The sequence below is a fragment of the Populus alba genome, chromosome 5 (assembly GCF_005239225.2).
Source record: "Populus alba chromosome 5, ASM523922v2, whole genome shotgun sequence".
In the NCBI taxonomy this organism is placed as follows: domain Eukaryota; kingdom Viridiplantae; phylum Streptophyta; class Magnoliopsida; order Malpighiales; family Salicaceae; genus Populus; species Populus alba.
In genome coordinates, this window is record NC_133288.1 from 1,647,791 (window position 1) to 1,708,738 (window position 60,948).

At 36.3% G+C, this 60,948-nt stretch overlaps 6 protein-coding genes, 1 long non-coding RNA gene and 2 other non-coding genes across 10 annotated transcripts; 8 read left to right on the forward strand and 1 right to left on the reverse strand.

The window, feature by feature from the left end:
* The first annotated feature begins 19,108 nt into the window (after positions 1–19,108).
* Positions 19,109–21,234, forward strand: LOC118047717 (uncharacterized). The gene is made up of 2 exons (XR_004687355.2): positions 19,109–19,556; positions 20,585–21,234. It is a non-coding gene; the product is annotated as an uncharacterized lncRNA (long non-coding RNA).
* On the forward strand, positions 19,307–19,409 carry LOC118047742 (small nucleolar RNA snoR69Y). The gene has a single exon (XR_004687362.1). It is a non-coding gene; the product is annotated as a small nucleolar RNA snoR69Y (small nucleolar RNA).
* On the forward strand, positions 19,875–19,958 carry LOC118047745 (small nucleolar RNA snoR53Y). The gene has a single exon (XR_004687365.1). It is a non-coding gene; the product is annotated as a small nucleolar RNA snoR53Y (small nucleolar RNA).
* A 2,886-nt stretch (positions 21,235–24,120) lies between the features above and the next one.
* On the forward strand, positions 24,121–27,866 carry LOC118047703 (F-box/LRR-repeat protein 3). 2 transcript variants are annotated; one of them, XM_035057062.2, is made up of 7 exons: positions 24,121–25,250; positions 25,584–25,709; positions 25,814–25,918; positions 26,007–26,406; positions 26,490–26,619; positions 26,733–26,994; positions 27,413–27,866. In XM_035057062.2, exons 1-7 carry the CDS (start codon positions 24,612–24,614, stop codon positions 27,656–27,658), a joined length of 1,908 nt encoding a protein of 635 aa, XP_034912953.1. In that variant the 5' UTR covers positions 24,121–24,611; the 3' UTR covers positions 27,659–27,866. The 2 variants fall into 2 exon arrangements, with proteins under 2 accessions (XP_034912953.1, XP_034912952.1); XM_035057061.2 differs by having other exon boundaries at positions 24,122–25,250; positions 26,733–27,027.
* Positions 27,867–28,003: 137 nt separating this feature from the next.
* LOC118047706 (putative pectinesterase/pectinesterase inhibitor 22) lies at positions 28,004–30,194 on the forward strand. Its single transcript, XM_035057065.2, has 2 exons — positions 28,004–29,227; positions 29,335–30,194. Exons 1-2 carry the CDS (start codon positions 28,282–28,284, stop codon positions 30,003–30,005), a joined length of 1,617 nt encoding a protein of 538 aa, XP_034912956.1. The 5' UTR covers positions 28,004–28,281; the 3' UTR covers positions 30,006–30,194.
* Positions 30,195–31,502: 1,308 nt separating this feature from the next.
* On the forward strand, positions 31,503–33,286 carry LOC118047705 (pectinesterase-like). Its single transcript, XM_035057064.1, has 2 exons — positions 31,503–32,514; positions 32,595–33,286. Exons 1-2 carry the CDS (start codon positions 31,503–31,505, stop codon positions 33,284–33,286), a joined length of 1,704 nt encoding a protein of 567 aa, XP_034912955.1.
* An 841-nt stretch (positions 33,287–34,127) lies between these two features.
* Positions 34,128–35,969, forward strand: LOC118047704 (probable pectinesterase/pectinesterase inhibitor 21). Its single transcript, XM_035057063.1, has 2 exons — positions 34,128–35,166; positions 35,272–35,969. Exons 1-2 carry the CDS (start codon positions 34,128–34,130, stop codon positions 35,967–35,969), a joined length of 1,737 nt encoding a protein of 578 aa, XP_034912954.1.
* Positions 35,970–39,506: 3,537 nt separating this feature from the next.
* Positions 39,507–41,692, forward strand: LOC118047714 (uncharacterized). Its single transcript, XM_035057075.2, has 6 exons — positions 39,507–39,798; positions 40,452–40,518; positions 40,611–40,673; positions 41,026–41,067; positions 41,159–41,215; positions 41,308–41,692. Exons 1-6 carry the CDS (start codon positions 39,584–39,586, stop codon positions 41,398–41,400), a joined length of 537 nt encoding a protein of 178 aa, XP_034912966.1. The 5' UTR covers positions 39,507–39,583; the 3' UTR covers positions 41,401–41,692.
* A 2,198-nt stretch (positions 41,693–43,890) lies between these two features.
* LOC140955588 (uncharacterized) lies at positions 43,891–44,877 on the reverse strand. Its single transcript, XM_073409202.1, has one exon. It carries the CDS (start codon positions 44,875–44,877, stop codon positions 43,891–43,893), a length of 987 nt encoding a protein of 328 aa, XP_073265303.1.
* Positions 44,878–60,948: the final 16,071 nt, after the last annotated feature.

Here is a 60,948-nt window from a genome sequence, read left to right on the forward strand (position 1 = left end):
AAATATATTCTTGACATCCTCACCCGAGCTGGTATGACTTCCTGCAAACCAGTTGATACTCTAGTCTCCCCTTCGAAAGTCATTTTATTACCGGATCATTCATTCTCTGATCCTACACGATTTTGTCAAATCGTGGGTGCTCTTCAATATCTTACCTTCACCTGTCCAGATATATGATTTGCTGTTAACAGAGTCTGTCAGTTTATGCATGCTCCTACAGATTCTTATTGGGCTGCTGTCAAACGTATTTTACGCTATCTTAAAGGTACGGCATCTTATGGTTTCCATATCACTCGAGGCTCCTCTTTTGCTCTACATGGCTTTACAGATGCAGATTGGGCTGGTAGTATTGATGATCGCAAGTTTACGGGCGGCTATCTTGTCTTTTTTGGTCAGACGCCGATTTCTTGGAAATCCGGCAAGCAACGCACTGTTGCTCGCTCCTCTACTGAGGCTGAGTATAAAGCCCTTGCTGATGGTACCACTGAAGTCATTTGGCTTCAATACTTGTTAACAGATTTGCAGGTTCCCTCAGTGTGTGCCCCTACCATTTGGTGTGATAATCTTGGTGCTACCTATCTCTCAGCAAATCCTATCTTCCATGCTCGTACTAAGCATGTTGAAGTGGATTATCACTTTGTCCGTGATCGTGTTGCCAAGAAAGAAATTCAGATTCGTTTTATTTCTTCTCAAGATCAACTTGCTGATGTCTTCACTAAACCGCTTCCTGTTGCATCCTTTATTGCTTTTCGATTCAAGCTTCGGGTTGATCCCCCACCCTCAGCTTGAGGGGGCATATTATAGAATAGGATTCTAATATAGGATGTTGTAATAATTACAGTTACTCATGTATCTATCAGAATAGGATTCTAATATAGGATGTTGTAATCATTACAGTTACTGCAGTCTTCTACTGCCTCTATATAAATAGGAAAGTTGGCTATGGCATAACCCAACACATTCCATTATTCTCAACTATCTGTAATTGTTGTTAGGAACTATAATAAGAAGCAAAATAATTAATTTAATTGATGCAACTGTCATCTTGATTTATTAGAGAAGAATAAACTAAGTTAAATTGTCAACCTTTTGAACACTTGCTTAGAATAAATGCACAGATTTTAGTCCTAAAACTACTGTTGATTGAATGAAAATTGCTTTCAATATTACATTCACTTGATGGTAAGAGATTGATTAGAGAGCTTTTCCTAATTAATATACTTGTAATCTCATTGATTTGCCTCAGCTTTAAGGGATATCAAATTTATTTGTTGGACGTGAAAAATATTTATTTTACTTCAATAATCAACATATTTATAGGAATGGATGTGTGAACCTTTGAAACGATATAACGATATCTCAATTTATAATTAATTTTTATAATTATTGTTTCTTGAACTTTTCATTCAAAACCCCCGTTCTTTCTCATTTCAATATATTATATGAAGATTAAACGAAATTTTCTTTAGGTTTGACCTGGTTTTCATGATCATACTACAAATTTATTTTTAGAATTATTGTTTCTTGAATAATTTCAAGGATCCGATAAAGATTTAATGTAAGACAATCCTCTAAAGTGTATTAACAGGCTGAAACAAATGCCTTAACAACTGTTTATCAAATATTTTTCATATATCGATTCTCGATTCTTCATATAAATTGAGCATTTGGAGTTAATCGGTGTTGAGGGTATATCCTTGTAGTCGTACTCATCATATTGGTTTTTGTTAGGATTATGGTTGCTAAAAACAACCCTTGAAATTGTCCTGGATATCCCGCTTTTTATTCCTTTCGACGAGTGTGATCCAACCTGTTCTGTATATCCTGTCAGGACAACACAACTTGCAATAACATTCTAAAATTAGGCATGTTTCTGCTCTATAAAGTGCCAGCAATGAGATGCAAATGCAACACAGAACATCACAGCAAGAAGCCTTTAATTTCTCTCGTTTGAACAATGGGTTCCAGGAATACTAGTTTTTTGTTTTTTGCTGCCATTGCCTTGTTTCTCTTCCTGCAGTTTCCCTCTCAAACCGAGGCAACAATCCCCGCAGAACTGGTGAGCAAGGTCTGCGCACAAAGCGAAATCCATAGCTATGAAACCTGCGTGAAATTCCTGACGGCCAGTCCAAAATCATTGATGGTGAGCAGTGCCAAGGCTGTTGCAGAGAATGCCTTGGATATGGCAAGAAGAAAAACAACTGATGCAAGCTGTTTCTTTGCTGCCTTGCTCAAGAGAAAAGACATGAACCCTGCATCTAAGGCAGCGCTCGAGAGTTGTTCATCCTTTTTCAAACAATCAGTTACATTCATCAGCCTCGATGGGCTTTCAGGTGGGACTGCAAGCTTAGACCTGCACTCTGCTCTTGATAAAGCCACGCTATGTAAATCAAAATTATCGGCAGCCCATGTCAGTATCAAATCTGTTTCCGACAAGCTCGAGGAATGGGGGAATTTCTATTCGGTTGCCTCTGCAGCCGTGTATGCAGTTGAAAACCCCGAGCCTTGATTCCTGCTCTGATTTGAACATTATAGGTGATGATATTAATGTATTATTGATATGAATTTGGTCTGCAATAAAAACTCGTGTAAGAGCTGATGCTGTTGTGTTTTCCTTCCCTTGTGTCTTCAACGTTTGCGGACAAGAATATGTTGAAGGAAACTTCATATTATTTAATTGAGTTTTTTTCATGGTATCTGTCGCACGTCGAAAAATCCCGCGCGACATCGGCTGGCGATTTTTTGTTTATTTTTCATTTTTGTTACTTGGTTTGTTGGAGTCGCCACCTAGTATTATGGTCACTAGGAACCTAAGGTCTGCGAGAGTCTGAGTAAGGGACTGGTTGTGCAAGGGGAAGACACATCACCCCCAGTGCACCCTACCTAAGGCAAGCTGCATTATTGTTTGATTGATTTTCTAGGTCGAGTTTCTATTCGCTGGTCTTTTCTAAGGTTCAAGGCAGATCTCCCCTCGTGAGGGAGTCTCTACCTTATTCAGTTAAATCCTAACCATTCTAAAGTCTGAAATTTAAAATTGCTTTTACTTACATCTTGTATCTTTAATACCCGAGGATGTACATTAACGTGTAATTTTACACCCTACAAATATTAAGTTCTATATCCGGATCCTAGAGAAAAAAAGTTCAAAAAAGGTTTTTGATATTTTGGCCAAACCCTAATGGATGATCATAAACTAGTTATGATATCCACTTTTGACTTTTTTAAAATGAGAAAAAATGGAATTTTCGTAAAAACATGCTTGGAAAATTCTTTAGGACTTGGCCGTATACAATAAAACATTTTTTTCTTTTTTTTCCTTTTTTTTTCTTTGTTTGTTTTTTGAAATATTTCAAAGAAAGTCGGGCATTTTAATACTGAACTTGTATCTTACATTGTAAGTATACAAGCCAATATTAAGCAAAACTTGGTAGAAAAATATTTTAAAAAAATTTAAAACTTTTTTGAAATGATTTAAAAAAAAGGGGCCGGGCCGGGCCCAGCCCCTTGGGCTGGGCCAGAACTGGCCCAGCCCAAGCAATTGGCTAATTAATCAGCCACTCATTTCTGCATGCAGCGGCTACGAAGAACAAAGAAGGAAAGACTAGAGCAGGGAGGAGAGAATTACCTGGCGTGGAGAGAGTCGACAGCCTGGCTGGTGATGCTCGGTGTGACTGGAGGCGGCGAGGCAGGCGGCGTGCACTGGTCCCGGCTGGAAGAAGAGTGAAGCAGGTCCTGCAGAGGAGAGGGAAAGCTCACGGCTAGAGCTGTTGGAGTGGCTGAGGAGGAAAACGCTACCCAAGCTTCTGCTGGTATGAGTGCAAGCCGCTGGAAAGGGTGGCTTCTGCTGCTGCTGCTGCTGCTGGGATTGTGGTGGTGGAGAGAGAGAAACGTTGTGCAGAGGAGAGAGGGGGAGAGAGAGAGAGATGTTGCAGGCTTCGGTGGGGTTGCTGGGTGATGGATGGGATGCGGTGTTTCAGGGGAAGGATGGTGGCGGGGTCAGTGGCGGCGGCTAGAGGCCACGGCGGAGAGAAATAAAAAGAAGAGGACTGAATGCAGGAAAACCGGGCAGGGAAAGCTGATTTTTTTCCAACTTTACGTTCAATTTTCTCCTTTTTCTGAGCACGAAATTGGCTCCTATTTATAGGGATAGAAAGAGGGTAATCTGGTATTTAACGGGGAAAAATTCTCAGCCCTTTATTCGACTCGAGGAATCCAAGCCGTTGGTTCAAAGTGTGCACCTCGAACTGCCAAATTTGGCAATCCAAGGCTGCAGACAGCCCGAGGGTGCCACTTTGGGCCAATAAACGGAGCTGTTTCCAAGTTTTTCGACCCGACCAGACCACTCTACGAGATACAGATGTTTCAGGGGAACATGTTGGTGCACGCCTTGTCGGATTTGGGGGCCAGACGAGTGAGAAAACGCGCCTGGAAAGCAGCCACTCGGGCAGCTTTGTGAGGAAGAAGATGAACAGTAACCAGGCGACGCGTCGCCTGGTCCCTTCCCTCAACACAAAAACGGCGCCGTTTGGGATAAAAATTAGGGATTTTTGCTGATTTTCGATTTAGCCCTCCAGCTTTCAATTTCTTTCAATTTGACCCCCGGATTTTGTCAATTAGACCCCTATAGTTTGGCGCCTTTTGCAGATTGGTCCTTGTCTTTGGATTTTATCAATTTTACCCCTAATTGACCCCAAAACTTCAATTTTCTTGCAATTTAATCCCTGATTTCAATCAATTAACTTGGTAAAAATCAAATTTGGTCTCTTAAAATTTCAATCTTCTCAATTAAGCCCAAATTAAGCTCCCAAACTTAATTTTTCACCAATTAAGCCCCAAATAAAATTAATTTGACCCATTTAAAGTATAATTAAGTCCTTGCACTTAATTAAATCCTTCAATTGGACCCAAATTAATTCTTAAACATAATTAAAATTCAATTTGGCCCATGATTAAATCAAATTGGCCTATTAAAAATTTAATTATGTCCTTGGACTTAATTTTCATGCGAATTCGTCCAATAATCATTTAATTTAACCTTGAATTTGCATTTCTTTCTCCAATTTTGGGCACAATGGGGCACCAATAGATCTTGAATCTCCTCCAAAAATTGCAATCTGATTTCCCAGCATACTTTCTTCACGTTGCCAGCCTTTATTATTTTTATATTTTTTTTATTTTGGGGGGAGTTTATTCTGGGGGAATAACCCAGAATTGGGTTATGACAGTATCAATCATGACATAATGTATAGCGACAAGAAAGAAATCAAGGTTTCTTAAGCCTAAAATCATAACCTTAAATAGCATAGAAAACTTTGCTGTGATAAATCTTGAACATTAATAATTTTTAACCTTTTATTATACAAAATTGTTTATTTAGGGTCTAAAACAAATCCAGTTATCGAGTACCAAATAAAAATGTGAAATCTAATTAAGAAAAGAATCTAAAAATAACTTGGAAAATAAAAATAAAAATATTTTTTGAACTTAATTTGGGCATGATCCTGAACTTTGCTGGTGCTATCAAGCCGACCTTGTAACAAATTAGATATATAAAAAATACTCGTAAAATTTCAATACAATTTAATAATAGGATTACAAATTGTTTATTTTTATAAAAAAAATTCGCTTGATTTATCCAAACTTCCTTGTAAGATAAAAAAAAAATACTAATTAACGAATATGTGGATATAAATCAGCCAGTGGCCTTTCATTGCTTCTCACGTCTCTGTTTGATTATCCAACAAAAGCAGGGAAACACAATGAACTAGATGAAGCATAAAGGGAATTGTGCATCATCCTCTTCTGTCTATCTCGAGAACTTAAAAACATACAAAATTATAATGTGCTAGAAATCCATGCAAAATGCTCCATGGTCCCTCTGGCACCACATTATAAATAATTATATTCTCTTGTATTTAATATGCATTGAACTAGACTAGATAATTTATTATAACATATGTTTGGTAGATGTTGAACAAAATAAAACAATTTATTATTATGACAAGTTGATCTGGACCTGACAGATCCTGGATCTAGACTTGTTCGGGTTTAAGAAAAAATAGAGGAATGATTTATCAGACCTGACCCGATCAAAAACATAAATCAACCCATGACTTGGTCGACTCGAGATAAAACACGGGTAAAAAATCCATTGACTTTATTTATTTATTTTTTTGGTCAAAAAGAGGTTGGTTTGATATTTTTAGAAAAAAATAGGTCAACTCGAGTTGACCCTCCTAGCCCGTGACCTAGGCTTTGCTCTTGCTCGACTCTCGAGTCGGGTTTTAGTAACCATTTTTATCAATATCTTGACCCAATTCAACCTGAGTTGACCCTCCTATCCTGTAACTTAAGCCTTGCTTTTGGTTGAACTCCTAGTCGGATTTTAAAATTATGATAATAATTATTTTTATTTTTACATTCGGATCAACCTGAGTTAATCCTCTTGACTTGTAACCTGGGTCTTGCTTCGTGTTAACCCTCAAGTTGTGTTTTAAAACTACGATAATAATTGTTTTTATACTTACATTGACTCAGCTCAACTCGGGTTGACCATCTTGACTTGTGACCTGAGCCTTGGTCTGGTCGACTCTCAACTTGAGTTTTAAAATTGGGATAATAACTACTTTTATCTTTACATTGACTTGGGTCGACGATCAACCCAACTTATGATTCAGGTCTTATCTCGAGTCAATTCCCAAATCGGGTTTTAAAACTATGATAATAATTATTTTTATCATTGTATTGACCCTAGAAAACCCGGGTTGACTCTCTCAACCCATGACTTGAGCCTTGTCCCTAATTGACTCTTGAGCCTAGTCATCACTCATTAATCAAATTACTAGGTCAATTACAAAGGTATGTGTTTTTTTAAAAAAAAAATAAAAAAAGAATTGGCTTGACTTGACCAAGAAAAGACTCGAGTTTACTCGTGACCGGTGTAAAACCTATTGATTTTTTTTTTAATGTTTTGATCATTTCAAAATAATTGATTTTATATGAAAGGCATTATAGTTATTTCATAAATAACATACCCTGTATAAAGAATTCAACAAGCTTATCGTGCTCTTTTTAGTGGGACAAAAATCTCTCCACTAAAACATCCTCAAACAAAATAAAAAATGACTTTTGTACTATCCAAAGAAGCACCAAACAACTTTACAAAAAAAATTATCTTGTTCAATCTATCTTTATCCAATGTACAAAACACCACCTAAGAGCCCATTTGTTTATGTAGTTGAGGCACTATCTTTGCCCCAACCACGTATTAATCCTGTTTGGTTAATAAAAATAGTCGGGTCTTGTTAAGAACTCTTTCTTATATTTTTTATTTATAAAAAAACTATAATTTATAGTTTTTTTTAATTGTTTTTAAACTACAACTTCAAAAGCTAGTATAATACCAAACACACACTAACATAATTTTTTTATTTTTCCTTGTCAGTAGAAATATCTCTTTTGTGTGAAATTTAGCATTCCTTTGTTTGTATTTTATGAAGAAATCATCATTTTCTTCATCATGTTTAACAAAATGAGTGAGAAAAATAAATAATTTCAAGGATCTTCTAAAAGGTTTAATGTAAGACAATCCTCTAAGGAGTTTTATAGATTTGTTGGACGGAATCATATATGAATATGAAAGAATGTGGCGGATGTTATTAATTTGCATGAACAACAAGCCATGAATTTTCAATTTTTTCTACGTTGAGTTGTTTATTAATTTAGTCCATAATGTGATTCCCCATTATATCAAAGATTTGCCAGAAGTTAAGATTTGCATCTTTATTATTAACTTTTAAGATCGGTCTATGACGTTTTCTTGTTCAGGTCTACGGAAGGGCAGTTCTAAATTCGCATAGCGTAACTTTGCTTGCTACAAGACCCGTGAATCATTTAAGCGTTTAATACAATTGACATTTGATATTGCCAGAAAGTGCAGCATGGATGGTACTCATGGATGGGTATATTCAGCATTTCACAGAGCTTTTGATTGTGAATTCATCCTCTCTTTGTAAACTTTTCGCTATGGAGAGCAAGACACGAGATGGTTTAGACTTTAGAGGAACCAGACATTGAAGAAAGTTATAGCAGTAGCATGTGAATTTGCTCATGCTATGTTGCTATCTTCCTTTGAATACCGAATGTTTTAAAACATTTCTAAACATTAAAATGATGTGTGGGAAATATATATATATATATATATATAAATGTGATTAAGATCAGTGATTAAGAATAAAACTCAGAGGAACGGACATGAAGAAACAGCTGCAGCAGAGCATATGCGATCCAGATTTGTTACGTCAGTGTACAGCAGAATGCCTGGTGCAGGTTGTTAGGATTATAGTTGCTAAAAACAATCCTTGAAACTGTCCTGGATATCCCGTTTTTTATTCCTTTCGACGAGTGTGATCCAACCTGTTCTGTATATCCTGTCAGGACAACACAACTTGCAATAACATTCTAAAATTAGGCATGTTTCTGCTCTATAAAATGCCAGCAATGAGATGCAAATGCAACACAGAACATCACAGCAAGAAGCCTTTAATTTCTTTCGTTTGAACAATGGGTTCCAGGAATACTAGTGTCTTGTTTTTTGCTGCCATTGCCTTGTTTCTCTTCCTGCATTTTCCCTCTCAAACCGAGGCAACAATCCCCGCAGAACTGGTGAGCAAGGTCTGCGCACAAAGCGAAATCCATAGCTATGAAACCTGCGTGAAATTCCTGACGGCCAGTCCAAAATCATTGATGGTGAGCAGTGCCAAGGCTGTTGCAGAGAATGCCTTGGATATGGCAAGAAGAAAAACAACTGATGCAAGCTGTTTCTTTGCTGCCTTGCTCAAGAGAAAAGACATGAACCCTGCATCTAAGGCAGCGCTCGAGAGTTGTTCATCCTTTTTCAAACAATCAGTTACATTCATCAGCCTCGATGGGCTTTCAGGTGGGACTGCAAGCTTAGACCTGCACTCTGCTCTTGATAAAGCCACGCTATGTAAATCAAAATTATCGGCAGCCCATGTCAGTATCAAATCTGTTTCCGACAAGCTCGAGGAATGGGGGAATTTCTATTCGGTTGCCTCTGCAGCCGTGTATGCAGTTGAAAACCCCGAGCCTTGATTCTTGCTGATTTGAACATTATAGATGATGAAATTAATGTATTATTGATATGAATTTGGTCTGCAATAAAAACTCGTGTAAGAGCTGATGTTGTTGTGTTTTCTTTCCCTTGAGTTTTCAACGTTGGCGGACAAGAATATGTTGAAGGAAACTTTATATTATTTCAATGAGTTCTTTTCATGGTATCAATCATGACATAATGTACAGCGACAAGAAAGAAATCAAGGTTTCTTAAGCCTAAAATCATAACCTTAAATAGCATAGAAAACTTTGATTTGATAAATCTTGAACTTTAATAATTTTTAACCTTTTATTATACAAAATTGTTTACGTAGGGTCTAAAACAAATCCAGTTATCGAGTACCAAATAAAAAATTGAAATCTAATTAAGAAAAGAATCTAAAAATAACTTGGAAAATAAAAAAATTAAAATATTTTTTGAACTTAATTTTGGCATGATCCTGAACTTTGCTGGTGCTATCAAGCCGACCTTGTAACAAATTAGATGTATAAAAAATACTCGTAAAATTTCAATACAATTTAATAATAGGTTTAAAAATTGTTTATTTTTGTAAAAAAAATTTCGCTTGATTTATCCAAACTTCCTTCTAAGATAAAAATAATAATTAACTAAGATGTGGATATAAATCAGCTAGTGGCCTTTCATTGCTTCCCACATTTCTGTTTGATTATCCAACGACAGCAGGGAAACACAATGAACTAGATGAAGCAAAAAGGTAATTGTGCATAATCCTCTTCTGCCTATCTCGAGAACTTAAAAACATACAAAATTATAGTGTGCTAGCAATCCATGCAAAATGCTCCATGGTCCCTCTGGCACCACATAATGAATAATTATATTCTCTTGTATTTTATATGCATTGAACTAGACTAGATAATTTATTATAACTTGTGTTTGGTAGATGTTGAACAAAATAAAACAACATATTATTATGACAAGTTGATTCGGGACCTGACAGACTCTGGATCTAGACATGTCCGGGCTCAAGAAAAAATAGAGGAAGGATTTATTAGACCTAACCCGATCAAAAACATAAATCAACCTATGACTTGGTCGACTCAGGATAAATACGGGTAGAAACCCATTAATTTTTATTTTTATTTTTTTTTGTTAAAAAAGAGGTTGCTTTGATTTTTTAGAAAAAAAGGATCAACTCGGGTTAACCCTCCCTGCCCGTGACCTAGGCTTTGCTCTTGGTCGACTCTTGAGTCGGGTTTTAAAACTTTGATAGTAGCTATTTTTATCATTATCTTGACCAAATTCAACCTGAGTTGACCCTCCCATCCCCTGACTTAGGCCTTGCCTCTGATTGAACTCCTAGTTAGGTTTTAAAATTATGATAATAATCATTTTTATTTCTACATTTACCCGGATCAACATAAGTTAACCTTCTTGACTCGTAACCTGGATCTTGCCCCCTCTTAACCCTCAAGTTGTGTTTTAAAACTATGATAATAATCGTTTTTATTCTTATATTGACTTGGCTCAACTCGGGTTGACCATCTTGACTCGTGACCCGAGCCTTGGCCTGGTCGACCCCCAACTCGAGTTTTAAAACTGTGATAATAATTACTTTTATCTTTACATTGACTTGGGTCAACGATCAACCCAACTCGTGACTCAGGTCTTATCCCAGGTCAATCCTCAAGTCAGGTTTTAAAACTATGATAATAATATTTTTTATCATTATATTGACCCCAGAAAACCTGGGTTGACTCTCTCTACCCATAAACCGAGCCTTGTCCCTAATTGACTCCTGAGTCGAGTCATCACTCATTAATCAAATTACTAGGTCAATTACAAAGGTATGTGTTTAAAAAAATAATAAAGAAAGAATTGGCCTGACTTGACCAAGAAATGACTCGAGTTCACTCGTGACCCTTGTAAAACCTATTGATTTTTTTTAATGTTTTGATCCTTTCAAAAAAAATTGATTTTAAATGAAAGGCATTATAGTCTTTTCATAAATAACAACCTGCATAGAGAATTCAACAAGCTTGCCGTGCACTTTTTAGTAGGACAAAAATCTCTCCATTAGAACTTCCTGAACAAGACAAAAAATGATTTTTTTACTATCCAAAGAAACACCAAACAACTTCACGAAAAGAATATCTTTTCAAATCGATCCTTGTTCAATGTATAAAACACCACCTAAGAGCTTATTTGTTTACATAGTTGAGGCGCTATCTTTGCCCCAACCACATATTAATCTTGGTTGGTTAATAAAAATAGTCGGGTCTTGTTAAGAACTCTTTCTTATATCTTTGTTAAAAAAACTATAATTTATAGTTTTTTAATTTTTTTTTTAAAACTATAACCTCAAAAGCTAGTATAATACCAAACACAAACTAACATAATTTTTTAGTTTTCCTTGTCAGTAGAAATTTCTTTTTTGTGTAAAATTTAGCATTCCATTTGTTTCTATTTTATGAAGAAATCATCATTTTCTTCATCATGTTTAGCAAAATGAATGAGAAAAATAAATAATTTCAAGGATCATATAAAAGGTTTAATGTAAGACAATCCTCTAAAGTGTATTAACAGGCTAAAACAAATGGCTTAACAATTGTTTACTGCTAATTTTTTTAATGTTGAAAGCAAAGTACTAATAACTACATTTTTTTAAATTATTGTAATGAAGGAGGATTCAATACTAAATAAATCGAATCTCGATTCTTCATATAAATTGAGCATTTGGAGTAAATCGATGCTAAGGGTATATCCTTGCAGTTGTACTCATTGTTATTGAAATTACCCGTTAACAAAAAATTGTATAATTTTATGAGTCAACATATATCTAAAATGTAAAATCGAACTAAAAACTTGAAAACTAGTAAAATTGGACTTAACTAGTACAAAATCAGTAAACTCAATTTGAGTTTACTAAATTTGTGATATAAATCAAGTCAGGTCCAAATTTAGTCTTAAAATGTTTGTTAACCAGTTTTGTAAGATTGAGCATATCTTTCAAATCGTACATTGGATAGAGCTGAAATTTTACAGGGAAATATTAAACACATGAAAATATATTGTGGTAAATTTTCAGGTCAAATAGAATTTGTAAACATAATATTTTATAGGTTCAAAGTTAGGAGACGAATCTTGTCAAATATGTCAAACTAAACCTCCGTAAATTGTCTGGGACATATCTGGAGTTATTGGTGGAATTTTGCTGGGATTAAATTTGGGATGGGAACTAGACATTTGAAGCTTTCCAATCATATATCATAGGCCTAGTAATTCATCAAGACGAAAGAGAATGATATGTTTGAAATCAAGACTTAAATATGCCAAGAATATGCAAAAAAATAGAGATTCAGGCTTCATGGAGGAATTTTAACATGAAATTTTTTTTTTATTATTCTATTTTATTTATTTATTTATTTTTGAATAATTATTTTTAATTTGAATTATTTTTAGCGTACTAGACATTGTTTAGGGGTTTAGTTCTTTATTGAATTTATGTTAATTAATTACTAGTTTAGAGTTTAGACTCATTAGCTTTCAACCCAAAAGGAGATTATTAGATTCACATTTACTTCCTAACATGAAGACTTTTTATTTCTCATGTCATTAATTTATTAATTCATACTATCTATCTATCTCATTTTATTTTAAATCACTATTGATTATAATATTGTTGATTTACTTTATCAGATTTTAATGTAATTTAATTTCTTAGTTGGAATTGTCAATATATAATTTGTTAAAAAAAAATTACCTATGAGTTTACTATTCAAGTTTATATTATATTTTTCGTGTCGTGTCAAAAAAATATTTTTGACAACATTGGTTGCACTCATCATATTGTGTTTTGTTTTGTTAGGATTATAGTTGCTAAAAACAACCCTTGAAACCGTCCTGGATATCCCGTTTTTTATTCCTTTCGACGAGTGTGATCCAACCTGTTCTGTATATCCTGTCAGGACAACACAACTTGCAATAACATTCTAAAATTAGGCATGTTTCTGCTCTATAAAATGCCAGCAATGAGATGCAAATGCAACACAGAACATCACAGCAAGAAGCCTTTAATTTCTCTCGTTTGAACAATGGGTTCCAGGAATACTAGTGTCTTGTTTTTTGCTGCCATTGCCTTGTTTCTCTTCCTGCAGTTTCCCTCTCAAACCGAGGCAACAATCCCCGCAGAACTGGTGAGCAAGGTCTGCGCACAAAGCGAAATCCATAGCTATGAAACCTGCGTGAAATTCCTGACGGCCAGTCCAAAATCATTGATGGTGAGCAGTGCCAAGGCTGTTGCAGAGAATGCCTTGGATATGGCAAGAAGAAAAACAACTGATGCAAGCTGTTTCTTTGCTGCCTTGCTCAAGAGAAAAGACATGAACCCTGCATCTAAGGCAGCGCTCGAGAGTTGTTCATCCTTTTTCAAACAATCAGTTACATTCATCAGCCTCGATGGGCTATCAGGTGGGACTGCAAGCTTAGACCTGCACTCTGCTCTTGATAAAGCCACGCTATGTAAATCAAAATTATCGGCAGCCCATGTTAGTATCAAATCTGTTACTGACAAGCTCGAGGAATGGGGGAATTTCTATTCGGTTGCCTCTGCAGCCGTGTATGCAGTTGAAAACCCCGAGCCTTGATTCCTGCTCTGATTTGAACATTATAGATGATGATATTAATGTATTATTGATATGAATTTGGTCTGCAATAAAAACTCGTGTAAGAGCTGATGCTGTTGTGTTTTCCTTCCCTTGTGTCTTCAACGTTTGCGGACAAGAATATGTTGAAGGAAACTTCATATTATTTAATTGAGTTTTTTTCATGGTATCAATCATGACATAATGTATAGCGACAAGAAAGAAATCAAGGTTTCTTAAGCCTAAAATCATAACCTTAAATAGCATAGAAAACTTTGCTTTGATAAATCTTGAACATTAATAATTTTTAACCTTTTATTATACAAAATTGTTTATTTAGGGTCTAAAACAAATCTAGTTATGGAGTACCAAATAAAAAATTGAAATCTAATTAAGAAAAGAATCTAAAAATTAATAACTTGGAAAATGAAAAAATTAAAATATTTTGTGAACTTAATTTGGGCATGATCCTGAAACTTTGCTGGTGTTATCAAGCCGACCTTGTAACAAATTAGATGTATAAAAAATACTCGTAAATTTTCAATACAATTTAATAGTTGGATTAAAATTTTTTTATTTTTATAAAAAAAAATTTGCTTGATTTATCCAAACTTCCTTCTAAGATAAAAAAATAATTAACTAAGATGTGGATATAAATCAGCCAGTGACCTTTCATTGCTTCTCACATCTCTGTTTGATTATCCAACAACAACAGGGAAACACAATGAACTAGATGAAGCATAAAGGGAATTGTGCATCATCCTCTTCTGTCTATCTCCAGAACTTAAAAACATACAAAATTATAGTGTGCTAGCAATCCATGCAAAATGTCCGGGACAAATCCTGGATCTAGACCTGTTTAGGTTTAAGAAAAAATAGAGAAAGGATTTATTAGACCTGACTCAATCAAAAACATAAATCAACCTATGACTTGGTCGACTGGAGATAAAACACGGGTAAAAAATTCATTGACTTTATTTATTTATTTTTTTGGTCAAAAAGAGGTTGCTTTGATATTTTTAGAAAAAAATAAGTCAACTCGGGTTGACCCTCCCAGCTCGTGACCTAGGCTTTGCTCTTGGTCGACTCTCGAGTTGGGTTTAAAACTATGATAGTAACCATTTTTATTAATATCTTGACCCAATTCAACCTGAGTTGACCCTCCCATCCTGTGACTTAGGCCTTGCTTCTGGTTGAACTCCTAGTTGGGTTTTAAAATTATGATAATAATCATTTTTATGTTTACATTGACTCGAATCAACCTGAGTTAACCCTCTTGACTTGTAACCTGGATCTTGCCCCGTCTTAACCCTCAAGTTGTGTTTTAAAACTACGATAATAATTGTTTTTATTCTTAAATTGACTCGACTCAACTCGGGTTGATCATCTTGACTCGTGACCCGAGCCTTGGTCTGGTTGACCCCCAACTCGAGTTTTAAAATTGGGATAATAATTATTTTTATCTTTACATTGACTTGGGTCAACGATCAACTCAACTCATGACTCAGATCTTATCTCGGGTCAATCTCTAAGTCGGGTTTTAAAACTATGATAATAATTATTTTTATCATTATATTGACCCTTGAAAACCCAGGTTGACTCTCTCAACCCATGACCCGAGCCTTGTCCCTAATTGACTCTTACGTAGAGTCATCACTCATTAATCAAATTACTAGGTCAATTACAAAGGTATGTGTTTTTTTAAAAAAAATTAAAGAAATAATTGACTTGACCAAGAAAAGACACGAGTTGACTCGTGACCGGTGTAAAACCTATTGATTTTTTTTGATGTTTTGATCATTTCAAAATAATTGATTTTATATGAAAGGCATTGTAGTCATTTCATAAATAACAACCCCTGTATAGAGAATTCAACAAGCTTATCAAGCTTTTTTTAATGGGATAAAACTCTTTCTACTAAAACATCCTTGAACAAGATAAAAAATGATTTTTGTACCATCCAAAAAAGCACAAAACAACTTCACAAAAAAATCATCTTGTTAAATCTATCTTTGTTCAATGTACAAAACACCACCGAAGAGGCCATTTGTTTATGTAGTTGAGGCACTATCTTTGCTCCAACCACATATTAATCCCGTTTGGTTAATAAAAATAGTCGGGTCTCGTTAAGAACTCTTTCTTATATCTTTGTTAAAAAAAACTATAATTTATATATTTTTTTAATTGTTTTTAAACTTATACAACCTCAAAAGATAGTATAATACCAAACACACACTGAAATTTAGCATTCCTTTGTTTGTATTTTATGAAGAAATCATCATTTTCTTCATCATGTTTGACAAAATGAGTGAGAAAAATAAATAATTTCAAGGATCTTATAAAAGGTTTAATGTAAGACAATCCTCTAAAGAGTTTTATAGATTTGTTGGACGGAATCATATATGAATATGAAAGAATGTGGCGGATATTATTAATTTTCATGAACAACAAGCCATGAATTTTCAATTTTTTCTACGTTGAGTTGGTTATTAATTTAGTCCGTAACGTGATTCCCCATTATATCAAAGATTTTCCAGAAGTTAAGATTTGCCTCTTTATTATTCACTTTTAATATCGGTCTATGACGTTTTCTTGTGCAGGTCTGCGGAAGGGCAGTTCTAAGACCCGTGAATCAATTAAGCGTTCAATACAATTGACATTTGATATTGCCAGAAAGTGCAGCATGGATGGTACTCAGGGATGATATTATCCAGAGCCCACGTTTCAAAGTGCACTAGTTCTCTAGCTGCAATATAACTGAAATGCTAAAGGTTTTTGGTTCGGACCAAGAATGTGGGTCGCGGTCTTGATTGTTTTTGTTCCGACTTGATGAAAAGGCCAATGTTTGTAAACTTTTCTCTATGGAGAGCAAGACACGAGATGGTTTAGACTTTAGAGGAACCAGACATTGAAGAAAGTTATAGCAGTAGCATGTGAATTTGCCCATGCTATGTTGCTATCTTCCTTTGAATACCGAATGTTTTAAAACATTTCTAAGCATTAAAATGATGTGTGCGCAATATATATATATATATATATATATATATATATAAATGTGATTATGATCAGTGATTAAGAATAAAACTCAGAGGAACGGATATGAAGAAACAGCTGCAGCAGAGCATATGCGATCCAGATTTGTTACGTCAGTGTACAGCAGAATGCCTGGTGCAGGTTGTTAGCATTATAGTTGCTAAAAACAACCCTTGAAACTGTCCTGGATATCCCGTTTTTTATTCCTTTCGACGAGTGTGATCCAACCTGTTCTGTATATCCTGTCAGGACAACACAACTTGCAATAACATTCCAAATTTAGGCATGTTTGTGCTCTATAAAATGCCAGCAATGAGATGCAAATGCAACACAGAACATCACAGCAAGAAGCCTTTAATTTCTTTCGTTTGAACAATGGGTTCCAGGAATACTAGTGTCTTGTTTTTCGCTGCCATTGCCTTGTTTCTCTCCCTGCATTTTCCCTCTCAAACCGAGGCAACAATCCCCGCAGAACTGGTGAGCAAGGTCTGCGCACAAAGCGAAATCCATAGCTATGAAACCTGCGTGAAATTCCTGACGGCCAATCCAAAATCATTGATGGTGAGCAGTGCCAAGGCTGTTGCAGAGAATGCCTTGGATATGGCAAGAAGAAAAACAACTGATGCAAGCTGTTTCTTTGCTGCCTTGCTCGAGATAAAAGACATAAACCCTGCATCTAGGGCAGCAATCGAGAGTTGTTCATCCCTTTTCAAACAATCAGTTACATTCATCAGCCTCGATGGGCTATCAGGTGGGACTGCAAGCTTAGACCTGCACTCTGCTCTTGATAAAGCCACGCTATGTAAATCAAAATTATCGGCAGCCCATGTCAGTATCAAATCTGTTTCCGACAAGCTCGAGGAATGGGGGAATTTCTATTCGGTTGCCTCTGCAGCCGTATATGCTGTTGAAAACCCCGAGCCATGATTCCTGCTGATTTGAACATTATAGATGATGATATTAATGTTTTATTGATATGAATTTGGTCTGCAATAATGTAAGAGCTGATTGTTGTGTTTTCGTTCCGTTGTGTCTTCAATGTTTTCGGACAAGTATTTATTGAAGGAAACTTTTACGAAGGTTGAATATGAAGACAGTGCTCCAGAGTGTATTAGCAGGTTAAAACAATGGCTTGCAAGCGTTTGGAAACAGGGTTTTATCGGCGTTTCTAAAAGTTTATTTTTTTTTGTTAATTTTTTTTTATTTTTTTAGTTTGTTTTAATGCGTTGATTTTAAAAATAAATTTTAAAAATTAAAAAATATTATTTTAATATATTTTGATATAAAAATTACTTAAAAAATAACCACAACTATATTTTCAAACATATTTAAATGATAAAACCAAATAATTCTTGAAGTTGTAATCAGTTTAAAAGCGGCTGCAATCTCACCACACTTTTTTATTGTTCAAAATAAAGTATAAATAACTACGAAATATAACCTGTAAATTAAATCTTAAAAAAAATAAAATCCAATCCTTCCTATAAATTAGCCTTTGGGAGTTAATAGGTGATGAGGGTATATCCTTGTAGTTGTCATCACAGGTTTTTTCAGGATTATAAGTGTTAAATTTGGCATGCAACGTTGATTTGAAAATTTCAAAACTCGAAACTTGATTAAACTGAATTTTTAGTTAAAATAGACAAGATATGAATTAAAAAAATAAATTGTTTCTAATGAATTTTCAGTAATTTTCAAACTTGGTAGAGTCAATACTAAAAAAAATAAAAAATTATGATAATTAATCCCATGATTCAATAATTCAAAAAAAATTCTAAGTTAATCCTCTTATCAAATTTGACATTTATTTTTGGGATTATATGATTTACACATGAGTACATAGTTTTAAAATTTAGCCTGGCAGGTCGATCCGAGGCTATAACCAAGTCGGGTTGAAGAAAAAATAGGAAAAGAAAAAACCCGGTGTGACTCGGTTAACCCGACAAGACTCTGTCAAAAACCTGATTGCAACCCATTAACTTTTATTTTTTTTATTTAAATGATATCATTTTAATTTATTTTTTAAAAAAATTAATTTAAATACTCTAGTAATTCAATCAAAATTTAAAACCCGAAGCTTGAAAGAAGCTACCAAACTGGGTCTAAGAAACTATGCATCAGTGTATCCAAACTCAAATTTATCGTCAAGACAGCCCTCCCCGTGTTTATCTTCACTTTGGGCTAAAGCTTAACCATAAGAAACAGGTTGGGCTGAAATGTCCTCCACTTTGGATCAACTGGGCTCATATGGCCCATGTTTCATATTCCAAGTACACCCCTTACGTTACCCAACTCGACCGAGTCTGCCTCTGTAATTAACCATAAGATTAGGGATACAGTTGGAAACCAGATCTCTATCAAACCCTAAACCTAGCCTCCCATCTTTTCCCTTTTATAAACCCTAACCCCCGCTCTTTCTTCAAAACTTACCTGCTGTTCCCCCTCCAAACAAACTAGTTTTCAAGTTCCTCCTCTCTCTCTGTGTTTTTAGTTCTCGTTTTTTTTTTTTCTCTTTGGATGTTTAATTGAGATTGCTTGTCTTAGCTATGATGATAAATGCTTATAATCCCAGCTCATTATGAGGCCTTTTTGTAAGGTCAGGGAATTTACCCTTTCTCACATTTATCTGAGCTTTTACATTGACTTTAACCTAAATTTCTCATCTGGGTTTATGGTCTTACTTATGTTTATTCTTAATTTTTGTGAATCAATGTTCCCCGTCATGCTTAATGTGGTGGTATCACTGATCGTACACTGACTGAAAACAGCACCATCAATTTACTGAGGTGACATGTTGTCTCTGTGTCATAAAATGTGTGCTTGGATTTAGTATCTTTGGTGTTTTTAACCTTCTGGGGTTGCTTTAAATCCCTGAAAGGCCACAGCTGGTATAACTTAGCTGTCTTGTTGCTGAAAGTTTATGTTTTTGCTGTGTCATAAGTTTTAGATTTTGCTTTAAATCTTGTTTTTCATTTATTCTAACAATAGATTTTGTAACGACTTCATGTCTTCGTGTGCTAGTCCATGCCCTGTTTGCTGTCAGTTGGCGTGTATTTGATTAAGGTTTGCTTATGGTAATTGAAACTTGAGTTGAATTGATGGATGTTCCCAGTGATGCTTAAATATGAACCATGCTAATGCTGATCATTGGATGATTGAAACTCTTTCTCAATCTTGCTGAGGGAACAATTGCTCTAATTTTTTGTTATTACATTCTATTTCTTTAGTTCATCCTGGATTTTGCATCGTTAACTGTTAATTAACTTGATGAAACAATCAAGCTCCCATGTTTTTTTTCATGAAAAAATGCCTCCAAAGTGCGATAGCAAACTCAAAACATTCTGGTATAGTTTTCCAAATCCATCTACGAGCATGGCTCTGCAGATATCCTATCATCCTATGGGCTGGGTTTTCTTTTCAGAAAGCCAATATCTTCAGATAGGCCTATCAAGCATTTAGTCCTCACAACTTGCTCTAGTGGGTGCTTGGGGGCAAGGTTCTAACTTCAAAGGGTTTGCTTATGTAATGATGTCTTACTAATCCAACGACCAATTTTTCTTTAAATAAAAAAAAAGAAATAAATATTTTTTCTTGGAGTGGACTCGGTTGGGGTTGGGTCTGGACTAGGTTGATGATGCCTCAAGATCGTGAATGTTTTGAATTATCGAATACCAAAAAGGCCAAAACAGCTATAGCATTTTGGAGATGTTGAAGTTTCTTGATCTGCATTGAGTTAGCTTTAAGTTATTTTAGTACTTTGAGGATCTATGTGGGATCCATTTTTAAATATTATGCTGTTCTTGGTGCCATGTAGTACAGAGAAAATAGTAGGAATCGAGACCCTAAAAGAACCTCCAGGACATTGGCTAGCAGCATGGTGTTTTTCAATAGGAGATGAATCAGTAAACGTCGACGTCGGGGCTTGAGTTTTTGTGTGAGAAACCAAACATCTGTTTTTCATCAGCACTCTGCACATATCATTCTCATCTCCAAGACTTGGGAAATCATGCATCGTTTACTTGAAAATTAGTTCAATGAGCAAAGAACATAAAAAGCGAGAAAAGTAACGAGGAAGGCGAAGATGAGAAAGGGTTTGAGACGCTTGTTCGTTTCATAGAAGATAATCCAATAGGAAAGGCAACAGCTCTTCTATATTGGAAGATATTGCCTAAAGAAGATGCAGTTTGTGCTCCTTTTGTGCATTTTAGTATCTATAACTGTTATCAGAAATGAGAGAGGAAGATGATGGGAGCTTGCTTGTTAGGAGAAGACTGAAAGAAGCAAAACTTGGAGCTAGAGTTGGTTATGTGATCCTTCATTTTCATTTTACAGTTTTTCACCTTACCTTCAACCTTGGTATTGGAATGCCATAAGATTTTTCACCTTATGAAATCAAGTTCAAGTATTGAATTTTGTTTCATGTGTTTTATTTTTTTAATAGGAATGAAATGATTTAGTTTTGAAGTGTTTCGAACTAGCATATATATATATATATATAATTTAAATTTAAATTTAAGATAAATTAAATAATTTTAAAATTTAAAATATTTATAAATAGTAAAGGTTAAAGTAATTTAATTTAAAGAAGATATCAAAATATTATGATATAAAATGTTTTAACCATAAAGTTTAGCAACTATATTTCTAAGAAAATATTATAAAATAAAACAATACACGAGGAGCACCAAATTAGTGGGGTTTGTTACTTAATTGATATTAAATTATGGTCAGACAGTCGTGATTTCTTGGGGTATTTTTTTTCCTTCAATATTTAGCATTTTCGTTGGAATTCCAATCTCTCTGGGTATATCAAGATTCGCATGAAAAATTGATTGCAATTTGTTTTTAATCAGGATAATAATCCAGGCCCAGCAGAGAGATGCGTGCTTTCTGTCATTAGATGGGCTTAAAAGTATGACACCAATCTTCTTTATGTCTTGGTCCATCTTACAGATTGCTGCTGCTGCTATAACACGAAATAACACTAATGCTTGGCTACACACACAGAGCTCCACGGGAACACACCATCCTCCCTTTGTCTTCTTCTTTTTTCCTATTCGAACGGGTCTCTGGTTTTGTCCGTTGCCATGGATATTCTTCCTCGAAAAGCTTCATTACAGTGACATGATGGATGACGCGTCGCTTGCCTTGCCAACGTCAAGAGATTTTACAAGTCTTCTTTGAAAACATTGAATTTGGTCTCTTATCGTGCTTCCCGAATGCGCTTCCTTCCGCGTTAAAAAATCGTGTTTGAAAGTTCTTGATTTTTAATTATTTTTTAATAAATCCTTTAATGTGTTAATATTAAAAAATAAAAAAATAATATTTCAATATATATATATATATATATATATATTCTTTAAAATAATAATTACAGCACCGACCATTATAAAATAAAGCAACTCTCTTAACAGTGTGCGGCCAGATTCTACTTGACCAGCAATTTGATAGAGCAGCGTTTCTATACTTACCATGAATAGAAGGAACAATAGGCCCTAACCCTACTTTTTTACTCCCTAGTGGACAGGTTCGATGCCACTTTTAGCCATATAAAAGGGCACAGAAAATAAAAAATAAAAAATAAAAAATAAAAAAAATCAATGCATGTGAGCACTAGGTTCTGTTCCATGGGACCCGCACCCATCACCGCCATTAAAGGAAGGTAAGCAGATAGGTACGGTCTCTCTGGGTCCCGCGAATACTCACCGTACAGAGGCTGGCAGGAAACCGTAGAAGGTGGTGTACTCTTCTATTCACCTCACCAGAAAAGGACAGCAGATCAACTATATTTATTTGGTCCCTGAATCTTGATGAGAGCTCACTTCAGACCCTGTAGCTTAAGATCTTAACTTCAACGGATTTGCTTGATTTGATTTTTGAAAAATATAATTTATCCCCTTGCCAACGAGTGCGTTTTCGGTTTGGAGTTTGTTCTTATGTTATAATATACATTTAAAATGTTTTTAAAATTATTTTTCATTTAAAAAAATTATACATTTTTAAGATGTTTTGAATGGTTTTTATGTGATAATATTAAAAATAACATAAAACAATATAAACAAATATTTTTTAAAATCATCATGTATTATAATACTAGACACATCAAAGGATAACTACTATAAAAATTGTCATGGTACTTCTAAAATGAGAGAACAAAACAGCATGCTTGGTAAATGTTTGATTGCATTGAAATTATTAAATAATTACTTATATAAAGTATTTGTTTTACATGATGATAAAATGTTTAGCATTTTTTAAATATTTTTTTCATATATCAATGTACAATAAATATATAGCATATAATATAAGACCCAATTCAAAAGCTTTAAATTTAATTTATCTTTCTTATCGAAACCTTATCCTTAAATTTTTGCTGTGAAATGTTAGTGATAGTGTTACAAGCAATTTTTTTTAAATCATGAATTTAAATAAGGATTGAATATATGATGGAAAAAAAAGGAGTTGCACCTAGCTTGTAAATCACTATTTAAAATATTTGGATTTTTTTATATAAATTATTGTATATCTAATATTCAAAGATATTCAATGATTTACAAAAAAAAAGGGAAAGAATTATAAATATCACTGGTGTGTATATATATATATATTTGAAATCATGTTTGAGTTTTTAATAAATAAAAAAATCAGTCTATAAATACCTTTTAATCTTTTTTCCTTAAAAAATTAATAGGTTAGTAAACTAAAAAACTTGAAACTATGATTTTAATTTTTTTTTCATTTGTTTAAGATTCTGGAATCAAAATCATGGTTATTGAAAATCAATCCCAAGCACAATCACTAGATATCTAACAATCATGGTCAATTTTGGGATTTAATTGAGAAACTATAAGAGTTGAAATAGAATACTTCTTCATCTATAGGGATCAAAAACTAGTTTACCCTAAATAGAAGCTTGCTTTTGTGTACTTTTTCCTGAATCTAATCTTTACCCAACAAGTGCCGTGGGGTGGGACAGGGAGCACGGTTTTTACGACTTTTAATGCAGAAAACTTCTTGACCAAAATGCCCTGATTATTTCTTCCACGTGGGCTTGTCTGGCTCAGCACATGTCCACGTTCGTTTGAGATACGAAACAATTAAAGGATGGTTTGGTCAATTCAATTATTCCAAGAGAACCGCTTTGGATTTTTTCCATTCTCTGAGTAATAATCAGCTGTGGAAGGCCTGTGAATCTCTAAAATCAACCAAGGAATAAAAATAGGACATGTAAAGTAAAGTCCAATATTTAATATAAAATAAAATAGTAGTACATTAATTTTGATATTATTTGTACCTTATTTTTTATTCATCAAATTAAATATAAATATCTAAACATTTTCCTATTTGTTACCCATACCAAGGAGTTATTATGCTATTGTGGTCTCCCAGACACCAAACCATTCTTCCATCTTCTCCGTCTCTACTTCTTCACTGCGACACAAACATTTTCATCTTCGCCAACCTCATCAGATTTCCTTTCCTTCTCATCATCAACAGGTCACCGGAAAAAGAAAATGAATTGGATCTTCAAAACTTGTCTCAGCCTTGCTCGAAGCCTCTCTAAACCCTCCCACCATCCTCTCCTCCACCTCCGCCTCCTCTTCCTCTTTGTCCCCACCTAAACAACTCCACCACCCCACAATCCTTAATCCCCTCAAAAATCCCAAAAAAAAAAAAAAAAAACACAAACCTTAATTTCCTCGAAGAACCAAGCTTTCTTGAAAAAAAGAAATCCTTCTCGAAAACTAGAAAATTTTTGCTCAAACTACGTTCGTCATCGGAAGAATCTAAATTCTTGCTTGCTTACAGCGTCGGAAAGAGAACTCATTTCTTAAAAATCTATGTCAACTCGGTCTACACCTATACTTTCTGTCTTAACAGAAGATTTACTCATTCGGATCAATGAGAAACTCGTTCAAGACTCAGATCGCAAGACATGGAGGCTCATTTGCAAAGAATTACATCGAGTCGACTCACTCACACGCAAAACTCTACGTGTCCTTCATGTTGAGTTCTTATTAACTCTCCTCAAGAACTACACCAACCTCCACACTCTAGACCTCTCAGTCTGTCCACGTATCGACGACGGGACTATATCGTTGTTACTGCATCATGTTGATCACTCGATATGGGCTAGAAATTTGAAGTGTTTGAACTTGAGTAGGGCTAATGGGCTGAAGTTTGCGGGGCTGGAGATGTTGGTGGGTGGTTGTAAGGGTTTAGAGAGTGTTGATGTGTCGTATTGTTGTGGGTTTGGTGATAGGGAGGCGGCAGCGATATCGGGCTGTGGAGGGTTGAGGGAGTTGAGGATGGATAAGTGCTTAGGAGTCAGTGATGTTGGGTTGGCTAAGATTGTTGTTGGGTGTGGAAGATTGGAGAGGTTGAGTTTGAAGTGGTGTATGGAGATTAGTGATCTTGGTGTTGAGCTTTTGTGTAAGAAGTGCTTGGAGTTGAAGTTTCTTGATGTTTCTTATCTCAAGGTTTGTTTGCGGTTTACTACGTTGATTTTGTATTTGTGTTTGATCTTGTTCAGCTTGCCAAGTCACTTGGAGATTTAAGATCATAGTTTGTTTCATGAGAAAATGTAGATGCAGGATAATGTGGGTTTATAAGTTGGGGAAAACAGGGAAAGTGGAGAGAAACGTGATTTGTATTTTTGAATTACTAACATTTTCCTTTTTGTTAGGCAAAAAATTGGATGAGATATATGTTGAGCGAATTTGGGAAAAATTTCCCCCTTGTTGTGCATGTTGCAATGAACTGGATTAAGTTAGTGTTAATGCATGTAATGAAACTTGATGGGTTGGCTTCAGGTGACGAATGAATCGCTGCGTTCTATTGCTTCTTTGCCAAAGCTGGAGGATTTGGCTATGGTGGGATGCCCTTTTGTAAATGATGTTGGATTGCAATTTCTTGAAAATGGATGCCCTTTACTGCAGGTATCATGCTTACAATGTGATGGGGTAAATTTGAAATTTAAGCTTCTATAATTGCAGTAATCAATTCTTAATGTTCCGAGATTTGCATGTTCTTTTTGCTGCAGAAAATTGATGTTGCAAGGTGTGATTGTGTCAGTTCATATGGGTTAAGTTCCTTGATTGGAGGACATAGTGGTCTTCTGCATATTGATGCTGGTCACTGCTTTTCAGTAAGTCAATGCTAACAATCTGTTGGATTTTTGGAATTGATTATCTTTTCAGGTAAAATAAACTAAATTTAATCTGTGTTGCCGGCAGGAAGTTTCTCCAAGCTTTGTCAAGTGCACACAGAAATTGAAGAATCTGAACACCATCATAATTGATGGGGGTCGAGTTTCTGACACTATTTTCCAGACAATCAGCAATAACTGCAAGTCTTTAATTGAAATTGGGTTGAGCAAATGCGAAGGGGTCACTAATATGGGAATTATTCAGCTGGTGTCTGGCTGTGTCAATCTGAAGATCATCAATTTAACATGTTGCTGTTCTATAGCCGATGCTGCAATAACTGCTATAGCAAACTCATGTAGGAACCTTCTGTGCCTGAAGTTAGAGTCTTGCAATATGATCACTGAGAAGAGTCTCGAACAGCTTGGATTGCATTGCTTGCTACTTGAAGTGCTTGATCTCACCGACTGTTGTGGCATAAATGACAGAGGTAAGCTTTCAGGACATGAAGTCCATCATGTGAAGCTATTAGCATGTAGTTGATTTGATGACTTTGTTATTTGTAATCTGCAGGGCTTGAACGCCTTTCTAGATGTTCCAGGCTTTTGTGTTTGAAATTAGGACTTTGCACAAACATATCAGACAAAGGACTCTTATATATTGCTTCTAATTGTTCAGAGCTTCATGAACTTGATCTATACCGGTAATTTAAGCCAAATAATTGTTGTGATTTTCCTCCCTAGTAGAAATGTGAGTTGTGATTTTCCTACCTAGTAGAAAGTAGAGTTGACTGTGTTATTTATTTTTTGGACACAGCTGTAAGAATATTGGAGATGGTGGTTTAGCAGCTTTATCAAGTGGCTGCAAGAAGTTAAGGAAGCTGAACCTGTCATACTGCATTGAGGTCACTGACAAAGGGATGAAGTCTCTTGGTTATTTGGAGGAATTATCTGACTTGGAGTTGAGGGGGCTTGATAAAATCACAGGTGTAGGTTTGACAGCATTGGTTACCAGGTGTAAGAGGCTGACCTATTTGGACTTGAAACATTGCGAGAAAATTGATGATTCAGGGTTTCAGGTACTCGCCTATTACTCACGGAACTTGCGACAGGTATTGAATCGTGACTACAACCTGGAACTGCTATTTCTATTAAAGTATCTATGCTTTTGTATGCAAATTAGAAAAGAAAAGAAAAAAATGCTAGAAGCAGTTTATATATCTCACGCAGGAGGTCACAAGACATATAAATGACATGTTGGGTTTTACTTCTCGGGGGGTTGGGGGAATCAGGATATTGCAATGAATAAAAATGATGCATAGCCTTTTTTTTTTATGGAAACACTAGGTATTTGAACGAAACTGGATAGAGCTGTCATATTCTAACTATCTACATCGCCTGATTTCATTTCTGTTTCAAGTGGTACAAGTTAGTTTATTTTGGGTGTTAAGGTAGGGAATTCCATGCAAACACAATGAAATGTTTTGATGGTGGCAGTTAAATTTGAGCTACTGTGCTATCACGGACATGACATTATGCATGCTGATGGGAAACTTGACTCGCCTGCAAGATGTGGATTTGGTGCACCTCACAAATGTCACTGTGGAGGGGTTTGAGCTCGTGCTTAGAGCCTGCTGTGTCAGAATCAAGAAGATCAAGTTAGTTGCTGCTCTAAGTTTCTTGCTTTCCTCTGAAGTACAAGGGATTTTGCATGCCAGGGGTTGCAAAATTAGATGGGATTAGAGCAGTTTTAAGAAAGCACTAGAAAGTGATCCACTTGGCTTTATTCTTCCCTCAGGGAGGGTGTTTCATCTTAAGCTTTTGGGTTCATAAGATTTCATGATGAGTATTTTTTAATCGCTTTGTATAAGACTACAAGTAATAAGTTGAACTTGATTGGTGAGATCAACAACATTGCAATAAGAATCATTTGAGAATGGAGACTTTTTGACTCTGTGGTGTCTTGACACAAGTCCTCGCTCATGAAGTCATGAGGTGATGTCTTCCATTTATATGTTGAATGCAGTATTCAAATAGTTTGATTGGCTGAGGATGCCATGTTTCCTCCTGGGCTTAACATGTCTTGGGTGCTTCCTAATCCCTGTATGTGTTGGGCTACAGATACAGAGAAGCGGTAGGCTTACCTAACAAGGGAAAAATAGTAAAAGAATATCGAACACCGTGCCCTCAGAAGTAAGCATAACTTGAACTTTGTCCAAGGAAAAAGGCAGGCAAGAAGGTATACTTTGCAACTCAAAAGGTGAAGCCCTTCCTTCGAAAGCAGACAATCCACATTCCCTAAAACGTTTTTCTTTAAAAAGGGCAACCAAACAACTCCTTTCCCCTTCCTATCTTTTGCCCAAATCATGGCCTTAGCTAATTTTCTTTTTATTTTATTTTTCCTACCTTCTCTTGAAGCTTTATCCAATGAAACCCCATCAGAAGAACAAACATTAAATACACAATCTTTGATCATGCAAGCTTGTAGCGGTGTTGAAAACCAGAGTTCATGCCTATCAAATTTTCAAGATGAGCTCAGAAAGAGTGGTCCTACTGCACATTCTGTTCTCCATGCTGCCCTTAGGGCAACGCTCGATGAGGCGATGCGAGCCATTGATACGATCACCAAGTTCAATGCGTTGTCTGTCAGTTATCGTGAACAAGTCGCGATCGAGGATTGCAAAGAGCTTCTTGATTTCTCAGTATCCGAGTTAGCATGGTCCTTAAAGGAGATGAACAATATCCGAGCAGGCGTAAATAATGTTCACTACGAAGGAAACTTGAAAGCTTGGCTTAGTGCTGCACTAAGCAACCCAGATACGTGCCTTGAAGGATTTGAAGGCACAGATCGACATCTCGAGAACTTCATCAGAGGAAGCCTGAAACAAGTCACGCAGCTAATTGGCAACGTCTTAGCTTTGTATACTCAGTTGCATAGCTTACCTTTTAAACCTCCACGAAACGATAATGCTACTACCACAAATTCAGGTTCAGATAAGTTCCCAGAGTGGATGACAGAAGGTGATCAAGAGCTTCTGAAAGGCAGTTCTCTTGGTATGCACATAGATGCAATTGTAGCTGCAGATGGCACCGGTCACTACCGTACCATCACAGAGGCCATTAACGAAGCTCCAAGCTATAGTAATAGAAGGTATATCATATATGTGAAGAAGGGAGTTTATAGAGAAAACATTGACATGAAGAGGAAGAAATCCAATATCATGTTCGTCGGGGACGGTATTGGACAGACTGTGGTCACAGGCAATCGCAATTTTATGCAAGGATGGACTTCCTTTAGAACTGCTACTGTGGGTGAGTATCTAAATATTTGTGCATGCTGTTCATTACTTGTTTTTGGCTTCCATCTGCATGTTGATGCTTGTTCTACAATGGTGTTTTTTTTTTTTTTTGGCATGTAGCTGTGTCTGGGAAGGGATTCATAGCAAGAGACATGACATTTCGCAACACGGCTGGACCATTAAAGCATCAAGCCGTGGCCCTTCGAGTTGATTCGGACCAATCCGCCTTCTACCGGTGCAGCATGGAAGGCTATCAAGACACCCTCTATGCTCACTCTCTCCGCCAATTTTACCGTGAATGTGAGATTTATGGCACCATAGATTACATCTTTGGCAATGGTGCTGCTGTGTTCCAGAATTGCAAGATATACACTAGAGTGCCACTACCACTACAGAAGGTTACAATCACTGCTCAAGGCAGGAAAAACCCTCACCAAAGCACCGGATTTTCGATTCAAGATAGCTATATCTTTGCCTCGCAACCGACATACTTAGGGCGGCCATGGAAGCAATACTCCAGGACAGTTTTCATGAACACATACATGAGCGCTCTGGTCCAGCCTAGAGGGTGGCTTGAGTGGTATGGGAACTTTGCATTAAGCACATTGTGGTATGGTGAGTATAGGAACCATGGCCCTGGAGCGTTACTCTCCGGCCGGGTCAAATGGCCTGGCTACCATATCATTCAGGATGCTGCCACAGCTAAATTCTTTACCGCCGCACAGTTCATCGACGGCTTGTCATGGCTGCCATCGACCGGCATCAAGTTCACAGCAGGCTTGAGCAATTAACCCACCTTGTATAATATACAGTTATTTTTTAAGCTTTCTGTTCGAATCTTTTTTTCCAACACTATTTAATTTGTATGAAATTGAAGTTTATGGGCCAACCTCGGCCCATCTATCTAGTGGGGATCCAATTGATCCGAATATGTGTATGTTTGGCTATAATCAAGGAAAATAACTAGTTAGTGTTAATTACTTGAATTTTCGTAGGTGTTTGGCTAATATTTTAGAATTGAAAGAACGAACACTCACTATGAATTTTGCTTCTTAAAATTTGTGATTTGCAACTTTGGGTATCGATGGTGCCTCTGTACCACTGTTTTTGTTTCTTAATTCAGATGATTTGAAAATGTGTTAGCTGTTGTTTTTTAAAGTATTTTTTGTCAGGTAAAATAATATATATATTTTTTATTTTTAAAAAATTACTTTTAATATTAACATATTAAAATGATACAAAAATATAAAAAAATATTAATTTAAAAAAAAATCATAAAATAAATTTAATTTTTTTCAAAAGCATTTTTGAAACGCAAAAATAAACAAATTAATAAATTTTAACCTTATTATGCCATGTCAAAAATTTAATGTGTAGATTTGTTTATTCATAAACTTAAAATTTGATCTAAAAAGATTTGATTTTTTTTAAAATTAATCTAATTAAATTCAAATGATTCAATTAGTTAATTTATAATTTAGCCTAATTATATCAACTTCATGGATTTTTTTTAAAATATTTTTTTCAGATTCGTATCTTGATTTGACCGCCTGCAACTTACATCTTCAACTAAGATAGTCATTAGATCAGATTTGATAATTATCATTGATTCTCTTGTACCATTGTATTTTATATATGAAAACTGAAACCCATGACCTAAACATTAATAAGCACAGGAACTCAAGTCAAGAACCGAGGAGGAGGAGGAGGAGGAGATCCTAGTAAAGCTTGATCGACAGAGTCCTTCCCAGTCAAGAACTGTCGAGGTGATGACCACCTGAGGCAAAATTAAGCTTGATGTTCATGGAACTCAAGTCAAGTAAGAAATTGTTGGATGGAGGTGTTTACATGGACACCACCACCTCAAAACAATTGATTAAGAAGATGTCCTTGTACTATGAATCTTTGTTTTCTCTTCGTGGGGCTACATAATCTTTGTGGGTGGCATTTTATTTTAAATACCGACTTAGATTTCAGAAGAAATTGTTGAAATTCGATCCATTTTTTAACTAAAAAAATTTAATTAGAAAGACTTTCAATTATAAGATATACATGATTTATATTCTAATTAAGGTCTCATAATTCTCGCAATTTGGCTGAAATATAAATGCAACCTTAACTAGGTAGAGAGAGGGAGAGAGATAATTACTTCCTCCACTACAGTTGTGGTGGCACAAGCATGAAGATGAACGCGCTTTTGACAGGTAATAATGCAAGATTACAAACAATTCAATGATCTATATAAAGCTCCATTTCAACATTTCCATACACAAAATCTTGTGTCAGCCATGGCTTCCAAGCTAATCAGTACCTTATGCACAACTTCTCTCCTTCTCCTGCTCTTGTGTTCACCCTCTCTTGCAAATTACTCGTTTTCATCCATCTTTAATACACCAGAAACCATTTGTGACAACACACGTTTTCCCCAATTCTGCAAATCTTCTTTACCACATAATAAGCCTGGAACCATACATGACTATGCCAAGATTTCATTTCAACAATCTTTGTCCCATGCTCAAAGTTTTCTTTGGCTTGTTCAACATTACTCAAGGCTTCCCTCAACACTGTACAAATCCACCATTCTTGCCCTTGAAGATTGCCTGTTCTTAGCTCAAGAAAACATAGACTACTTGTCATACGTAATGGAAACTTTAAAGTCTAGTACTGATGATGCCCTTCAAGGCTACCAAGCTGAAGATTTACAAACCTTGCTTAGTGCAACTTTGACCAACCAGGAAACCTGCTTGGATGGGCTTCAATACAGATCATCATCCTCAAGCACCAAGAATGCCCTATTAGTCCCTATCTCTAACGGAACCATGCACTATAGTGTTGCTCTTGCACTTTTTACTCGTGGTTGGGCTCATAGCACAATGAAAGGTAGATATTTAACCGAAAGAAAACATGTGTTTTCTGACTTGGAAGATGGTGCAAGCAAAGGCTTGCCATTGATAATGTCAAGCAAGGATAAGCAGATCTACGAGTCGGTAAGTGGAAGAAGAGTCCTTAAAGCATCAAACCTTACTGGTGTCTTGGTGAGCAAAGTGGTGGTTGTGGATCCATATGGATCCGGGAAGTTTCGAACCATTACCGAAGCTGTAGCTGCTGCACCGAATAACACCGTTGCTAGCAATGGATATTATGTGATTTATGTGGTTGCCGGGGTCTATAACGAGTACGTTTCCATACCGAAGAACAAGAAATACCTGATGATGATCGGAGCAGGTATTAACCAGACTGTGATTACTGGCAACCGAAGTGTAGATGATGGATGGACAACATTTAATTCAGCAACATTTGGTAAGCTTAACATTTAACTAAGACTTGATTGATCAGGAAATCTTATCTATAGTTTTGAGAGTGACAATTTATCTTTGCAGCTGTGCTTGGTCAAGGATTTGTTGCGGTGAACATAACGTTTCGGAACACGGCAGGAGCAATCAAGCACCAAGCTGTGGCAGTAAGAAGTGGAGCAGATATGTCCACATTTTACAAATGCAGCTTTGAAGGTTACCAAGACACCTTATACACTCATTCTCTTAGGCAATTCTACAGAGATTGCGACATCTATGGCACGATCGATTACATATTCGGTAATGCTGCAGTTGTTCTTCAGAATTGCAATATCTACTCGCGATTACCCTTGGACAACCAGTTCAATACTCTGACTGCTCAAGGTCGTACTGATCCTAACCAAAACACAGGCACTTCAATACAAAATTGTACCATCAGGGCGGCTAAGGACTTGGCCTCAAGTAATAGTTCAACAAAAACATACCTAGGCAGGCCATGGAAGGAATATTCAACAACTGTTATCATGCAGTCTTTCATCGATAGCCTAATCGACCCGGCCGGTTGGTCCGCATGGTCAGGAGATTTTGCACTCAGCACACTTTATTATGCAGAATTCAACAACACTGGTCCTGGATCAAATACTACTAACAGGGTTCACTGGCCTGGTTATCATGTGATTAGTGGGACCGAGGCGGCTAATTTCACCGTGTCCAACTTCATAGCCGGAGGTTTCTGGTTGCCAGGAACAGGAGTGCCTTATGTTGGTGGTTTACAGTGAGTGTCATGATCATGATGATTGCACGCTCTTTGTTCTTCCATTTTCATTAATTTGTTTGAATATCATAATTTTGTGGGCTAATTTTGGTACCCATTGTATTTTTTTTTTAAGTTGTGTGACAGAATATTTATATAAACACATTGAACCAAACATTAATTGTTAATATTTTTTTAAGAAATATTTTGCGAACAAAAATTGTTAACCGTTAATTAGTCTCTTAATGCAGTGGATAAACCTCCTCGCACAGAAATAAAAACACATAAAACAGGTTCCGCATCAGAGCAGCAATATATTTATTTCTGCAAGTTGCTATTGAGTTGCCATCTGCTATACAGCAATGCTAAGATATGACCACAGAAACAACAGATAAGCTCAATGTGTGCATCTAATTCTAAAAATAAACATACTAACTTTTTCTTAAAATTTGGATGGTGTATACTAGACGCTAGAATACGAGTATTTATCCATTATTAGAAGAGCTACATGTAAGTGGTCAATCACCTAAAATTAAGATGAAACACCAATAAAATTGTCCCTCAAAACTTCAAGCTGTAGAGCTCCATTTTTAGGAAACTATGACAATGATCTGGCTTGTCTTACGTTGTCCCTTTTTCCTCTGTACCTCAAATTTTGGAAAACCATCTTTCTTTCAATTCCTTATAAATATTGCTCTTCCTTGAATCACTTCAACTTAAGTAGTTAAGGCTTCAAAATCAAGGGGAAGGCCAACCAAGCTTTGCCCCACTGCAGCTAAAAGAAAGGGAAAGATAGTGAGATCATTTTCTTCAGCTTTCTTGGCATTGAAGTTATTGATCCATAGTTTTATTTTCTTAAGATAAAAATGTCTTATGGGGATGATTCAAACAGAAAGAGGAGAATGGCCATTATCGGCATCTCTTCTTTCCTCTTGGTAGCTATGGTTGTAGCTGTCTCCGTTGGCGTCGGTCTTGGCAATGGCGGCAATGAGGACCTCAATGACAGCAGTCATAAAAGCACTAATCAAGTATCTGCCTCCATGAAAGCCGTCAAGGCCATCTGCCAGCCCACAGATTACAAGAAAACATGTGAAGAAAACCTCCAAAAAGCTGCTGGAAACACCACAGATCCCAGAGAATTGATCAAGATGGCATTCCAGATTGCAGAGAAGCACGTTAATGAGGCTTACAAGAAATCAAAGGTTTTGGAGGAACTCTCAAAGGACCCAAGAACCCGTGGGGCCCTTCAGAGCTGCAAAGAGCTTATGACCATGTCGGTTGATGAGCTCAAGCAATCTCTTAACAAAGTAACAGATTTTGATATTACCGAGATAGAAAAATTGATGGCAGATGTTAAGACTTGGCTTAGTGCTTCCATCACATATCAAGAAACTTGCTTGGACGGATTCCAAAACACAACCACTAATGCTGGAAAGGAAATGAAGAAGGGATTGAAGCTTTCCATGGAGCTTAGCGACAATCTCCTTGCCATCGTTTCCGGGATCTCTTCCGCAATCCCTTCATTGGAAAGTTTGGGCCAGCGCCGCCTTCTCCAAGATGATTTACCTGTTCTTGGACATGGTGATCAAATATTCCCCACCTGGACTGACTTTGGAAAGCGCAGACTTCTGGCAGAGCCTGCTTCGAAGATTAAGGCTGACATTGTTGTGGCTAAGGATGGAAGTGGAGATTTCTCAACTATCAGAGAAGCATTGGATCATGTTCCCATTAAGAGCAGCAAGACCTTTGTGTTATACATCAAGGCAGGAATTTATCAGGAGTACATTGATTTCAATAAGAGCATGACTAATTTGATGGTGATTGGAGATGGCATGGAGACTACTCGCATCGTCGGAAACAAGAACTTCGTCGATGGAATCAACACCTATCACACTGCAACAGTTGGTACGTAAGCCTCAATTATATTTCAAAATTCTGTACATTATTCCCAAATTTAACACATTCAACAACAATGTATTGGAATTTTACAAATTGCCTGATTGCTTGCAGTTGTCCTCGGAGATAACTTTGTGGCCAAGAATATCGGTTTCGAGAACAATGCTGGTGCCATCAAACATCAAGCTGTGGCATTGAGAGTTTCGGCTGATTATGCTCTCTTCTACAACTGCTCAATGGACGGACACCAGGACACATTGTACACACACGCCAAGCGTCAATTCTACCGCGACTGCACCATCTCCGGCACCATCGACTTCGTCTTTGGTGACGCTTCTGTAGTCTTACAAAACTGCAAATTCTTGATCCGCAAGCCATTGGAAAACCAACAGTGCATCGTGACAGCTCAAGGCAGGAAAATGAGGAGGCAACCATCAGCTATTATCATCCAAAACAGCACAATCACAGCCCATCCTGACCTATTCCCTGAAAGGAAACTATTCAAGGCATATCTCGGCCGTCCATGGAAGGAATTCTCAAGAACAATCATCATGGAATCCTTCATTGACGATGTCATCCAGCCCGAAGGATGGCTACCTTGGCTCGGAACTTTCGGACTCAAGACTTGTTGGTACGCAGAATTCAACAACAATGGTCCTGGTTCTAGCAAGGCAGCTCGTGTGAAGTGGAATGGTATCAAGACCATTGATCGTCAACACGCCTTGGATTTCACACCAGGAAGGTTCTTCAAGGGCGGTGCCTGGATCAAGGCTACCGGAATCCCCTACACACCTTTCTTGGTCAGCAAATGAGCTCGGAGAAGGGATTGATTTGAGAGTGTTTTTCCTTTTCTTCTTCTTCTAAATTTTCATGATCTATTTGCATGTAATGCCAATTATTGTTCCCCTGATTAGACCTCAACCGAAGTCTACAATGATCATTTATTAACTTAAATCATTAATTAGATTACTTAATTACTTGTCTCCCTCTCCGTTCTTTCTTTCAAATATTCAAAACGAAAAGAAATATTTTTTCACAATCTCCGGTTCACTTTTTTTTTTTTTTTTTCCAGATATATATTGATTTGCTTATCTTCATGTTTATGTATATTGTGCAAGATTATAGCCATGACCTTGTATAAGTCAGGCCATGTAATGATAATGGACATAATTAGACAGCGGTTCTTTTATAAAGTCTGTTTTATTTAAAAATATATTAAAATAAATTTTTATTTTTTAAAATTTATTTTTAATATTAATACATCAAAATAATTTTAAAAAATTAAATTTTTACAAAAAAAAAAAACACAGAAATACCCATTTGAGAACACAGGCAACAAGTCTTGTATGATTCTTTTGTCTAACTAGGGCACCCTGAGCATTCTCAATCTTGGCCCTAATATGATGCCCTCAAGCGAAATTAAAATGGATAAATTCTATTAAAAAAAAATTAAAAAAAAAATCCATATACCATTTTTTTAATGTACTTAATTAAAACAAAATGCATATTAGCTAAAACACTAATAAAGTACTGCTAAATTGTCATTTAATTGCTTTAATTAAAGGTGACATGATATAAAAATACTAAGGTTGAGAGTATTTGTATGTTTTTTTTTAATTAAAATATTAAAATTAATTAATTTTAAAATGGATTTTCTTTACATTCTTTAAAAAAAAAAAAATATACAAGGAAAAAAAATAGTAGATTTCACTTAAATATTTATGATTTTATTATTTTCCAAGCGTAAAAGTCACATAATTTGTTTTCATCACAAAATTAATATTGAGTTGATAAATATTATTACAGATTTTATGAACAAGTCACTCAATGAATCATGCTTCTAAATTTTTCCGGTAAAAAAATATCATATGTTATAAATAATAAATTATTACTCATATTTTAGTATTGTTACATGATTTAATAACTTTAATACTAAATATATGTTTTAAAAACTAAAAATTATGGCAATTATAGATCTTCCAAGATATGTTATTTTAGAAAGTATATATTGTAAAATACAAAATTTGAGACAAATACTGAAGACAAATAAAATATATATGGACTTACCTTTTCTTTTTCTTGTGTGATCTTTTTAATTTCATCTTAATATTTTTTTAAAAAAAAAAACATTAAAATGAATTTTAAAGGTTAAAATTAAAGAGTAATTAAGATATATATATATATATATATATATATATATATATATATATATATATATATATTATATATATATATATATGATAAGGTTATTTTTTAATCCTTACAATAAATGATGGAGTTTGGAATGACACTATCCTTGAAGAAAAAACTAATCTTATTTCTAATTTCTAAAGAAACCTGTTTGAGAAAGAAATTATTACACATCAAAGTTATAGTGTTCAACTTACACATATTAGAATTTTTTGGATATGCCATGAGATAGAAAAGAGATAGAATAGCTTGGGTTTGGGAGTTATCATAGTTATAAAAATCAATTTGAGTCTTGACTTGGGTTATAAATAAGAAGAATGGATTTTATAAAAAACATTAGGAGTTAATAGTTGAGTTATGATAAAAAAATTAGATTTTATTAATTTTATTTTTTAAAAATCAATAGTTTAAAGGTTAAGTTTTAACCGAATAAATAGATCAACTCATGATTTTGATTGACCAAACAAGTTTCTTTTCATGTTTTCCCTTCAACTAGGATATGTCTAGGCCCTTAAGTTGATTGAGTACATCTATATATCGGTTTATGGTTGGGTTTGAAAACAAAGAAATATGATATATTTTCATTTAATTACTGTTCACTTCTCAGTTATATCACAAAAGTGAAGAAGTTTCTCAATCTATTAGATATTATTAAATTAAATTGGGTTTTAATTTTTTTAGCATTTAATTTCATTAAAAAGGGATTTACTTATCCTGAAACAAAATTTTTTTTTTTTAAATTTTCATACTTATATTAATTTAATAGATAAATTTTTTTTATATAGTTATTAAACCAAGATTTAGGGAAAGTTTCAAATCACATGAGTTAACTCAAGTTCACTTATTAATTATTTTTTTTAAATATTAAAATGATATTATTTTAAATTTCTTCTAAGGCCATGTTTGTTTCCTGGAAAGTAGTTTCCGGAAAACTATTTTCCAAACTTTCATGTTTGTTTGCCATTAAAAAAGTTGGTAAATGAAAAACACTTTCTGGTCAACAAAAAACACTTTCTAGTTAAAAAAAAAAAAATTTTGGTCAACGGAAAACACTTTTCAGTCAAAGAAAAATTTGGCTTGGTTTTCAGGAAAGTGTTTTTTCTTTTAGTTGTGTTTGTTTTCCGGAAAGTGGTTTCCGGAAAATCACTTTTCAAACTTTTTTGTGTTTATTTACTATTAGAAAAGTTGGTTAACGGAAAACACTTTCTAGTAAAAGAAAAATTTGGCTTGGTTTTCAGGAAAGTGTTTCCTGAAAAATTTGGACGGAAAACACTTTTTGAAAGTTGTGAAAATTTTAGAAATGTTATTATTTGCTAATTATATCAAATTTGATCCTCAAACTTTTGATTGCTATATATATATATATATATATATATATATTTTTTTTTTTTTTGAATATTTATTTTTCAATTTCATCTCTTAAAATTTTATTTTTATATTAACTTTGGTCCTTATTTTTATAATTGCTATTTGTTTTTTCCTTATCATTTTTTTATTGAAAATTTTCATCTATCAAATTTGGTCCTCATTTTTTTGATTGTTTCTTATTTTATTTGAAATAATTTATGAAATGTTGATTATTATTATTTTAATTTCTTCATTTTTCATTTTTTTTTAATTTTTTAGATTTGATCTCTATTATTTTGATTATTATTTATTTTATTTGAGATAATTTATGAAATTATATTTTTTTTTCAATTTCATTCTCATTCAACTTTTTAATTTGTAAGATTTGTTCATCATTATTTTAATAAACTTGAGAAAAATAAAATATTAATAAGTTATTTTCCAGCTCATTTTGCATGATATAACCAAACATTGTAAAGTGTTTTTCAACTTATTTTTCATTACATTATTAAATATCAAAAAATATTTTCTCAGAATTCACTTTCTTAAAATTCACTTTAAAAAAAAAAAAACTTTCCAGCTAAACGGACTATGTTAAAAAGTTTTTAATTAATTCATAACAGATTAACTTTTCTTATTTATTTTAAAACCTGACCGTGCCCCGAGGCGGTCATGCCAGTCAAAGTTTTATTATACGGGAAGATCCAACTATGAATTTTGTTTTAAGGATCCATTTGATAATCTTATAATAGTTGGGGACCAAATAAGTTATTGTCCCAAAATATAGAACTAAAATAAACCACTCCTCACAAGAAAACTTTCAAAAACCGACTTCTTTAAAGGCCTTTTCAATCTCCCAAATCTTCATCAAACCCTAATCAATCAGTCAATGGCGGCCTCATCATCTTCTCTGTCCTCTGATTCCTCCTCCTCTTCCCGCAACCGTCGTCGGCACCGAAATCGTCGGGACAGAGACTCTCTCAAGATCCGAAAAAAGAGTAGCAGCAATCATAAGTCTCAGTCCAAACGCCGCCGTAAACACCACCACCGCCACTCATCTTCCTCCGATTCTTACGATTCCTCTTCAGATTCTTACTCCTCCAGGTTCTATAAAACAAACCCACATGTCAAGTTTCTTTCTTTTTTCGATTCTCTGTGTTTTTCCCATCCATTTTTTTTTTTAATTATCGTGGTAAATTGGGTTTGCTTTGTTTGGATTGGCTTCTCTGTTTAATCATGTAAATTATGATCGTTGTGGGTTTTTTTTGTGATTTTTTAGATTCTTGTTGGTGTAATTGAATTTGCTCTGTTGTGTATAATTTCTTGTAAGAAAATGACTGGATTTTTTTTCGGGGAAGAGTAGAATTTGGAGCTTCGCACATTAATGTCTGCTAAAATTATCCCATGTAGGCCTTTAATGTATGCTACCTTTTGGTTTAATTAATGTTAATGATGGTGATCAAAGTGTTAGATTTAAGAAATCTGATTGAATAGGAGACTACATTATGAAATGGAACCGTGTGGAATAGTAACGCTCCAATTGTTTTGAACGTGAATTTGTGTTGTAATTATTGATGAAGGTTGTTACTTTTTGGTGTAATTTTATGTTTTTCTAACTCAATTTTTGCTGGCTTGGGTTTTTGGTTCTTGCTTTGGAATGTGGTTTGATGTGTCCATTGCTATATCTTTAGTTGAAATTGCAATGATATAAAATACTAATTAATATCTTGTCTTTTGTTATTGGGTTAATGACATAGTTCTGATAGTGAGCACGAGACATCTAGTCGTTCGAAGAAGCACAAAAAGAATGATAGATCGAAGAAGGTGGTTGTTTGATACTGCTATTGTTTTTTTACTGTCTTTTTTATATTCTCTGCTTGTGTGACAGTTTGTGTTAGTTCTCTTTTGTGTTCTAGAACAAAGAAAAGGATCGAAGTAAGAGCCATCACCATAAACGTCAGAAGCAAAAAGTTAAAGAGGTAGGCCTGTAATCTCCCATTTGTTTTTTAGTTCCATATGGCTGTTCAGTTTTTAAAAAATGTATTGCTTTCCGTCTATCTATATATTATGGTGATTATACTTTAGAGCATCTAAGAGCTGTAAATGCTGGGCACTTTCTTAATTTTGCACTGTTTTGATTGGTTATCCTATCTAGAAGTGATCACTAGTTAATTCAAAATTGTTGAGAGTAGATGTAAACATGTAATTTCAATATTTGAGATACTTATATTAAGTTTTTGCCTGTGTTATGGTTGGCTCTTTGAAAATTGGAGCTGGGGCCTGGGACATGATGTCTGGGTGCTTGGTTGGTTTGCCTGGATTTTGTTTCAGCAGCAGGATGAGAGGAATAGCAGCCCTGTACAGCTTTCTAAGGTATGTAGCAGTTTAGTGAATTGTGATTTGCTTTCAACCTTTTGCTCTATTAGTTTTCATTAACCTTGTTATTATCATGCCCCTGTAACAGTTTCTAGGGCGTGACAAAGAGGATGGTGTGCGTCGTAGCGCTGTTTCTGGTAAAAAGGTGAGTCTTCACTCCTTTACTTTGCTGTGAACTTTAGAGAGATTGAGAGGTACACTGATATTTAGCATCCTTTCTCCAATTTTCCTCTTTAGATTTTATTGAAACTTGAGAAATCGAAGGAGGACAAGGCCGCAGAAAATAAAAGGAACGAATTGTTGAAATTTCTAAATGCCAGTTGTGATTGATGTTTTGGAGTTTGGGGTAAAGTACACAAAGCCACTAGGCAAATGGAGGAATTCCCCTAGGAGGGCAGTCTACTACAAGATCGTTGGGGACAAGGTATTCTAATGGAGGTGCATTACAGGTTATCCACTGTGGATTTGCTTTTACCATTGAAAGTGTAAAACACTGTTAAATTGATCTCTTGAGCTTGTGTGGCTCTGACAGTGAGGATCCTGATTGTGGGTCTAGTGATGTATCAGGTCTGGTATTCCTGTAAACGTATTTTTTTTTATTTAGATTTAAGATTTTTGATTATCCAAGCTGCAGATAGCGTTCACATATGCATATATGTGGGCAATTTTATTTCATATGACAAGCTTGGCTGTTTTTGGCCACCACTGGAGATTTAGTTGAATTCAGTAGCTTTGATTATTAATATTCAACTATTCATTTCCTGTGATCTGCAATGGTTAGGAGTTCCGACCCAACTGTTGTTACATTCAAGTTTTTCAGAATTTCTTCTGTTTTTCCTTTTTTTCCATTTAGTTGCATGGTAACTCTGAATCATTTTTTAATGCTTCATATTCTATCTTTGCATGTCTACTAATCAATAGCTTTGATAATTTTTTTAGCATATGACGTCCTTCACGAAATAATAAAACCATGGTTGTGATATTTTGAGTTGGGAGTCCCAAGTTTTGAGGCATTTCAGTGTCAATTCACATAGTGTGATATTGATAAGCTAGGAAGCGATTGATTACTATCTCGAGTATCTGGAGACTGAAGAAATTGGCACAATTCAAAGATGACATATCTCAATCTTTCATGACATAAATTTATTCTATTCCAAAACTAACATGTAGTAAAATAATTTTATGTTTATATCTAAAAACATTTTTTTTCCTTTTTGTATTTTCTTTCATGTTTAAACATGAATAGCATCCTCAAATCCTAATGAGATAATACCAAACCATTGCACAATTCTAGAATCATGTGCAAAGTTTCTAATCCATGTCCTGGATGAATGTTTGAGTTATAAGTTAGATGAGTTAACTTGAATAGATTTAAATTGATAAAAAAGAACTATGTTTTTCTAAAAAAATAGAACTATATTTTTAAAAAATGATGTCTGGATTGCTAATTAGTTGGTCGAATTTGACTGAATTAGTCCGGTTGTGCTTGGTTTAATGCCAATAGTTAGTTTAGTATCAATTGCCATGTGCTGTTTATTTTATAAGTAGAAATAAAAGAAAATAAGGGCAGTATAGTCATTCGGTTATCCTACCTACTCTCTCTATATATAACCTCTTCTAAGAAAAGGATTGACTAGGGTTTTACAAGCAGAGAGAAGTTCTGCCAGCCACATTTGTAACTCCTGGAGTCAGTTTAGATCTTCATGGGTACTATTTTCATAAGATTTCGTTTGTCTCATGTAACTTCATAAGATTTTTGATGTTTTTAGCTGTGTTTAATGACTCGCACGTAGTTCTTCCTGGGAATCCATTTTGCAGTTTCCAGGATTTTATTTGTGCGTATAGCAAACTGAATACTATCCTTTCTGCTTGAGCCTTCTCTCTGATATTTTCATGGAGCTGTGCTCCAATGTTATTGGATTACAATTTTTTCAAGATATGAAACATTTGTCATTGCTTTTTACTCATGTCAAGGCAGAGGAAGTGAAGAAATTCAATTACAAGAATTCCCCTTGTTCACTTTTGATTCATAAACAGTCAACAATGACCACTTTGACAGCCAGAGACACTAATGTTTCCCTTATTTCTCTTTGTATATTGGGTTATAGAAGAATACTTGAGTGTTTTGATCCTGAAAATCTAGACTCATCTAAACAACTAATGTAAGATAAAAGTTCTACCCCCATTTGATTTTGGAAGGATTAAGGGAAAGAAACAGGTTTATGATGGCCTGGTGCCTGGTCAAAGCCCACGTGAACTTCTTAATTACAGGAAAAAATGATATCAGAATAAGAACTTCCCGAGTCATGCCATGAAAATCCCTTTCCTATAGTAGTTTAAATACATCAAGCAGGCCAGGTAGCCACCATATATTTAAACCCGTGTTTGTGTTCTTTCCATAAGGGCTGCTATTGATCTTTCTTCCCATAAGGGCTGCTATTGATCTTTCTTCAATTGTTTTTATGGTTTATGTAATGGATGTTTGAAAAGAGTTGGACCAATGCCGTGGCAAGCACCGGGTTGCAATTACTTATGCTGCAAGGGAGCAACCTCCGAGCTTAGCTAGGCAGGTGAAAGAAAGTATGCAGAAATACGAGAGGTATGGATGGATAGGTGACTGATCAAATATTCAATACTGACAAATGAAGCGAGTAATACTAAAGTAAATTCATGCATCAAAATTCATATTGAATACGGCTTCTGTTTTATTCTCATGAAATTTTCAATGATAGTTAATCATTCTGTAATTTTTGAAGTACATTTATTGTTCTGAGACCCAATGGAAGAACTTGTAGATTTGTGCGCAGCAGCCACCTCAGGTTAATTTCCGGCTAGCTTTTTGATGACAACTAAAGAAATAGATACCTGCTTGCTAAACTCTATTTTCATAGGGGTCAAAGGAGATATCTTGTTTGATTTTCCAGCAAACACACCCTCACATGTCTCCGCCGAGCCTATGGCAGCTCCAACCCATGTACTGGCATCGCCATAACGATTACAATCCAAAGCTGGCAGCGACGCCTTAATCTTTCCAATTGCAGTCAGGTAGAACGCAGAACAACTTTTCAGTTTTTTCAGAACGCATTTATCTGAAGTTGTTTTGAGCAACACGCTGATGTGGTTGTGGATTCTGGTGCCATCTTGCAATGCTTTCTCTACTGCAAGCTTGGCCAAGCCATGGAGACCAAGTCCTTTGTTTTCCTGGAAGAATCCGACTGTAGATATGCACAGCTCCTTGTCTAAGGTTTGGCTACAACCTTCAGTTATCAAGCGTTCCTTCTGGACTAACAGATTGATGTGTTTTAAACCAGTCAAGCATAGCAGGCCAAACTTTGCTTTCATGAATGTAAATGGGGAGTTTCGTTGCAATAGTTCCTCGAATCTGTCTTCGCATTTCGTTGAGTTCGCCAAGGCATCCGTGATACATGTCTTTGCATCACCGTACTTCTTAGCATCCAAAGCAGCCAGCGATTTGTTAATAAGGCCAACTGCATCTTTGTAGTTGGTAGAACAACCTGTTAGGCTTCTCGTAGTGTACATGTCCGAACTTTTTAGCAGCAACGAGTTGACGCGTTGGCATATTCCATTCCCATTTGATATTGCTTTCGTTAATGCAAGCTTGGCTAGGCCTTTGAAATCAGCATTTGGAATTGAATTCTTTCCTGCAAGTTCGGCTATGATTTTGAAATCAGCTTCTACTTTGATTTGATTCGTGGATTTGTTGTGGGCTTTAGCAGTGAGATGATTAGAAGAGAGGACAAGAACTAGGACAAAGCAAAATGAAAGGAGCCCATGTAAAGAACCCATGCTGTTCAATCGGTTATAGCGGCCGGGATTGTGCAGGAATCAGTGTGTTGAAGGAAGGAATGGTTGATTGGAAAAACAAGGACAAATTAGAAGATTATATAGCCTTCATTTCTTCCAACATTTTTCTGCTGTGTTCCTGTTCTTACGCAGGAGAAAACTAAGAAGTTGAACTAAGCTATTTTTGAACTATTTACATGGCTGTCGTTCTTGATTCTAGAGTTGTTGCTTCTATTTCCATGGCGTTGTGGTTGAATTTGCGTTGAAGCTTATAGGCTAAAACAAGGAGGAGCTCAAAAACTGCCATGCCTCAGATTGGAAGCAAAATGATCCAAAAATGGCTTGGAAGCTCCAACAAATTTTGCGGTTATCTTTTGAACATGAATTGTTAATAGCAAATTCTTTTCCTTCTCAGAGAAAGTAGTTAGGACCGGCTCAATTCAGCTCAAAAACCTAGGTTTTTAGCCTAACAGCTTCAACCCAAATGCCAGCCAGGTGCATGTTCTGTCCAATGTGGCAAAGAAGAACAGCTCTAGGATAAAAAAAGACAGCCTTTGACTATCATTTTGTTGAGAACAGATCATGTCATCTACTCAAACAAAATCTTCATTTCCATGCACTGCTTAACTTTTTTGCAAACCTATAGTATCATGACATCCAGTGAATTTCTATTGACGTAGTTTTAATATCAAATGAATTCTTCTTTTTTGATTAGGCATTGTTCTTCTATTTGAATTTGAGATAACTTTAGATTATTATTTTTTTCATTTTAACATTTGAGATTTTCACCTCATGATTTTGAAAAGAGCTAGCTTGTGACGCTTGAGGTAAATGAAGGGGAAAAAAAAAAATAAGAAGAAGATAGAAAATTGTGGGTCATGGAATTAATTAATGCCTTTCAGAATTTTTGTTATCGTCTATGTATATCCCAAGTTCTGGTGTCAATCTTGGTCCTATGAATTGTGATAGAGTTTTTCTTGACAGTCCAGAGTGACAAGATGTTTGGCCGAAGGCCTGTGTATGAAATCAGAATGACAAGTTGTTCCTGACCTAAAAGAATCCTTGCTCCACAAACAGTTTCACCATATCAATGGGGAAAAACCTAGATTTTCCAGCCACATGTTCGTGTTCTTCAATTGAAATATCATTCTTATATCAGTAGGGCTATTAATTGCTCTCATTACCGCAAAGAATTGAGAGGAAGAACTGGAAAACAAGCCCTAGCACCATAACTGAATGTTTTCTGTAGCCATTAAATGTTTCCCTTGAGCTGTTGGTTCAGCTAGTGAGTAGGCTCGGCCTCCATAATATCATCTTGGATTCAAGTCTAATAGAGGGGCTCGCAAGAAAGAAATTTCTTGCACTTGCTTAGGTGTTGGTGGTCCATCCAAGACTCTTCCATGAAGGGACTTGGGCTCGTTGCGTGTGTGGCAGCTAGGCTGAACTAGAAAATAAAAGGAAAGAAAAAGGAGAAAAACGGATGCCTGGTTTTCTTGGTTCAAAATTATTAGTTGTTTGCAAAGAGACACCTGCCATGGCAAGCATTAGAGTGCTGGGGAGCTATCTCGGAGCTTAGTTAGACAGGTGAAAAGAATTACGTAGATATAGAGGCATGAGTTGATAGATGGCCCACTACAGTGAGGCAGTGGATTAAATCAAGCTTTAAAATTCAAAATTGGTTGGTTTTTATTCCATTCCCACGATTATTTCAATCATAAAAAAAAATCTACCTGCAATTTTGAAGAACATTTCTTGTTTTCAGACCCAAAGCAGATACTGCTACATTTATGAGCAGGCGCCGAAAGAGGTTACTTTAGGTGAGTGCTAAACCAATAGTGCATAGGTTCTCAAACTTTGTTTTCAAATTGGTCGGTGGAGAAGTTCTGCCTGATTCCCTTAATCCAACTTCACATTTCTCTGTGTTGTCTGCAGCAGCTGCGAGGAATTCGTTGGTCACCTTTAGAATCTAAAGCTGCCACCCAGTACTTGATATTGTCTATTGCAGATTGGTAGAAATGAGAAGAGTTTCTTAGGTTTGTCAAAATGGATCTATCCAAAGATGTTTTCAACAACACCTTGATGTGGTCATGTATTTTAGTACAATCTTTTTATGCACTCTGTCCTGCAACTTTTCAAAATGAACACTATCCTTTCTGCTTGAGCCTTCTCCTTGAAACATGTAGCATAGCTTTCTACTCATATCAGGCAGAAGAGGCGACGAAATTCAGTTTCAAGAATTTCCCTTGTGAAATTTTGATTCATAAACAATCAACAATGGCCGATTTGACAGCCAGGGACATAATGTTTCACTTTTGTATATTGGGTTATATAGAAAAATACTAGAACGTTTTTATCCTGAAAATTTTGACTGATTTAAACAATTAATGGAGGATAAATATTGTAAGGGAAAGAAATTGGTTTATCTTGGCCGGTTGTCCGGCCAAAGGCCTAATGAACTGTAAAAAATGATGTCAGAATACGGAAGTTCCTGAGTCCTGACATGAAAAATGCATTTCCTATAATAGTGTAAATATGTCAAGGAAGCCAACCTAAGTAACCCTGTGTTCGTGTTCCTCAACCATCTTTCCATTTCCTATTACATGTGTATTGGATGTTTGAAAAGAGTCGGACCCCTCCCGTGGCAAGCACCGGATTGCAATTACTTATGCTGCGTAGGAGCAACCTCCGAGCTTAGCTAGGCAGGTGAAAGAAAGTATGCAGAAATACAAGAGGCATGGATGGATAGGTGACTGATCAAATATTCAATACTGACAAATGAAGCCAGTAATATATTGAATATATTCAGTCAAGCAGACGTCTACAGCTTGAAGCTTGACACAATGAAGATATTACAATATTGGGAAGAAACTACTAAAGCTAAAGCTGCTGCACTGATAAGTTAGAACACGTTGAATATTAAAGCTGTTATACTAAGCATGGCAGGCAGTTATATTTAGTTATATTATGTTACAAAGTTTGTTATTTATAGGGGTGTTCACGGTCCGGTTCGGTTCGGTTTTAACATAAAAATTCAACCGAACCGGAAAATATCATTTCTTGTTAATATAACCCGAACCGAACCGAAAACCGGTTCAAACCGAACCGATTTTGTTCGGTTCGGGTCGGTTTTTTAGCCTTAAAAACCAGAAAAACCGAAACTAATAAAATAAAATAAAACTTTTGGGGAAAAGGGAAAGGAAAGGGTGAGTGGGTTGGAAAAGTTTTGGGGAAAAGGGAAGGGGGAGGGTGAGTGGGGTGCAAAGGTTTTGGGGAAAAGGGAAGGGGGATGGTGATGGTGAGTGGGGTGCAAAGATTTTGGAGAAAAGGGAAGGGGGATGGTGAGTGGGGGCCGGCGGGTATTGGAGTGGGGGCCGGGTGCAAAGGTTTTATATTTTGTTTTAGATTCAATTAAACCGGTTCGGTTTAGTCCGGTTCAATCGGTTTAAGCTTTTTAAAACCGGAACCGAACCGAACCGGGTGGTTTTTTTAAATTTTTTAATCGGTTTATTCGGTTTTTTTATCGGTTCGGTTTTTTCGGTTAATTTTTTCTCGGTTTTCTCGGTTTAATCGGTTGATCGGTTTTTTTGAACACCCCTAGTTATTTATAACTGATTCTGTTATTACACTAAGGCAGTGCTATAAATACTGTATCAATTAATTCAATGAATAAGAAGAATTAGTTTACACTTTCATATTCAATATGGTATCAGAGCATTCTCTTTGAATTTTTTTCCGCACTTTCAAGTTTCTTCATCTTCTTCATTTTCTTTTCTGCATTCTGTAATGTTTTGAAATTTATAAGATTGGATATTACAACAAAGCCCTTGGAGGCTTAAAGAGAGGGTATAAATGATTGAAGGGTATTATGGTAATTGAACAAAAATTGATAAATATAAATAGGAAGTAAAAAAAAAAAAAAAAAGAGAAAGTGTGATCTGAAATATTCAGAAACGTGAGAGAGAAGGGAGAAAGAAGAAGAAGAGAAAAGAAGGGAAAATAAGGGAAAAAGGAAGAGATTTGGAGGAAATAAGTGAAAAAGGTAAGATTTAGGTTGTTTATTGTGTATAATATGTTAATTAAGCTTTAATTTTAGTTTTGATGAATGTTAGGGTTTTGAGAATTTTGTGTTTTGGTTTAAATTGATGAATTAAATTGAATGATGGAGGTTGATTGTTGTGTTTAATTGATGATTTAGTTGATTATGGAAGATTATGATGATTTTGAGTTATAGAATTGTGTAAATGGTGAAATTTGAGTTAGAAATCAGGGGAGAACAGTGGGGTTTCTGTTAAAATCTGGACTGGAGGTTGAAGATGACGAAAATTCAATTTGGTCCCTCAATTTCCGAAAATTACAGTTTAGTCCCCGAACTTTGGAAAATTACAAATTGGTCCCTGGAGCATATTCCGAGATTCTGAACAGAATAACATATGAATTATGGACATAATTACTGTATAGATAAGATAATTTACCACTTTCAATTTAGTCCTCCAATTTGACAAAAAGTACAATTTGACCCTAAAAATTTAGTAAAATTCCAGAATGATCCCTGAAGCATAATGATACATCCTGGACAGAATTGAGGATTAATTAAGGTCAGAATTTCAGTATATTCATGGATTTATGACAAATTTCAGTTTGGTCCTCCATTTGATAAAAGTTACAATTTGGCCCTAAAAATATGGAAAAATTCCAGATTAGTCCCTAGCTGTAATATTAGCTTTTGCAGATTAGTTTGATGAATAATTAAGGGTTACTTAGTGAATTATTACCAATTTTATTAGTTGTTTTTATTATGGATTAGATTTCGGGAAAACCGTTAGATTTTGGGTTTTTGAGAAAATTGACTGGTTAGTTTAAAAACATATAGGGTTACGGAATACACCCTTAGTTAAGTGTATTAAATAGGTTAAATTTTCTTTCGAGTCGTTCTTGAATATGTCTCCTTTGTATTCAGATAATCCTGATATTCTACCGACGGGACGTCAGTAGGATTTTCTTCAGTGTCTGCTTTTGGCTTCTATTTGCTTTTGAGTCAGGTGAGTGGATAATTTTCCATATGCATGAGAAATAGTATAAATATTTGATTTGTTAATATGAATTGGATCATGCTTCTTGATAATATATATTGATTATTATCCTTGTTATGATAAAGCATGATCAATTATTGAATCTGAATTCTTGATATGAACCAGTATGTATTTTGAAGTGAATTCTGAATTGATAGCTCCTCATTTGATTGATGTCATGAGTTGAGCTTTGAGATATGAATATGTTTGTTTGATTATGATTATGAACCTATGGTATGTCAGTCAGAATACCCATGCTAACAGGGTAGTGTTAGTCTTTGTGCACATCGTATCTGAACCCTAGTTGGTCGGGGGAGACACCAACCTGTGTGGACTGATCATCCAACAGTACGGAGCCTCATGCTCATTGCATTTTGATTTTCTGACGAGTTCTACCATATGATATTCTTGTTATGGCCTATTTGATAAACCTTCGTATAAGAACTAAAGCCATACTTGTATATATATTTCTCACTGTTATATTACCTCGTGTGTGTATATTGAACGTTATCTACTCACTGAGTTGTTGAACTCACCCTCTCATTATTTATCCTTTTCAGGCTTATAGCTTGATAGCAGGTTACTTTTGTTGAACCTTCCGAACCTGCCTTTTGGTTGTAATTTGTACCTTCCTTTTGTGTCAAGTTAGTGCTCCAAAACTATGAAATTATTAACTCTTGTATTAAGACAATCGAATTATATTATGAAGTTGTTTGTTGTTAATTATGCGTTAAACTCTGATTGAGTTGTTCAAAAGATTGTATGTAAGTTTGGGTTCACATAGGTTTGGAACCTTGGAGGGGAACCTTGCCTATGTGCCGGTCATGGATCCGGGATTCGGGTCGTGACAAACTTGGTATCAGAGCTTTAGGTTAAAGAAACAATAATATAATTAATTTCATAATAAGTGGAGCATTAGGATCCGTATTGTCTTGTTTGTTGTTTTTTGAAATTTTAAATTCTCATCAAGTATGTCTTCTTCCTTGTGATAGATATGCTATCCTAAAATTCTGTGATAATCATCATGCTATTGTTCCAGCATGACTTAAGTGCTCTCACTTTTATTTTAGGAAATGTCGAGGAATAGACGAACACCCGTTAGGGTAGATGATGATCAGGATGATGTCCCTATTATGCAGTTGATAACTGCAAGGCAGAGAAGGAGGCGTGGTGCACCCGTGCCTCAACATGTTGATGAGGTACCTCCACCAGTGGAGGAAGAGCCTCAGGAGATTCAAGAGGAAGATATGGTTGATGAAACAGGTGTGGGGGTAGCTGACCCTGAGCCTGTTACAGAGGTTCAACGACTTAGCCAGGTTGTGCAGACTTGGATAGAGTTTTCTATGGAGAGAGACAGAATGAGGGATAGAGATGTACCCTCGACATCCCACACTGTTCAGGGAGTTAATGTGCCATTGGATGACTTTATGAAGTTGGCACCTCCTATTTTTACTGGGATAGACAGTTCAGAGGATCCTCAGAGGTTCCTAGATGACATTTGGCGACGATGTAAAGCTTTGGGATGTACAGACCACCGAGCTGTGAGTTTGGCATCGTTCAGGTTGGAAGGAGATGTGGCAATCTCTTGGTTTGAGTCTAGGGAAAGAGCAAGACCAGTAGAGGCTCAATGGACATGGAAGGAGTTTAGCTCCATGTTCTTAGACAGGTTTCTCCCTCAGAGCATCAGGGATGCTCGACTTTATGAGTTTGAGAGGCTATCTCAAGGGAGCATGACAGTGGAGGAATATGATCTGAAGTTCACTCAACTGTCTAGGTATGCAGAATATCTTCTACCCACTGAGGAATGGAGGGTGAAGAAATTCATTAGAGGACTCAAATCCTCTCTGTATATGGTATTGGCGCCACAAGTGTTTCCATCCTACTCCTCAACTGTTGATAGCGCCAGATTGCTAGAGGCACGTGAAATAGAAGACATGACTGCTGGCCAGTCTAAGAGGCCTAGAGAAGAGGGTCAGTCTTTTAGGCAACATGGATTAAGTGCAGGTCTGTTTAGGGGACGAAGTGGCCGTCAGGGCTCATGGGTTCAAAGGAGGTTTAGACAGAGACCATCAGTTAGTGGCTCAGGCAGTCAGAGTGGCAGTAGTGGTGCCCAGAGTTTAGTTCAGACTGCACCTCGTAGTTCATTTGTTTCATCTGGGGATAGTTCTTTGTGTCAGCACTGTGGAGGAGGTCATAACAGTGCAGAGTGCTATAGAAGGACCGAGGCTTGTTTTAGTTGTGGCCAGATAGGTCATAAGATTAGAGAGTGCCCGAGGAGACAGTTGTCCACTTCGGGGTTATCTGCTTCAGTCCAACAGCCTATTCAGGCACCATCGACGAGCCAGTCTGTGGCTCATGGGGGTAGAGGTTTTGGTGGCCGTGGTCAGAGAGGTCGGGGTGCAGGTGATAGAGGTCAGATACAGCAGGGTCAAGGGCATGCCAGAGTTTTTGCCTTGACTCAGCAGGATGCTCAGGCATCCAACACAGTTGTTTCAGGTATTCTTCCTGTTTGCTCTTTTGAAGCAAAAGTTTTGTTTGATACGGGTGCAACTCATTCGTTTGTGTCCCCATATTTTTCCATGAGGTTAGATAAACAACCAACCTTGTTAAAATCCCCCATTTCAGTCTCCACTCCCTTAGATGAGTTAATATTAGTAAAGTATGTGTATCTGGATTGTGAAATAGAGATTGGAGATAAGATCTTTATGGGAGACTTAAATGTCTTAGATATGGTTGATTTTGATATGATTTTAGGAATGGATTGGTTGGCTAAGCATAGGGCTTCGGTAAATTGTTGGGGTAAGAAAATAATGTTTGATCTAGATCAAGAAGTTGGGTTGGTATTTCAAAGGGATAAGATTGGGTCTCCATCAATTCTATTGTCGGCTATCTCGAGGAAAATGGCTCGAAAAGGGGTACAGTGCTACCTAGCATATATAGTGGATGTTGATAAAGAAGTTCCTCAATTAGATGAAGTCCCTATAGTTAGAGAGTTTATTGATGTCTTTCCTGATGACTTACCTGGATTGCCTCCATATAGGGAGATTGAGTTTTGTATTGATTTGGTTCCGGGCACCGAACCAATATCAATGGCACCATATAGAATGGCGCCAGCAGAATTGAGAGAGTTAAAGGAGCAGCTGCAGGATTTATTGGATAAAAAGTTCATCCGACCAAGTGTGTCCCCTTGGGGAGCTCCGGTGTTGTTTGTGAAGAAGAAAGATGGGTCATTGAGGTTGTGTATAGATTATAGGCAATTGAATCGGGTGACAGTTCGAAATAGATACCCACTCCCTCGTATAAATGATTTGTTTGATCAGTTACAGGGAGCTCAATTCTTTTCTAAGATCGATCTTCGATCTGGGTATCATCAGTTGAGGATTAGGGAGGAGGACATTTCAAAGACAACTTTTAGAACTCGGTATGGTCATTATGAGTTTTTAGTGATGTCTTTTGGGTTGGCGAATGCACCAGCAGCTTTTATGGACTTGATGAATAGAGTGTTTGGCCAATTTATTGATCGATTTGTGATAGTTTTTATTGATGATATTTTGGTGTATTCGAGGTCTAGAGAGGAGCATGAGCAGCATTTGAGAATGGTGCTTCAAACTCTGCGAGATCATCAGTTGTATGGCAAGTTCTCAAAGAGTGAGTTTTGGTTGGAGAGTGTAGCATTTCTTGGGCATGTAGTGTCAAGGAATGGGATTGAGGTTGATCCTCAAAAGATTGAGGCAGTTAAGCAGTGGCTTAGGCCTACTTCGGCGACAAAGATTAGAAGTTTCTTAGGTTTGGCCGGCTACTATCGGAGGTTTGTGGAGAACTTTTCTCGGATTTCTGCACCATTGACTAAGTTAACGCAGAAAAATGTTAAGTTTCAGTGGTCTGAAGCTTGTGAGAAAAGTTTCTTAGAATTGAAGGAGAGATTGACTACAGCGCCTATTCTAGCAGTACCATCAGGTTCTGGTGGTTACACAGTGTATTGTGATGCTTCGAGAGTGGGGTTAGGATGTGTTCTAATGCAACATGGCAAGGTTATTGCCTATGCTTCACGGCAGCTGAAGAAGCATGAACAGAACTATCCTACACATGATTTAGAGATGGCGGCTGTAATTTTTGCTTTGAAGATTTGGAGGCACTACTTGTATGGTGAAACTTGTGAGATCTTTACAGATCACAAGAGTTTGAAATACATCTTTCAGCAGAGGGATCTAAACCTGAGGCAGAGAAGATGGATGGAACTACTGAAAGATTATGATTGTACCATACAGTACCACCCGGGTAGGGCAAATGTAGTTGCCGATGCTTTAAGTAGAAAATCATCAGGAAGCTTAGCTCATATTCAGGAGGTACGAAGACCTCTGATTAAGGAGCTGCATGAGTTAGTGGATGAAGGAGTCAGATTTGATCTTAGTGAAGCTGGAGCAATGATTGCTCATTTTCAGGTTAAGTCAGATTTGTTTGATAAGATAAAAGCAGCTCAGAAGAAAGATGATTCACTACTCAGGATTAGAAATGAGGTTGAGCAGGGTACGGCTGCAGGTTTGTGATTGGTGATGATGATGTGCTAAGGTATAGGGATAGGCTTTGTGTACCTGATGTTGATGATATGAGGAGAGAATTGATGATAGAGGCACATCAGACAGTTTACACAATGCATCCAGGTTCCACCAAGATGTATAAAGACCTTAAGGTGTGTTATTGGTGGAATAGGATGAAGGCTGATGTAGCATATTTTGTTTCTAGGTGTTTGACTTGTCAGAGGGTAAAGGGTGAACACCAGAAACCTCCTGGACTGTTGCAACCATTGTTGATTCCAGAATGGAAGTGGGAAAGGATCACAATGGACTTTGTGACAGGATTGCCTAGAAGTCAGGAGGGTTATGATTCGATATGGGTGATTGTTGACAGGTTGACCAAATCAGCCCATTTTCTGCTAGTTAAGATTACTTATGGATATGCAAAGTTGGCGGAATTGTTTATTAGTGAGATTGTACGGTTGCATGGAGTGCCAATCTCGATAGTGTCTGATAGAGGTCCACAGTTTACATCGCGGTTTTGGGTGAAATTTCAAGAAGCTATGGGTACTAAGGTGCAGTTGAGTACATCTTTTCACCCTCAGACAGATGGTCAGTCTGAGAGGACTATTCAGACCTTGGAGGATATGTTAAGGGCTTGTGTTATGGATTTTGGAGTTAGTTGGAGTAAGTTCCTACCATTAGTGGAATTTGCTTACAACAACAGTTATCAGGCTAGCATAGAGATGGCACCTTATGAGGCTTTATATGGTCGAAAGTGTAGATCACCGGTTTGTTGGTTTGAGGTTGGTGAGAAGAGGCTACTGGGACCAGAGTTAATTCAGATTACCTCAGAGAAGATTGAGGTAATTAGAAAGAAGCTTCAAACAGCTCAGAGTAGACATAAAAGTTACGCAGATAGAAGAAGGCGTGACTTAGAGTTTTCAGTGGGTGATTGTGTGTTCTTAAAAGTATCACCTACAAAAGGAGTATTCAGGTTTGGGAAGAAAGGCAAGTTGAGTCCTCGATTCATTGGACCGTATGAAATTCTAGAGAGAGTTGGGGTAGTTGCTTATAGGTTAGCATTACCACCAAACTTGTCTGCTATTCATCCGGTATTTCATGTTTCCATGTTAAGGAAATATATGTCAGATCCATCACATGTATTAGAGGTTCATCCCATTGACTTGAGGGATGATATGGTTTATGAGGTGCAACCGGAAGCTATAGTCGACCGACAAGTGAGGAAGCTTAGGTCAAAGGACATAGCTTCAGTGAAAGTGAAATGGAAAGGCCATTCACGTGAGGAAGCAACATGGGAGCTCGAGGATAAGATGCGTGAGGAGTATCCTCATCCTTTTTATAATCTCGGTAAGTATTCAATCTTTTCTATTAAGTTTCGAGGACGAAACTTTTATAAGGTGGGGAGATTGTAATGTTTTGAAATTTATAAGATTGGATATTACAACAAAGCCCTTGGAGGCTTAAAGAGAGGGTATAAATGATTGAAGGGTATTATGGTAATTGAACAAAAATTGATAAATATAAATAGGAAGTAAAAAAAAAAAAAAAGGGAAAGTGTGATCTGAAATATTCAGAAACGTGAGAGAGAAGGGGGAAAGAAGAAGAAGAGAAAAGAAGGGAAAATAAGGGAAAAAGGAAGAGATTTGGAGGAAATAAGTGAAAAAGGTAAGATTTAGGTTGTTTATTGTGTATAATATGTTAATTAAGCTTTAATTTTAGTTTTGATGAATGTTAGGGTTTTGAGAATTTGTGTTTTGGTTTAAATTGATGAATTAAATTGAATGATGGAGGTTGATTGTTGTGTTTAATTGATGATTTAGTTGATTATGGAAGATTATGATGATTTTGAGTTATAGAATTGTGTAAATGGTGAAATTTGAGTTAGAAATCAGGGGAGAACAGTGGGGTTTCTGTTAAAATCTGGACTGGAGGTTGAAGATGACGAAAATTCAATTTGGTCCCTCAATTTCCGAAAATTACAGTTTAGTCCCCGAACTTTGGAAAATTACAAATTGGTCCCTGGAGCATATTCCGAGATTCTGAACAGAATAACATATGAATTATGGACATAATTACTGTATAGATAAGATAATTTACCACTTTCAATTTAGTCCTCCAATTTGACAAAAAGTACAATTTGACCCTAAAAATTTAGTAAAATTCCAGAATGATCCCTGAAGCATAATGATACATCCTGGACAGAATTGAGGATTAATTAAGGTCAGAATTTCAGTATATTCATGGATTTATGACAAATTTCAGTTTGGTCCTCCATTTGATAAAAGTTACAATTTGGCCCTAAAAATATGGAAAAATTCCAGATTAGTCCCTAGCTGTAATATTAGCTTTTGCAGATTAGTTTGATGAATAATTAAGGGTTACTTAGTGAATTATTACCAATTTTATTAGTTGTTTTTATTATGGATTAGATTTCGGGAAAACCGTTAGATTTTGGGTTTTTGAGAAAATTGACTGGTTAGTTTAAAAACACATAGGGTTACGGAATACACCCTTAGTTAAGTGTATTAAATAGGTTAAATTTTCTTTCGAGTCGTTCTTGAATATGTCTCCTTTGTATTCAGATAATCCTGATATTCTACCGACGGGACGTCAGTAGGATTTTCTTCAGTGTCTGCTTTTGGCTTCTATTTGCTTTTGAGTCAGGTGAGTGGATAATTTTCCATATGCATGAGAAATAGTATAAATATTTGATTTGTTAATATGAATTGGATCATGCTTCTTGATAATATATATATTGATTATTATCCTTGTTATGATAAAGCATGATCAATTATTGAATCTGAATTCTTGATATGAACCAGTATGTATTTTGAAGTGAATTCTGAATTGATAGCTCCTCATTTGATTGATGTCATGAGTTGAGCTTTGAGATATGAATATGTTTGTTTGATTATGATTATGAACCTATGGTATGTCAGTCAGAATACCCATGCTAACAGGGTAGTGTTAGTCTTTGTGCACATCGTATCTGAACCCTAGTTGGTCGGGGGAGACACCAACCTGTGTGGACTGATCATCCAACAGTACGGAGCCTCATGCTCATTGCATTTTGATTTTCTGACGAGTTCTACCATATGATATTCTTGTTATGGCCTATTTGATAAACCTTCGTATAAGAACTAAAGCCATACTTGTATATATATTTCTCACTGTTATATTACCTCGTGTGTGTATATTGAACGTTATCTACTCACTGAGTTGTTGAACTCACCCTCTCATTATTTATCCTTTTCAGGCTTATAGCTTGATAGCAGGTTACTTTTGTTGAACCTTCCGAACCTGCCTTTTGGTTGTAATTTGTACCTTCCTTTTGTGTCAAGTTAGTGCTCCAAAACTATGAAATTATTAACTCTTGTATTAAGACAATCGAATTATATTATGAAGTTGTTTGTTGTTAATTATGCGTTAAACTCTGATTGAGTTGTTCAAAAGATTGTATGTAAGTTTGGGTTCACATAGGTTTGGAACCTTGGAGGGGAACCTTGCCTATGTGCCGGTCATGGATCCGGGATTCGGGTCGTGACAAACTTGGTATCAGAGCTTTAGGTTAAAGAAACAATAATATAATTAATTTCATAATAAGTGGAGCATTAGGATCCGTATTGTCTTGTTTGTTGTTTTTGAAATTTTAAATTCTCATCAAGTATGTCTTCTTCCTTGTGATAGATATGCTATCCTAAAATTCTGTGATAATCATCATGCTATTGTTCCAGCATGACTTAAGTGCTCTCATTTTTATTTTAGGAAATGTCGAGGAATAGACGAACACCCGTTAGGGTAGATGATGATCAGGATGATGTCCCTATTATGCAGTTGATAACTGCAAGGCAGAGAAGGAGGCGTGGTGCACCCGTGCCTCAACATGTTGATGAGGTACCTCCACCAGTGGAGGAAGAGCCTCAGGAGATTCAAGAGGAAGATATGGTTGATGAAACAGGTGTGGGGGTAGCTGACCCTGAGCCTGTTACAGAGGTTCAACGACTTAGCCAGGTTGTGCAGACTTGGATAGAGTTTTCTATGGAGAGAGACAGAATGAGGGATAGAGATGTACCCTCGACATCCCACACTGTTCAGGGAGTTAATGTGCCATTGGATGACTTTATGAAGTTGGCACCTCCTATTTTTACTGGGATAGACAGTTCAGAGGATCCTCAGAGGTTCCTAGATGACATTTGGCGACGATGTAAAGCTTTGGGATGTACAGACCACCGAGCTGTGAGTTTGGCATCGTTCAGGTTGGAAGGAGATGTGGCAATCTCTTGGTTTGAGTCTAGGGAAAGAGCAAGACCAGTAGAGGCTCAATGGACATGGAAGGAGTTTAGCTCCATGTTCTTAGACAGGTTTCTCCCTCAGAGCATCAGGGATGCTCGACTTTATGAGTTTGAGAGGCTATCTCAAGGGAGCATGACAGTGGAGGAATATGATCTGAAGTTCACTCAACTGTCTAGGTATGCAGAATATCTTCTACCCACTGAGGAATGGAGGGTGAAGAAATTCATTAGAGGACTCAAATCCTCTCTGTATATGGTATTGGCGCCACAAGTGTTTCCATCCTACTCCTCAACTGTTGATAGCGCCAGATTGCTAGAGGCACGTGAAATAGAAGACATGACTGCTGGCCAGTCTAAGAGGCCTAGAGAAGAGGGTCAGTCTTTTAGGCAACATGGATTAAGTGCAGGTCTGTTTAGGGGACGAAGTGGCCGTCAGGGCTCATGGGTTCAAAGGAGGTTTAGACAGAGACCATCAGTTAGTGGCTCAGGCAGTCAGAGTGGCAGTAGTGGTGCCCAGAGTTTAGTTCAGACTGCACCTCGTAGTTCATTTGTTTCATCTGGGGATAGTTCTTTGTGTCAGCACTGTGGAGGAGGTCATAACAGTGCAGAGTGCTATAGAAGGACCGAGGCTTGTTTTAGTTGTGGCCAGATAGGTCATAAGATTAGAGAGTGCCCGAGGAGACAGTTGTCCACTTCGGGGTTATCTGCTTCAGTCCAACAGCCTATTCAGGCACCATCGACGAGCCAGTCTGTGGCTCATGGGGGTAGAGGTTTTGGTGGCCGTGGTCAGAGAGGTCGGGGTGCAGGTGATAGAGGTCAGATACAGCAGGGTCAAGGGCATGCCAGAGTTTTTGCCTTGACTCAGCAGGATGCTCAGGCATCCAACACAGTTGTTTCAGGTATTCTTCCTGTTTGCTCTTTTGAAGCAAAAGTTTTGTTTGATACGGGTGCAACTCATTCGTTTGTGTCCCCATATTTTTCCATGAGGTTAGATAAACAACCAACCTTGTTAAAATCCCCCATTTCAGTCTCCACTCCCTTAGATGAGTTAATATTAGTAAAGTATGTGTATCTGGATTGTGAAATAGAGATTGGAGATAAGATCTTTATGGGAGACTTAAATGTCTTAGATATGGTTGATTTTGATATGATTTTAGGAATGGATTGGTTGGCTAAGCATAGGGCTTCGGTAAATTGTTGGGGTAAGAAAATAATGTTTGATCTAGATCAAGAAGTTGGGTTGGTATTTCAAAGGGATAAGATTGGGTCTCCATCAATTCTATTGTCGGCTATCTCGAGGAAAATGGCTCGAAAAGGGGTACAGTGCTACCTAGCATATATAGTGGATGTTGATAAAGAAGTTCCTCAATTAGATGAAGTCCCTATAGTTAGAGAGTTTATTGATGTCTTTCCTGATGACTTACCTGGATTGCCTCCATACTGTTTTTGTCTCCCGCAATGTCATATTCCATAGAGCTATCTTTCCTTTTGCACTCAAACATCCTATTTCTTCTACTGATTTTGTTCTTCCCTTACCTTTCCCCCTGCATGAATCAGTAGCTCCTTTTATTGATCCCATGACTTTCACTTCTTCTCCTTTTCAATCTGTTACTCCCTCACCCTCCTCTTCTGACTTACTTTCCCCTCCTCTGCATTCTGACTTAGCACCACTTCTAGCATCCCCTTCTGAGATCATTTCTCAGCCATGCAGGAGGTCTTCTAGGATAAAACAAAAACCTGGATACTTGCATGACTATCATTGTCATATTGCCACCTCCTCTTCAGCACCTGCACCTTCTTCTTCAGCTTCAGGTATTCCTTATACTCTTTCATCCGTCCTTTCATATTCTCATCTCTCTCTTGCTCAGAAATGTTTTAGCCTTTCTGTCTTTGCTCTTATTGAGCCTACTTCCTATACTCAAGCTATACGTTGTAAGGAATGGTGTGAGGCTATGGATACTGAAATCAAAGCTCTTGAATTGAATAACACCTGGACTGTTGTTGATCTTTCCTGCCTCTAAACACATTATTGGATGCAAATGCGTTTATAAAGTCAAGTTGAAGTCTGATGGCACTTTGGAGAGGTATAAAGCTAGGCTTGTTGCAAAGGGGTATAATCAGTGTGAGGGATTGGACTATTATGATACTTTTTCTCCTGTGGCTAAGCTCACCACT

What these genes read in the sequence shown, in the direction of transcription:
- LOC118047704 (XM_035057063.1), top strand. Translation starts at nt 34,128, where the DNA reads ATGTCTTATGGGGATGATTCAAACAGAAAGAGGAGAATGGCCATTATC. An exon ending in CTATCACACTGCAACAGTTG is followed by an intron (nt 35,167 to 35,271) that starts GTACGTAAGCCT and finishes GATTGCTTGCAG; the next exon opens with TTGTCCTCGGAGATAACTTT.
- LOC118047714 (XM_035057075.2), top strand. Translation starts at nt 39,584, where the DNA reads ATGGCGGCCTCATCATCTTCTCTGTCCTCTGATTCCTCCTCCTCTTCC. An exon ending in GCCCTGTACAGCTTTCTAAG is followed by an intron (nt 41,068 to 41,158) that starts GTATGTAGCAGT and finishes CCCCTGTAACAG; the next exon opens with TTTCTAGGGCGTGACAAAGA. An exon ending in GCGCTGTTTCTGGTAAAAAG is followed by an intron (nt 41,216 to 41,307) that starts GTGAGTCTTCAC and finishes TTTCCTCTTTAG; the next exon opens with ATTTTATTGAAACTTGAGAA.
- LOC118047705 (XM_035057064.1), top strand. Translation starts at nt 31,503, where the DNA reads ATGGCTTCCAAGCTAATCAGTACCTTATGCACAACTTCTCTCCTTCTC. An exon ending in ATTTAATTCAGCAACATTTG is followed by an intron (nt 32,515 to 32,594) that starts GTAAGCTTAACA and finishes TTATCTTTGCAG; the next exon opens with CTGTGCTTGGTCAAGGATTT.
- LOC118047706 (XM_035057065.2), top strand. Translation starts at nt 28,282, where the DNA reads ATGGCCTTAGCTAATTTTCTTTTTATTTTATTTTTCCTACCTTCTCTT. An exon ending in CTTTAGAACTGCTACTGTGG is followed by an intron (nt 29,228 to 29,334) that starts GTGAGTATCTAA and finishes TTTGGCATGTAG; the next exon opens with CTGTGTCTGGGAAGGGATTC.
- LOC118047703 (XM_035057061.2), top strand. Translation starts at nt 24,612, where the DNA reads ATGTCAACTCGGTCTACACCTATACTTTCTGTCTTAACAGAAGATTTA. An exon ending in TTGATGTTTCTTATCTCAAG is followed by an intron (nt 25,251 to 25,583) that starts GTTTGTTTGCGG and finishes GGTTGGCTTCAG; the next exon opens with GTGACGAATGAATCGCTGCG. An exon ending in CATGAACTTGATCTATACCG is followed by an intron (nt 26,620 to 26,732) that starts GTAATTTAAGCC and finishes TTTTGGACACAG; the next exon opens with CTGTAAGAATATTGGAGATG.
- LOC140955588 (XM_073409202.1), bottom strand. Translation starts at nt 44,877, where the DNA reads ATGGGTTCTTTACATGGGCTCCTTTCATTTTGCTTTGTCCTAGTTCTT.